This window comes from Protopterus annectens, chromosome 8.part0, assembly GCF_019279795.1.
Source record: "Protopterus annectens isolate FY-2018-M chromosome 8.part0, PAN1.0, whole genome shotgun sequence".
Lineage (NCBI taxonomy): Eukaryota > Metazoa > Chordata > Ceratodontiformes > Protopteridae > Protopterus > Protopterus annectens.
This window is the reverse complement of record NC_056741.1, coordinates 1565160012-1565232100: the sequence shown is the minus strand read 5'-3', so window position 1 is coordinate 1565232100 and position 72089 is coordinate 1565160012.

The following is a 72089-nucleotide window of genomic DNA, read 5'->3' as shown; positions in this document are numbered from 1 at the left end:
AACTGGAGTACCATACCCCATTTCAAATCACCTACACCAGTAACCACCAGATATGTGATTGGCTGCCCACCACTGCATGTGTCAGGGGTGAACAGGGTCATAAACGTGTACAATAGGCCCCCCAATGAGAGTCACAGTGGCACACTATTCCTGGAATACCTGTACATGGTATGTGTCAGCAGACATGGTGTGTCAGCTATGGACATGTAGGTCAGTGTACCCCTCCACACCACACAATGTCTGCCACGGTATGTACCTCACATGACAGCTACAGATATGGAGAAGGACACAGTGACATATACGACACTGTGACAATGCACTCAAACACATTACCAATGCACAGTGACTGACAACACCACAGAGTGCACAAATACTACCCACATAGAGGTTACCAATCCTGGATTTACATACTTAAGTCACACCCATGACAGATGTCCAACAACCATAGTAACACCTCACACCATCCACAACCTAAATGACCGCTGTGTGTCGTCCCTGACATCGCAGTAGAGAGCACATGGCGGAGGTACAGGTTCCTACCCACAGATAAGACATACCCTGCAATAACCCACACAGCGTTAAGAAGCAAGACTCCCCATGAGTACATGTCACACATACCCCTGCTGAATGTTAGTCAGATAGGTAATATGCCATATGAGTCACCCTGTGTAACTGTTTGACAGGAGCAGGTACCATCACATCACATGTGTCACAAGGGTCAGGGTAGCAGAACAGTATGCTGCTGTAGTCCCAGGGGCAGTATTGTATTGTATTGTATTGTATTGTATTGTATTGTATTGGTATGTAGAGGTGCCTCCTTTGTGGAGTGGAACCACTGCTGCTGTACGCCAGTGTACAGGTACATATCCTGTAGTCAGGCTAGTGTTACATAGCACTTCTATATGCGGGTTTAGCTCCTCTTGAAGTTCATGTAGCATGCAACCGGGGATATCATCAGGTCCCATTGATGCTGTGTTTTTTGCTTTTCTGAGGGCGGCTCTCACCTGGACATCTGTGATGACAGGGAGGTTACATTCAGCTGGGATAAGTATGTCTTCATTTGGGGGAGAGGGAGGGGGGAAAATTGCACTGAACCTCTCTGCCACAATGTTGCCAATATCTGTGGGTTCAGTGAATTATTTGTTGTTGTGTACTAACTATGAGCATATTGGAGGGTTTCTGACCAGGTTTCTAACATAACTGAAGAAGGCCTTGTGGTTATCTGTAGTGTCCCTGGTGATTTCCCTCTCAAAGTTGCCCATGGATGTTTGTATGAGAGAACATTGCTCTTTACTAGTGCTGATCAGACATGCCTTCCCTTTATGGAATTATGCTCTGTCTTGCAGTAGCTTCCATCTTTTGTTATACAATCTGTTTATGGCTGGGGTCCACCAGACAGGTTGCTTTCCCTTTGTGGAGAGTGTCTTGGTCTCATATGGGATTGCATGATCCATGCATTCTCGGAGATGTCCGTAGAAATCAATTGTGAAGGAGTCAGCATTGTGGGTTGTGGCTTCCACTGGCCCAGTGGGCTTAAAGGATACCATCTCAGTCTTAAGAAGTGTAAAGTTTGCGTTTGGAATGTTATTCTCTGTAGTCGTTTGTGCTGGTGGTGGAGGTGGGATATGTATATCCAGGGCGATTAGTTTGTGGTAAGATCACAGTAGTTGATGATGTTCTCCATACAGTACCTTGATACAAACCCCCAGAGTGAGGAGGTGCTTTGGACCTGAATCAGTGTGCTGACTGCTGGGGTTTGGTAGTATGTTGTATGGAGTGTGCCAGGTACTGTTGCACAGTTGTTGGCTGAGCACTGATACCTGGCCATTTACATGTGTATCCACCAATAGACAGACAGATGCTATATATGGGAGATATGTTGTATCATAACAGTCAAGTAGCATGTGTAGTATGTGTGCCAAATTCTGCTGAAATATTTTGCTGATATCATTTTATTGTCTTTTTCAGGACCATGGTTCACCAGCGCAATCCGGCATACTCTGCAGCCGAGGATGAGGAAATACACCAGAGCCTGGTGCGGGATTTTGCAATACTCTTTTCCCGCACCAGCCAGAATCAGCTGGAGAGGGCTGCACTGTGGCAAGACCTCTTCCGTCGGGTAAATGACATAGGCACGCATAATAGGACATATGAGCAGGTACGACATCACTGCAGTGATTTAATCAGAAATGCCCGTCAGCGTGTGTCGGATATCCACAGGCAACAGGTTGCCACAGGTGGTGGGGTGGCTACACATCCCCCACTCACCAGACTGGAGGGACTACTCCTAAGTGTTGTGGCTCCAGCCCACCAACAACAACAACAGCAGCAGACCTGCATTACGATGGAGGCTGGAGCCACACAGCACCATGACTACGAGCGTGCAGGTAATATGCCATATGTATAGTTGACTGTTGTGTACACTGGTAGTTAATGCATGTGTGAGGTGTGTCCTTGGTTTGTAGCTGTCATCATAGTATTTAATGTGCAAGTGTGATATTCTCAATATCAGCAGCTGACCTGTGAAAGGCAACTGTTGTACTACTGACCTGTATCATACTCAGTAACAATGGCACAGTTGTGCCCACTGACATTAATTTCCTCACTTCTGCAGGTCCCTCTGGTGTAACAGCAATGCAGCCTATCCATGCTGGTGAGTGTGTATTAACAATACCTTTAATAGTCTTGATAGTAATAGTAATATTAGGCTCAATCAGTAGTGCTCTGTGTATGCATGCAGGTGTGTCTGTGTCTGTGTGTTGATATCTCGCATACTGAGTAGTGTGCAAGTGTGCATCTCTGTGCATGTGTGCATGTGTGCATGTGCGCATGTGTGCATGTCTGCATGTGTGCATGTCTGCATGTGTGCATCACTGGTAACATTGTGTAGACATTGTAAACTGTGTTTCCTGTTTCCTCCCACAGGTTCTGGTGCTGCTCTGGTGTCATGCAGCAGGGAACCTGAATCAGGTGCCACGGGTAGTGATAATGATGATATCTGTGTAATGGCACAGGAAGGTGTGCCAGGGTCCGTCATTGGTCAGCCAATTGACAGTACACAGCTGTCAACCCCATCAATGCGCACAGTCATCCTGCCAATACATCCTTTGTCACCAATGTCCCTAGGTGATGGACAAGATACAGTGGGCATTGACCAGGGTAATGTGGTATCTGTGGCACATGCTTCCCCACACAGCAGACATGGGCATGGCCCTGAGATGGTACCACACAGACAGATGTCCAGGGGTTCTCGTGGGAGCATCCGTGGGTGTACTGCCCCTGTCAGATGTGCCCACAGAGGTCTTACAACCTCAGCTATGTTTCGGGCTGTCATGCAGGCACAGTCACATATGGAACGGTACACCAGACAGGGTCTGAGGGTGCTGACAGCATGTCGCACAGCCATGAGTGACAGTATGCGTGACATTGCGGCTGCCATCTGTAATTTCACCGATGTCATAGACAGACGTTGTGGGGACATATTAGATCAGTTCCACAACTACATGTCCATGAGCCAGGGCAATGGTGGACGGTTGAGGCATTGACGTGGGCGTATGCCAGCAACAGCAGCAGCTGGCAATCGTTGTGGACGACAACAGGGCCGCGGCCGCCCCCATAGTGCCAGCAGCAGCCCCAGCAATGCTGGGTCTGTGCTGTCATCAGACCGCCCCAGGAGACTAAGTGCATGTGGCTCTGGACAGGCCCAACAGGGATCTGTGTCCAGTCAACGACCACCTGCTTCTGATGACAGTACCCAGTCTGGATTAGTACCGGATACTGTCCGTAGCACCCCTGCAAGGCACAGGTACCGTGTCCGTGGCCAGAGACACTGATCTGTATGACCTGGCAGGTACAGTCTGTGGCTGTCCACAAACACCGGTATATGGCAGCCATGAGGTGGAACTGTGTGCATCCATACACACATGCGAATTGACAACACCTAGGTCTACCGCATACACGGACACACAGCATCAACATTGCCCCACCTTGTACTGCTGTCCCTCACCAACACACATGCACATACATGTCAATTGGTGGTATCAGTGGCAGACTCAGGCATACCAAGTTCACACCCTGTGCATATGATGAAACTGTGCCACCTCCTGCAATCTGTAACATCAGTGCAGGTACAGGTTAACATGTTGCTGATGCACACGGTGACTAAATAGACGTGTAGTAATAGTATCATGTTGTTAACAGTACAGTGTGCTGATATAATTGTGGGTATATCCCAGCATGCCTGATACAGTAAGGGTATGATTGTCTTGTACTGTTTTCTACACCCATGGTAAGTACCATAGTGTATCATCTGCACATGTTTGCATACTGGTGGTAAGGATGTCAACAGAAGGCCACATACATAGGTAGCACAGGGGATAAGGTAATGAAAGTAATGATACGCAATGATGGACATGTAAACTGAAAGTGGCATGTTGCCCACACTGGACTCTGCAATGCGGATGTTTGAGGATGTTGATATGTGTGCAGTACTACACAACTGGTACAGGCACACAGGAGCACCCTAGCACTGCAAGCTCACACCTCATACCATGCTAGACAGCCCCAACACACAAAACTAACTTTCACAGGAGGGAGAGTCCCCATAAATGTCAGGGATGCTGTGGTGGCAGGACAGGTAGCATACATCCTACTAAGTATGGAACCACTGAGTGAAGGCTCAGGGTCTGTTATTTGACGTGTATTAGTGCAGGTATGAGCACCTGGGTTTCCGTCTGGTTATTGTACATCCTGACGGTACATGGTCTGTACACTTGTGTGCGCTGAGACTGGACCCTGGCCATCTGACCTGTGTATTTCCATGTACATGTGTATAGTGCCTGCATATTTGCACTGTTACCTACTGGAAGTGGTACAGCTTGTTTGTTGTACAATGGACTACATGCAGCCCTGCTTACTGTAGCTTTGTTTGCATGCATGTTTGCTTGCAGTTACCCTGGAACACTGATTCCACCTGCAATGCAGATTTACGGAGCTTCTGTGGATTCCTAGTGACATCTGCATAGCTTACTATACGTATGTCCATGTCTCACTTGACAGAACGTCACTGTTTGTCCTGTTCGCATGTACGTTGCCTGTGACACATTGCATATGACTTACCTGGCATTTGACCACGTGAGCAGTCATATATGCCAACACTAACTAATCACGGGCACTACACCCTCACATACTCACCTTCTGTACCTTGTTCCCCATTGGCCCTATGTGCTGTTAATCACCATGGCAATCACAATGCTATGGTAGCATGTGCAAAGGTCACTTGTCAGTCACCTCTATGGTACAGTTGTGGAATATGTGAGTCATGTGGCAATGTCACAGCTGCCACATGTACACAGTCAACCCTCTCCCTTACCCATGAACGTACAACACGTGTGAGATGCAACCACATAGCCAAACTGGGGACTAAGCACTCTGAACCCAGTACTGGCATAACCTGTCAGGTGGCATGAAATACTACAGTGACTACAATACCAGTCTGATGTAGACCTACACTGACAGCAATCCAAACACATGAACACACTGGGGCATTCTTGGAGCCTCAGAATAGCATCTTGCCTGAACAGCAGACACCTCTGCAGCTGGCACACAGGCATATGTTAAGCCGGAACACAGCACGTGCAGCACATAGCACACAAATCCTGTGTGCCAAACAGTCACAGCCTGTATGGCTAGACAACACACCTGCTACAGTTGTGTTGGGTACCTTTATTGTCCGGTACAGTGAGGTCCCGCTCACCAGGCTGGACAAGGTGAAGGTCACAGTGATGGTCCACCACATAACACAAGCATACAGGTCAGTCAGAGGCATGGACACATATGACTCAGTCATTGTCCATGCCACTATGGCTGACCTGTGATGTACCTCCCTGGACTACATGATAGGAACATCGAAGGGCTCTCTGAGCATGTGGCACAGGCTGGTATGACCCTGACCTTGGTTGGCATCATACCCTCACCAAGAATGCTGAAGTATTACTGAATGCTGATGAATTACTGTAACACCCTAGCTGAAAGGTTCCTAGCATGTAGTCACTGCATTGCTATGGAACAACTTGTTACCACTCCCACAACAGGTGAAAACATGCAGCACCTGTTCATCAACAACATGTAGACTATATGCCCCAGACCAGATGTGTATCCCTCGCTGCTAGGATGATACCATATACAACTCACACTGTATATACACATACCACATGCAGCACCCGCACAGAAAACCACAGTCATAATGTTATCCAGTGCAAATACCATGTATTCACATGTGGCAGGCGTCAGACATGGGAACTATTGAAGGTCACAGGTATATATGTGTAGTTGGCACACATACATCATATGTGTGCATTGCCATTACTGGTTTAATCGATGTCATGCATTATTGTGAACAACAACCCACACACATGGGCATTCTGTGTGACAAAAACACACGTGGTATTTGTGGAATCCAAAGCCATAACTAACTGTGTTATGACAGTAGTGAGAGACGCAGTAGCAGAGCGTGCTATTTGCATTACTGGGAGATTTGCCCTCTTCTGCTGTACTTGTAGGGTGCTGACATCATCTCTGTTTAGAGATTGGAATATGCAGCAGCTGGTGTGTTGTACTGGTTGCCAAAAGGGTCAGTTCTTTCACACATGTAATTGCACACACCCTACTTCCACCCCCCCACACACACACACTTGCCATTTGCAGGATTCAAACCCCTACCTATGTTATGACACTAGTACGAGACGCAGTAGCCGAGTGCGCTATTTGCATTATTGGGCGGTTTCTCTTCTCCGGGTGTACTTATAGGGTGCTGACATCATCAGTGTTTAGAAAGGAATGCGCATCATGTAGTGTCTTCTAGTTACCAAAAGGGACATTTCTTTCATGCAGAATTGCACACACACACTAACCCCCCTCCACACACACTGAGCATTTGCAGGATTCAAATCCCTACCTAACTATGTTATGGCACTCGAGACGGATGCATTAGCGGAGTGCGCTATTCGCATTACTGGGAGGTTTCCCTTCTCCGACTGTACTTATAGGGTGCTGACATCATCAGTGTTTAGAAAGGGGAATGTGCATCCTGTAGTGTGTTCTCCTAGTTGCCAAAAGGGACATTTCTCTCACACAGAATTGCACACACACTAACCCCCCTCACCCAAACACACTGAGCATTTGCAGGATTCAAACTCCTATCTAACTATGTTATGACACTTGAGACGGACGCATTAGCAGAGCGCGCTATTCGCATTACTGGAAGGTTTCCTTTCTCCGGCTGTACTTATAGGGTGCTGACATCATCAGTGTTTAGAAAGGGGAATGTGCATCCTGTAGTGTGTTCTCCTAGTTGCCAAAAGGGACATTTCTCTCACACAGAATTGCACGCACACTAACCCCCCTCACCCAAACACACACACTGAGCATTTGCAGGATTCAAACCCCTACCTATGTTATGACACTCGAGACGGACGCATTAGCAGAGCACGCTATTCGCATTACTGGGAGGTTTTCTTTCTCCGGCTGTACTTATAGGGTGCTGACATCATCGGTGTTTAGAAAGGGGAATGTGCATCCTGTAGTGTGTTCTCCTAGTTGCCAAAAGGGACATTTCTCTCACACAGAATTGCACACACACTAACCCCCCTCACCCAAACACACACTGAGCATTTGCAGGATTCAAACCCCTACCTAACTATGTTATGACACTCGAGACAGACGCATTAGCGGAGCGCGCTATTCGCATTACTGGGAGGGTTCCCTTCTCCGGCTGTACTTATAGGGTGCTGACATCATCAGTGTTTAGAAAGGAGAATGTGCATCCTGTAGTGTGTTCTCCTAGTTGCCAAAAGCAAATTGTTCAGCAAAGTTCAAAGCATATACCAGTGCAACTAAGCCAGCAAATGGTAACTGCGATTGATATTCCAGATATTTGTGCCAAATATCTGGAATATCAATCGCAGTTGCACCCGATTTAGCCATGTTTCTGTTGCACTGAAACATAAACGTAAGAAAAGTTCGTTGGTTATTTGCTGGCTTGTACTGTGAGACTAAGCAGCTTGCGTTTGGACTTTGCTGCTTTAAATTTATTTGCTTGTGGATCCTTTACGCTTATTCTAGTTGCCAAAAGGGACATTTCTCTCACACAGAATTGCACACACACCAACCCCACTCACCCACACACACACACACACTGAGCATTTGCAGGATTCAAACCCCTACCTAACTATATTATGACACTTGAGGGAGACACATTAGCAGAGCGCACTATCCGAATTACTGGGCATCTGTTCTGCACCTGCAGTATTTATAGGGTGCTGACATCATTATTTCTACAGAGGTATGTACATCTATTACTACCTGTCAGGTGGGGGATAGCATATATATGCATTTGCAGCCACCTACTTCAGGGTCAGATATGCACATCAGCACTGGCAGGTTATGTTTTATACCATGCTTCGTGACCACAGGACCTGTAACACACAACACAACCAGTTCAGACCACCCCTCCCACATCCAGGACACAAACTTTGCTTCCTTGGGAACAGTGCCAAGATATGAAGGTGTTCACATACACCATTCCAGTTGCTAACGTCAGGTACAGGCATATTGTGTGTGGGAACTACTCAGGCCTCTACAACATTACCCTACAGCCACTACAATTTGTGTGTCCATGTGCTATGGCAGAACCACTCACCACAGCCACAAGGGGGAATACATATTGCACCTGACCATATGCAACATGGGTACTCACTGTTCCACACCAGAGGTAGACCACCATTGTTGATATCTGACCATACCCACCTTTCCCTGGACATCCATATCCCATCCCCACCCCCAGGCAAGGTTGTCATTGCAAACAAAGTGTATTTATCAAAAGCAGACTTTGCACTTGTGAAGACTGGGGTGGAAGACTTCAAAGGACCCATGCTGAGGGAGTATACAGGCCACTCTGCATAATCCTTGACAATTGCATTCTATGAGCATGTGGAAGGTTTGCATTGATCATGCTATCCCAAATAGAAATTTTCCTAAACCCGGGCCCTTTATTTTTTTTCCCAAAAAGGGGTTTTTGGGCCAAAAAAAAGGGACATTTCCCCCCTCCAAAAAAGAATTGGGGGCACAAAAACCAACCCCATTTTTCCCCCCAAAAACACAAAACGGGGGCTTTTTTTGCGGGGGGATTTTTCAAACCCCCCCCCCCCCCCCCCCCCCCCCCCCCCCCCCCCCCCCCCCCCCCCCCCCCCCCCCCCCCCCCCCCCCCCCCCCCCACCCCCCCCCCCCCCCCCCCCCCCCCCCCCCCCCCCCCCGCCCCCCCCCCCCCCCCCCCGCCCCCCCCCCCCCCCCCCCCCCCCCCCCCCCCCCCCCCCCCACCCCCCCCCCCCCCCCCCCCCCCCCCCCCCCCCTCCCCCCCCCCCCCCCCCCCCCCCCCCCCCCCCCCCCCCCCCCCCCCCCCCCCCCCCCCTTCCTACTATATTTAAATTTGAACACCTTTAAGAAAAATTAGAGAAGGACTTTCAATTTAGGGGGCATTCCGGGGTTTGCCACCTGCTAAATTTTCATAGTGAGCACAACAGACTGGTTAGGGGCCAGTTGTGCACATATGACCATGTTGCATTATGTTCAGATATGGACTACTTAAACCAGGCTTGTCCAACATTGGTAGTGTATTCCACAACATAGGTGGACATTGGCAAACACTAGCGATGTGCCCTAGGCCATTTCTAATGCTAGTCAGAGAGTGTGTTTGTCCTTCGACACACATTGTAAATGGAGTTTGCCATGACATATGTCATGGTTAGTATACTGTTCCTCCGTCTACCCGTGACATAACAGTGATACCCAGGGTAAACCTACCATCTCCCATCCACTCATCAAGATTCCTCTTGAGGAGAGTCAATGTGTGACTCTCTGCCTAACCTGTACTGGGAGTTTACTCAAGAGTGGGGGTGGCTTCTGTGTTATGGATCAATCAGTACAGCATGTCCTATGTATGTCAGTGCTGGGGTTCAGGTCTCTCATGTGCATAGCTCACTGCCATTCAGATTGTACAAGGTGCAGCATGTTCATTGATTCCAGCTTGGACATGGCTTTATACATCAGGCACAACTTGCCTCTGGGCGGGCAGTATGGCACTGTGTGGAGCTGCAGTTTGTTTAATCAGTCAACACATGGCATCTGTTCAAGCTCTTTGATACTCCTGGTGAGGTACTTTTAGGGTCTTTCCGGTTGATGGAGGTGTCTGCTGAGGTACATCCCACAGGGGCTATTGTACTCAACTGTCAGGCTGATGAAGGATGACTGCAGAGCCACAATGACCTCCCCTGATCTAGATCTGACTACCTTCATGATTAGGTGGGTATATGGTATGTTTCTGTAACCACTACAGCCACATGCTTGTCCAATGCAAGATATCTATCAACTTGTGTCCCCAGGTCTCTTATTACATCTTAAGTACTTAATGGGTTAACACCTATGTGGTAATTGGTGGGCACTTACTGTATATCCACAAGTGTTGACTATACACTTTTCTGCAATTAGCTTGCTGACATGGCTATGGCACCAGTTGTCTTTTTCTATGTGGCCCTTTTGTAGGATGCTTGTGTCAGCTGGAGGGTCAGATATGGTGGCCAGATTGTAGTCCTCTGCAAACTTGTTCAGACACAGTCCTTCCATGTTGGCCTGCACCTATGGGACATATATACCAAACAAGGGAGGTCCCAGGACCAAGCCTTGTGGGATGCAGTTGTATCTGGTTTGTAGTCTGACATGGCTGCAGCATTTCTGACCATGTCAGTTCTGTCCTTGGTCTGGTTTGCAACCCCTCTACTGACACAGGGGTTTATATTTAAGCTGGTGAGCTTATCTATAATGAACACGTGGGGTATTGTATGGAAGACTTTTGCAAGATCCAGCTAGGCTGTGTGGACCACATTCCCCTCATCAATGGCCTTAATGACTGTTTCGAATGAGTCAGACATATTTAAGGGGCAGGATCTGCACTTAAGAAAGCCACACTGGGTAGGGTCCAGTGTCAGTAGGTCCCCAATATCTTTATGTCTGAGGTACATGCTGATCCTTTCCATAGCTTTGCAGACCAAGCTTGTCAGGATTCTGGGGTGGTAGTTTGCAGTATCCATTCAGGCAACACCTTTGTGGAGAAGGACCACTGTTGTTGTACACTGCTCTTTGGGTACATATCCTGTGGTAAGGCTGACATTGAGCAGTAGTGTTATCTGGCGTTCCATTCTTCTTGGAGTCCATGTTGGACTCAGGCCAGGACACCATCTCGTACCATTGATGCTGTGTGTTTTGCTTTGTAGATGCTGGCTGTTACCTCAGCATCTGCAATGTCAGGGGGCCAGCACTCTGCTGGGATAGATATTTGGCATTTGGGGGGGGGGGGGGTGTTTGCACTGCACCTGTCAGGTTGGATGTTGGCAATGTGTGTGTGTTTGGTATATTGTTTGTAATATTTGAGTGATTCAGAGCATATCTGTGAATTCCCAACAAGGTTCCTACCATCAGTTAAGAAAGCCTTGTGATTATCCTTAGTGTCCTGTACAATTTGTATCTTCATAGGTTCATAGGTTCATACTAGGCTATCCGCCCTAGGGCATTTATAAGCCTAGCCAGAGTGGGTGTGGCTTTCGCCACCTCTTGCTATGTGAATATTATGGCCATTTAGGATTTACTTTACTGTGCCTCTGTCTGGACGTGACACAGTGAAGACCCCCAGTGTACATCTACGATCACCCATCCACTTGGCAAGATTCCTGTTGAAGAGAGTCAGTGAGGGGCTCTGCCTAACATGGAGTGGGATTCCGTTCCAGGGTGTAGGGAGCCTCTGGGTTATGTATCTGTCCCTCCAGCACATCCTATTTCATTATGTGTTGAGGATGACATCTCTCGCTCTCACAGCTCTGATGGATTTGGGTTTTCTGGGGTGGAGCATGTCCATTAATCCTGTGTTGGACATGGCCTTGTACAACAGGCATACAACGCCTCTGCGTAGGCAGTATGTGACTGCATACAGCTAGGGTGTCTACAGCCAGGCAGCATATGACATATATTTGAGACCCTTTATCCTCTTGGTGAGGTACCTTTGAGGTCTTTCTAACTGCTGCAGGTGTCGGGTAAGGTACATCCCAAATGACGCATTGTACTAAATTATGGGCCTGATAAGAGAACAGTATAGGGGCACAATGACCTCTGTTGACGTAGATGTGAATCCTTTCATGATAAGGTGGCCAATATAGAAGGTCTTCCTAGCCACGTTGGCAATGTGAGTGTCACATGACAGGTTACTGTCCACTTGTGTCCCTAGGTCCCTGATTACTCCTTCCATATGTAATGGATTACCACCTATGTGGTAATTTGTGAGTACCTTGTTTGGTATTTGGTGAGACATTCATACTATCCAGTGTCTTCAGGAAGGCTGAGTGGGGTTCCTGTGTGTGAGAGTGTGGTCTGTAGCATGCTACAGACTGTACAGCAGTTTTGCCTACGGTTAGTTGCACATGGGTGGTCTCCGATGCTTCGTGCATTGTCAGTTACCAGGACGTGTGGGTATCTTTGCTGAATATGGATACTCCCCCTCCTTTTATGGTTTGGTCCAGGTTTTGGGGCCATAACGCATGATATGAGGTATAACCTGGTAGTGCTGGTGTGCTCTCAGGAGCCTTGCTGCAGGTTTCTGTCACTGCATGGACATCGATGTTCCCCATACTGGGGAGGGCCTCGGGAGCATGCATGTTGAGGTTTAGACGTCTGGCATTGGGCAGCATTACCCTTATGTTTCTTTCCACTTATGTTTTCTGGGGAGGTGGGTTTGTCTTTTCAGCCTTGCCTACAAAAGGCTCTATGGAGGTGGCAAGAGCCTTAGCCAATATCCAGATGCCCAGGGTAACAGGTGCAAGCCATCCCTGGCAAAGCAGCGTGGCTTGTCAAGCATGACATCCCAAGCAGACAGACATTGGATCCCCTTGGAATGACACCAGTAATTGTGCCACTTGTTAAAGCTGATCATTCTGTATTTGTACTGTGGCATCATTCTTGGTGAGGGTAGGATGCTGCACAAGGTCAGTGTCATACCGGCCTGGACTACATAATCGGAGAGCTCATCTATGTCTCTTTTCATGTAGTCTGGGGAGGTACGTCTCAGGTCATTCACACCAGCACGGACAATGACTGCATCATATTTGTACTTGCTTTGGGGTGACCTGAGTACTTGTGTTATGTGGTGTATTGTAGCAGCCTACAGGCAGCTTACTGTACCCTTTCCCTTGTTCAGTCTGGTGAGCGGGACAGCAGTGTGTCTGACTATGGAGTCACCTATTACAACTGTATCAGGCATGTTGTTTCTCCTTCTGGCCTGTGACTGTTTGGCACACCAGCTTTGTGTACTATGTGTTGCATGTGCTATGATTGGAGGTAGTGGTTGCTTGGGTGTCTGCTTTGGAGGCCTCTGTTGATGTGGTGTGTTTGTAATTAGAGCCTCCGGGAATGTTTTTCTGTGTTTATGTCTTTGGTTTGCAGTTGTGATAGGTCTATGTGAGACTGGGTTTGTGGTGTGTGTGGTTACCTTCTCCTCCTGACTAGTTTTGACAGTATTGTGTTGAGAGAGCTCAGCCTCCGGTTTGGATAAATGGTTGCATCTCTCACATATATTTGTATTTCTTGGGGAGGAGAGGGTTGTCTGTGTACATGGGGCAGGTGTAACATTGCCTCAAGATTCACAGATTCAACTTGTTGTAGCTGGCCTTAGTGGATTGTATGAGTGGACATATTTTATTGCCATAATACTGATCAGAGATTACTTCCCTTTTTAGGTTTGCTCTATCATGTAGTAGCTTCCTCATTCTCTTGCATGGTTTGGTAATGGCTGCGGTCCACCATGCCAGATGCCTGCGTGTATGGCATTGTGTCTTGGTTTTATCTGGGATTGCATAAACCATGCATTCCTGGCAGTGTTCATGGAATGCCTGTATAACGGGTTCTGAGATGTGGCCCATATTTTGCACATGCACAGGGCCTTTAATGGATTCCACATCAGTTTGGAGGAGTGCAACATTTGCTTTACACATGTTTTTCACTGTGGTTTTCTGGCCAGGGACTGTGGTCAGGATGTGTATATCCGGTGTGATTACTCTATGGTCTGATCTTACCAGTGAGGGATACACTTCTCATCTTGCCATCCAGTACCCATGTTGCTAATTATCACATCCAGTATGCTTACCCCTCTTGTGGGAGTGGTACGTTGTTCCTGAGCATTTTGGTTTATGGATTCTAGGAACTTTTGTCCTAGGGTGTTGGAGCTAGAATAATACTCCCAGTCTATGTTTGGGTATTTTCAGTCACCCAATATAATGTGGTTTGGAGAGCTTGATATATTCATGTATTCCAACATAAGCCAAGTGCAGTTCCTGGTGTTGGGATGGTAGTCTGTAGCAGGCTATAAACTGGGAGGCAGTTTTAGCCACTGTTACTTGACCATGGCTCGTCCATGCTGCTTCTTGTTGTGGTACCAACATGGGGGTGTGGTTATCCTTGACAATTATTGCTAGTCACCCTCCTTTTGTAGCTTGTTCCATGTTTTGGGGCTGTACAGCACAGTATGAGGTGTAACCTGGTAGTGTTAGGGTGCTGTTGTGAGCCTTGACCCAGTTTCTGTTACAGAACAGATATCAACATTATCCATGCTGGGGGAGTTTAGACTGCATGCATCTTGCTGTTTAGACTTCTAGCATTACATCTAGGTTCTTATCCCTTGTGATACCTATGGAGGTGGGTTTGTGTTTTGAGCCTTACCTATTCAAGGCACACTGGGGGTAAAAACAGCCTTTTCCAGTATCCATAAGGCCAGGACTGATAGGTGCACGCCACCCCTAGCAGGTGGAGTATCATGTCATGCTCAGGATGTCATCCCAGGCTGCCACACATTGGATCCCCTTTGACTAACAGCAATACTTCAGCCAATTATTGCAATTGATCATCTCATCTTCATATTGTGGCATCATGCTTGGTGAGGGTAGGATGTTAGTCAGGGTCATCAAGTTTGCATATACTACATGGTGTTACATTGCTTAACACATGGCAAACATGCCTCAGGTGGTGCTGCAGGGCTGCCTATGTTGGATGCACATACTACACTCCCTGTACATGTTTGAAAGCATGTTGTGTCAACTTAGGCGTCCCTTTTACTATATGTGTGAGTCAGAGAGAGCTATAATTTCCAGGGTCCCTACTGAGCCAGTGTATGTGCTATGCATTGCCTCTTTGCCAAGGCCAAAGCATACTGGGCACGCCTCCTTCTGCCTACTGGGGCAGGCTCAGGTTGTTCCTCCTCCGAGTCACGCTCTGCCTGTGATGGCCTTGGCAATGGTGGTGGGCTGTTTGGCCCAGGCCTATGCTGATCCTGCTGCAGCTGTTTTCGCAGAGTCATATTATGTAGCATAGCACATACCATGACAATTTGGGTACATGTAGTTGGTGAGTACTGCAAGGCTCCACCAGATGTATCCAGGCACCAGAACCGTGACTTGAGCAGCCCAAACACACGCTCGATTACATTTCGTGTTTGTGCGTGTGCCTCATTATGGCGTTCCTGTTCAGGTGTGTGTGCATTTCTGATGGGTGTCATCAGCCACGGCTCCAGTGCATATCCAGCATCCCCTACTAAGTGACCATGTGGGATGTCCCCACTGGCAAATGTCTGGTACAGCTGCGTCAGATGCCAGATATGGGAATCATGGTAGCTTCCAGGGCAGCCAGCACACACATTCATTATTATGCCCTGGGCATCACACACGACCTGGCAGTTGATGGAGGGGAAGCCCTTGCGGTTAATGTAGGCCCTACCCCGCTCACCGGCTGGTGCTTTGATGTGTATGTGCGTGCAGTCTATTGCACCCACTACCTCAGGGTATTCCGCTATTTGCTGAAAGAGACGCATATTGCTGGCCAATACCTCACGGGCATTGGGGAAATATACATGATCACCGACATGTGCTGACATGGCATCCAGGAACTGGTGCAGTACCCTGGAGGCTGATGCCTGTGATATCCCCATCATATCACCAGTTGGTCTCTGGAAGGTACCTGTTGCTAGTATTCTTAGGCCAACACATACCTTGGTTTCCACTGGGACAGGTTCCCCTCTGTTGGTTCTGTGTGTGAGGCGTGGCCTGCACAGCTCAACAATTTGTTGCAGGAGGTCTCTGTCCACTCTATAGCGCTCCACTATCTCCAGCTCATGTAACCCCTGGTAGGTGACCCTGGGCCTGTACACTCTTCTCCGTCTCCTCACTGTGGGTTGTCTGGCAGCATTTGCATTGTCACAACCCTCAGCAAGTCGCCTATGTCTCCTTATGACAGCTATGGCAGCCCCTAGCGTTTCTGCTCTGAGTGAAGCTTTTTCAGTTTTCACTTCTAATAGCTTACTCCTGTCTTGCAGTGTCTCTTGAGAGAAACATCCTGCACTGCTGTTTGCAGGGTTTTAAGTGCTGGGCTAGGCTAATATTCTGCCTGTGTAATTGCCTATTTCTAATTGTTTTCACCTGTTAGCTCCAGCAGTATTCCCTGCTAGCTTCCTACTATTTCTGTCGCTTCCTTTTTCCTTTCTGTTTCCTCAGGGGGGAGCAACGCGCATACCAGCGGAAACACGCTCACAGTGGCTTACACGCATGCACACATGCTTACACAGTTCAAAATCTACTTATTCGGGTTAAAACACGCGCACACCAACGCAAACAGTCTTACAAGTCTGCCAACAGGCTCCCACATGCTCAGTCTGCCTTACACGCGCGCACACTGCCCTACTCGCGCCTCCTGGCATGTACACGTGCGCATGCACGCCCAGCAAGAAACTTTGGTGTTGGCTACAGTGTACACCTTCCATTTCTTGACTTTCCCATGCTTATCTTGTGGCACTCCTCTTTCCATGATATGTGTCTGACATCTGTCACTTAACACTGTCCTCCAATGAACTGCATTTCCTTCTGCCATTCCCCCCTGTGATGTCACTTATCTCCTACTCTGTTCCTTCCCCTTATGTAACTCTTACACTACTCGGAATGTGCTCATTTGCTATGTGACAGTGGGATTCAGTAGCCTAACACTCATTTATATAAGATTGCCTACTAATGCTTAGTTACATGTCTTAGACTCAGCTTCCCCCCTTAGCAACCACTAAACAGTGGCCATGTTGTTTTTGGTCTGCTGGTCCCTGCATTGTAAATCCATGTATTGCATAAAACCCACATTTGTGGGTTTATAACCTTCATTTTTATGTTTTATATAGCGCAGCCCATTTGCGCGGGGCTGCGCTGCGTTTAAACATCGGTGATCGCCGAAAAAAAAATTACTTTTTTCTCATATTTGCATCGGGGTACCTTGCCAAAGGCCACATATTTGGCCATTGGCATGCTGCCTGACACATATGCACCCTTAATTTGGAGCTGACATGGCTCCATTGTGTTATTTGCAGAAATGTACTCAGTTGTCAACTGAGTACATTTCTGCAGCTAACACGACTCTTACACGGGCTGGTTTGAGCTTCGTTGATCGCTAATCTACCTCATTTGCATGCCTTTCGGCTGCAAGTGAGGTGATTAGCATATCCCCGCCCAGTCCGTGTAAGAGACGTTTTAACTGGTCTCTTACATGGAATTTCGGGCTGTTCCTGGATTGCGAGGGCTGCATGGAGTCTTACACTACTCTTAGACTCCGTGCAAGCCTTCGTGAATCCTGCCCCATGTCTCTGTAAAACAAGACAAATTCAATCACACTGAATCCTAGGGTTCCAATAGCTACCTGCTGGTATACCTACCCATCCACATGTCCACCTGTCTATCTATCTATCTATCTATCTATCTATCTATCTATCTATCTATCTATCTATCTATCTATCCATCTATCTTTCCATCCAATCATCTCTCCAGCCATCCACCCAGTCATCAATCCCTCTATCTTTTGCAGGTGCACAATATTTTTTAAGACAGAAGTAGAATATTCGTACTGCTCTATTTCACCTTGTTTTCTTAGAAAAAATATACTATAAAAATGCTGAAGGCAATGGAAAAAAAATAGCCAAAGGAGGGTTACAGCTTGCAGCCCAAGTTGGGGAAGTAAACCTACTGGGGATCCTACTTGCTTTCTTGCCCTGTAAACCTTGGCAACAGTGTGAACAAAAAGCACATAAAAGGGAAGAAAAAGAACAGTAACCCTAGACAGAACTGGAGGAGCTCAATGATGAAGAAATAACAGAAAAAATCCTGAAGATGTTGAAGCTGTTGTCTTTAGAAACCCAACAGCTGCAAAGGTGGGAGACAGCAAGAGGTGTTCTCATCCCCCAAATCAGATGTAAACTATATGCACCTCAGGATTAATGAACAAAAGGCCCATATTTAACAACAAGAAAGTTAAATCAGTGAACCTCAGTCCAAGATATATACAACAAAGATAAAACTGTACAATTTGGAAAATAAGTTGAGTAGGGAGAATATCGGACAGTCCACCAGTGAAGAATCTACCACTGAACAGAACTCATAACATTTTTCCCAAGCAAAAATTCTGACTGCTGCTAATGTTCCTACAACCTTAGATTGTGCAATTGTCAGAACAAGTCATTTAGGCAAAAAAATCTCAAATACACTGAAACCAAGCCCCATGATATGCAAATCACATTCTGCAAAAGAGTGGGTATTAGATTATGCACATACACTACAAAGTACTAAAGATGATAGGATGATGTTCAAATGAATCCCTCAAAATGTAGTGTGGTCTTTGATCAAGGAACTACAGGATGTGCACAATAGACAAAAGGTACCCTACAGTGTGTTAAGAAAGAGATGTGAAACATGCAGCTTGATGACATAATTAAGAAAGTGAACCTTGAGAAGATTAAGATACATGTTGGCTCATTAACAGCTTTTTCAGTGAACACATATATATCAAGAACCATTCTCCAAAACTAATTCCATACATCCTCGAAGAGATATTTTTCTGTAAGGGAGCAAGCCCCCATGCACCCCTCATTTGGGAGACGTCTCCCAACCCCCCTGAATTTTATACATGTGTGTGTGTGTGTGTGTGTGTGTGTGTGTGTGTGTGTGTGTGTGTGTTTGTGCATAAATATTATAGATACCAGGTCCAAGGTCACACAACAGTTATGAAAGATGAAAATTCCACTGCTGGCAAAAGTAGTTTCTGTGTAAGGCTCTCAATGTATATGTATTTCCTGAAACTGTCAGTCACTTCACAGGAATTCAAAGACTGAATAGGCCAATATGAGAAGGTGTAGGAGGTAAGATATAAAGCTTGCTGTCATTCCCCTCTGATGTCCAGAAGGCTGAGAGACTACATGTCTAGTCACAAAGTAACGCAGTGTCCAAGCAAATGTCAAATCAGAATTCACTCCCAGATGGCAAGTCCATTTTAGAAAAATAAGAAGTCACCAGAGACACCAGCAGAAGCAATTAGAGTGTAACAGGTGGACTTGCATCCTGGAATAGAAGAGAACAGGAGTAGGGAATAATCTTCAATGTTTAGATGGTTATACTATTTAGATTCAGAATTAATTGAAAATGATGTTCACACTGGTCATTCACAGAAGTCTTCCAGCCAAAAGTGCTCTATGAGATGGTCAGGCAGTGGCAGACAAGAGGAGAAAATCAGTCTCAGCAATGGTGGGGGATGGCTTCAGAAATGAAATAAGTGGCCATTCCAAGGTACTCGTCTGGGTTAAGGACTTGAGCACCTCTGCAATATAAAGAAGTATGCTGTGATCAAAAAGGGGCAAGGTAGTGTCAGAAAGTTAAGGACAGGATTGTTTCATTGCTGTATGAATTTTTAATGTTTGACATTATAAAATGTTTTCCTGCAACTGATAGAGCATATTTAGAGGATCTGGCCATTGTCACTTACTCAAAAGGTATTTACAGGGAAATGTCGATACTTCTTGTGTTATTTTGTTGTACAAAATCTTTAATTGAATCTAGTGGTTGTATAAAATGACTGCTCTAATGGGATTTGACCTACTCTTGAAAGGAAACAAAGTCGCACTTACTATAGTTTTGGTAGTCATATTTAAGGGTTGCCAAGCAACCATGACTGGTTCTTTTGTGAACTGATGTAATCTTACAAAAAGCGTAACATCTATTAGGTTCTAATCAATATGGGAAGAATATTAAGGAGGAACTTACTCCATGGTGGTCTGTTTAACATTTGCATTAAGTTTTGCAAGTTCCTTTTTAATGAATTGAGGGTGTTCATAAGTATAACAATGACAGTGAGTGTTGCTTGTTTGGTAGACACAGTTACCATGCACTTAGTACAGTGCTACATTGTGTTGAAGAATATTTGATTATAACTTTATGTTAAATGGAGAGGATACGCAACATTATGTAATTTATATCCTGATAACTCACTGAATCCCCAGATGACTTAGCCATCCTGCAGGAAGGTTTGTATCAAATAAATAACTGGTGACAAAATTACAGACTGAAACTAAATGCCAAAAAATGCATTACTGTATTCTTTGGAAAGTTATATTCCCCACAGAACTACCGCATTGACAATACGTTCCTAAGAGTTGACCCAATTGTTCAGGATTTGGGAAATTATCTGGACCATAAGCTCTCAACTGTCCAGATTTGTGCAGAATGTCCAGAATTTTGCCTCATATTTTGGTCTGTTCATCATAAAACTTGTTTTTTTTGGCAAACCACTGATGATTGACTCCACTAAGTAATGGAATGCATTTGAATTTCAGACATCATATCTTTCAGAAAATGCGTGCTAGCACAAATTGTGTAAATTTTACCAACTTTCTAAGTTTATAAGAATAATATTTAAAATATGTTCCTATTTTTGGGTCTTTGTCCCCCCATTATTTTAGGACTAGTCCAGATTTCTTGCACTAAGAGGTTGAGAGGTATGGTGTGGACAGTGATTTAACTTTTGACCAACATGTGTCTACTATTGTAAGAAATTCCTTCTGTACTGTCCAGCTTATAGACAAAGGAATTGTGTCTAGCTCTAGGGATGTCATTGTCCACCTTTACTCAGCCCTCATCAGGCCAGCCATTGAATATAATGCTCCAGTTGGTACACATGCAGCAATTGCAACATCCACAGAGATATCTTACTAAAATTATACAAGACTGAAACAACATGGACCGACTCAAAGCTGTGTCACTCTACTTGGTACCATACAGGCTGCTAACAGGTGACCTGTGTTTGGCATTCAAGGCATCCTCCAACCCAAAACTGATGGATTTACTGCAAATCAGCAAGTTAAATGGCATCAGAAATACGTGGTCTAGGACTCTAAAACTCTTTTGCAACATCAACAGAATGGTTTGGAGGGACAAGTGTAACAGATTTCCCATCCATATAAAACAAAGCTCACAACTGCCCATATTCAAATGCAACTTAAATCTATAGATGGAAAACAGAAAATTTATCTGGGAATGCCACCTGTACTACTAATGGACAGATGCAGCTCCTAAATTTTTTATCCCATATATGGGTCCACTCAGATTATCTATGGCATGATCCCAGTTATTCTCATTAGGAGTAATATAATTATTGACCATGAGATGGGTAAGGCAATCTGTAACCAAAATGGGATATTTCAAGCACAAAAGAGAAATTGGCTAGGCTTAAATTTACCTATGAACCTATGAGAATGTTATTTGCCTTACTGTGCATAAAATATTGAGAGTAAGAAATTGTCAAAATGACCTAAAAGAATGGATGAAAAATGAGTGTGACCCTATTACAGTGTTTGCAAAAGATTGCATCTACCACGTTTACTGAGCTTTTTGTAATAAACTTTGCTGGAGTTACTCGTAACACAGTGACAAAAGGAATCACTGGAACAATAGGCTGTGCTACTGTATGCCTACTGCAATGTTTTGGATGGGTCAAAGCTATTTGTGTGCAGTTATTACACCTCAGGGGAGAACAGATGCAATGTTTTGCATTTTTAACTTCTCTGTAAATATTTATTCATTGTCTTTCTTTTACCAGTAAAGTCCAACTGGGCACAAGTTGTATTTTCTGCAGAGGCCTGGGGAGAAAAGCTCCATATAAAATACATTTTTACAATGAACAACAGTAAAAAAATAAAATTTTAAGCATTATTTTGCAGGTAATATTAAGATAAATAGTAAGTACATATATCATATACTTTAGAAGTTATACTATGAGCTCCGCTGTGGCGACCCCTAACCGGGAAAAAGCCAAAAGACACAAACAAAACTATCATACATAAGTCAAAGACATGTTAACATCTAATAGCTGGAGATAAAAGAGAAACGAAAATGCACATAGGCTCAGTATGCATGTTGTTGTGTCTTTCAGCTTTTCCCGGTTAGGGGTCGCCACAGCGGAACTCTGGTCCGCTAATGATTGGCAGTAGATTTTTACGTGCTGGCTTGCCGGGCCTAACGCACAACCTTCAACGAAGGAAGGCCCATTCACGCATGTCGCCACACAGAAGACGCTCTAACTGAGAATCGAATGGGCAATGTCTAACTGTGAGGCGACAACGCTACCACAGCACCACCACCGCAGTTTAGGTTCAGTATGCATACTGACATAAATAAGGCTGGATGTTAATAGGGAAGGAACAGAAAACAGAGGAGGTGGTGGAAGGTTATAAGCAGAAAAATGAAACATTATGATAGTGTAGAGGTTGAGGTAACAGTAAACAGAAAAGGAGATGAGATGGGTAAGGAGGGGGTATTAGCAGAATAAGATTAACAATATAGGCTAGTTGGAGTAGCAGTAGTGCGGGTGAAAAATAAAACATACAAGGGATAATAAAGGTCACAGTCAGGGTGACTGATAGACTGGTAATGGAAACTGAAAGAAGGGTAGTTAGGTGCTGTTTTGGGGTGTACTTAAAATGTGTAGTAATGTTGTCTTGTTTTAGGATAGGGTGTATGGAGTTCCAATTCTTAGCAACATAGGTTGTGTAAAATACGTTGCTTACACTGTTATGATACTTTGTCCTGGTCAGGAGATATTTATTCTATGAGTGGAGATTCCTTGGAGGGAACTGTTGTTTGTGGATGGTTTGTACTAATGGGTAGGTGTTGGGTTTGTGTATTATTTTGTGGGCAGTAAGTAGTTTGGAGTAGGTAAGGTAATTAGGTAGTTCAAAACAGTGTAGATGCTTTAGTGCTAGGCAGTTGATTGAATGGTTTAGTAAGCTGGATGCAAACTTAACTATTTTATTGTTGCAAACCTCTAGTTTATTCTTTAAGACAGAATGAAGATTAGTCAAGATGGGTGTTGCATAAAGAAGTGAAAAGGTAAGATGTTGCTAAAGAATTCCTAGAGGAGTCAGTGAGAAAGAGTTTGTTTCGCTAGCGGTAGCCCAGCTTTTAACAAGTTTTCTTGGTGGCTTGAGTGATGGGTTGATAATATTTTAAGTTATCGTCAATTATGATGCCAAGAAGCTTCATACTGGAAACTATTTCAATTGAGGTATTATTTACTGATGTGATGTTGAAGGATTGCTTTCTGCTGACAGAGACTTCAGGAAAATCAGCATTATTTTTTTTAGCATTTAAAAGAGGTTGGTAATTGTCTACCTAGACCTCAGTTGAGGAAAAGGAGTCCCGGGTCATCTTGTGGAGTAGCAGTGCAGTGTATACGATAGTGGCATTGTTAGCGTATTGGACTATGGAGGCTTCTTTGAATGCTTTGTGAAGATTATTAGTGAATATGTTGAACAGATAAGGGCTACAATAGATTGCCAATTTACGTCAAGAAAGACAGAAAGGGGGGAGAGGTCTCATTTCCATTTTACAGCATGGAGTCTGTTGGTGAGAAAGCTTAGAACCAGCTAAGGGATGAATGGGCGAGTCCTAGGGTAGACAGTTCATGAAGCAGGCATTGGTGTGAAACTGTGTCAAATGCTTTTGACATGTCTAAGAAGAGGGAAAATACTAGGATGCCAGTGTTTCTAGCACAGTTTATGATTTTGGTAAACCTGATTAGAGCTATAGTGGTGCTGTGGTGAGGTCAGAAACCATGTTAAGTATTGCAGAGGAGACTGTTATTGTGGAGATGCAATAGCAGTTTTGAATGAATGCATTTTTCTAGTATTTCAGAAAGTGGAGGTAGAATAGCTCTAGGTCAGTAATTGGAGAGGTCTGTGGATGTTCCCTTTTTGTGTAGCAGTATGATGCGGATTTTTTTTCCAGGTGGAGGAGATGTACCTTTCTGTAATTGATCGGTTTATATGTAACAATACAGGGTTTAAGAGGTAGGTACTGTTTGGAAGAAGAAAGGATTTTGGTGCCAATAAGTGCTTTTTGGGAAAGTCAGGCTGGAGGGGTGGCTTGTTATTAAGTAGAGAGAGGACAGAGTATATGACATGTATTGAATTAGTTAACTACAAGGTTTGAGTTGCTAGTGATAGTTGGTGAAGGAGTGGTAATTTCTCCTGGATGCAATAGTCTTTAGACTGCATTCCAGAAAAGCTTAGGGTACTGTTGGTGGTTGACTTGCAGCTTAGAAAAGCATTTTGTTTTGCCTGATCCTATTTTTACTTTAAAAAGGTTCCTAAGCTGTCTAAAGTATTGCCATTTTGAGGTATTTTTTCAGTAGACTATGCTTTTCAAGCTTCATCTTACATAAGTTGCCAGGTTTCTCTTGTGATCTATGGGATAGGGTTGGATTTGATTTGTTTTGCTCTGATGGGAGTTAGTATGTTAAAGAATGTGTTGTTAAAGTGAATTATGGTGTCATCTCGGGGTAAGTACTATACAATACCCCATTTGTATTTGTTGAGGTAGGTAATAAAGGTGTTATTGTTAAAGGTGGAGACTGTACAGACATTATTATAAAGAATATGTTTATTTGCATGATTAGATAGTCTCACGGCAAAGGTTGGCAGATAGTCACTGATGGTAGAAGGTAGGCAGCCAGCAGTGTTAATTTTGTTAAGGGTGGTGGTGAGGATCCAGTGTAATACAGACTCCCTGTTACTGTATTTGTCTATTTGGGGGTACCAGTAGTGATAATTTGGGTGAAACCAAAGAGATTAATGGGGAGATTGGGACAGTCAGAGTTGATAAGGAGGTAGCCTATATTAATCTCCCCTAAGATGATGGTTTCCTTGCTGATATCATGAGAGGTCTAGTACAGGATTTCTTCTTGCAAAGGAATGTTGCTTTCAAAAGGGGATATAGATGGAAGTGATGCACATGCTTTTGTTGATTTGCAGGAGAGAGTGAAAGTCGGGGTGGGTGAGGAAATAGGAAGTGATTTCAATGCTGTTTTAGTATATGACAGCCACACCGCCAGCTTTCTTATGTTGTTTGTCATTTCTAATGATGGTGTAGCCTGGGTGGAGAATTTTCCAAACTTCAGTACCTATTTTTTAACCAAGTTTCTTTGGCTATTAGTATGTTAGGGGTATATGATGCTATATAGGCATGGAAGTCTGGTAGTTTGTTGTAGATGCTCCTAAGAATTAAGTTCATCAAAAGCAGATTATTACCATGGTTGACTGGGGGAGAAGTACTAGTGACAGCTGAGGTGGCAGAGATTCCAGTGGGTAGAGAGGGTCCAGGATTAAGATGTATATCATCATCATTTGAGAACTTACAATCAGAGGGAAAAGTTGGAAGAGAGTTTAGTGTGATCTTTTTATATTGCTTAATTCTTTTTGTCCTATATTTAGTACAAAACTGGTTGATTTTTATGAAAAGGAGAATTATAAATATAGACCCATTTGAGGAATGCATTAGGGATAATGACCATGCCTTTTTGCATGGGTTACTTGGTAGGTCTTTGAGGGGTCGTTCAAAAATAGATAATCATCACGGTAGAAGACTGATGCAACATTGCAATGTAATAAAATTGCATCTGTCTCAGTGAGGCCCTTTTGTAGGATGTCCATATCGTTAGGAGTTTCGATTATGGCTCCTAGTTTGCAGTCATCTGCGAACTTTGTTAGCCAAAGACCTTCTGTATTAGCCTGTACTTCAGAGAAGTAGATACCAAACAGGAGAGGACCCAGGACTGAACCCTGTGGTACTCCACTTGTCACTGGTCTGAAGTCGGATTTGGAGTCTGCTACTTTCACAGTGCGGGTTCTGTCAGTGAGCCAGTTGGCAACCCATCTTGTGACATAGGGATTTAGACCTAGTTTATTGAGTTTATCTATAATTCCAGAGTGGGGGATGGTGTCAAAAGCCTTGGCAAGATCTAGATAGGCTGTGTGAACCACCTTACCCTTGTCTACGGCTTTGGTGACTGCTTCAAAGAAGTCTATCAGGTTTAGAAGACATGATTTGCCTTTTACAAACCCGAACTGGGTGGGGTCCAGAGTTTGGAGATTACCAATGTCTTTGTTTATAAGTTCCATGATGATACGTTCCATGGCCTTGCAGACCAGGCTCATCAAGCTAAAGGGGCGGTAGTTGCTGGGAGCCGTGGTGGCTCCCCTTTTGTGGAGTGGGATAACTGTCGCTGTGCACCATTCAGCAGGCACAGAGCCTGAGGTGAGGCTATGATTGAACATGGTCCTTAGGTGGGGTGCCAGTTCGTTCTGTAGTTCATGTAGAACGCAGCCTGGGATGTTGTCTGGTCCCATGGATGCTGTGTTCTTGGCTTTGGAAAGTGTGTTTTTTACCTGTGCAGCCGTGATTACAGGAACTTTGCATTCTTCCGGTATAGAGATGGGCTCTTTAGGGGGTGAGAGGGGGGTAAAGTTAGCACTGAACCTATCTGACAGGATGTTTGCAACATCAGTTGGGTCTGTATATTTAGTGCCATTGTGCAGAGCAGATCTGAGTGTTGCCACTGAGATTCTTGACATAGCTATAGAATGCTTTGTGTCTGTCTTTAGAATCAGTGGCGATTTTGTTTTCGTAACTAGCTTTGGAGGATTTTATCAGGGATCGCAGCTTCTTACTGAGGCTGACCAGGGAGCTCCTCCACTCATAGGTTCATAGGTAGGTACTAGGCTATCTGCCCGAGGGCATTTATAAGCCTAGCCAGAGTGTGTCGGCTTTTGCCGCCCCATTGATTAATTAACTGAGCCTCTGTCAGCAGAGCCAATGAAGTGATCACAGGGGTGTACTTTCTGTTACCCATCCACTCGTCAAGGCTTCTCTTGAAGAGTGTTAGTGAGGGGCTCTGCCAAATGTAGTTAGGAATTTTGTTCCAAAGCATGGGGAGTCTCTGTGACAGGAATCTATCCCTCCAGCATGTTCTATTTATTGTTGTGGCGAGGTTTAGCGCACTAGAGTGCGTGGCTCGCAGTGACTTGGATTTCTTTAGGTGGAGCATGTCCATCAATTCTGAGGTGGACATGGCTTTGTAAGTCAGGCAGAGATCACCTCTGAGTAAGCGATATGCCACTGAGTACAGCCAGAGTTTTTTCAGTCGGGCTACATAGGCCAGTAATCCTCTTGGTGAGGTGCTTTTGTGGTCTTTCAAGCTGTTGGAAGTGTCTTGTGAGGTACATCCCAAATGGGGCATTGTACTCTATGATGGGTCTGATGAGTGATGAGTAGCTATAACCTCTTTATTTCTAGATGCGAACCCCTTAGAAATTAGATGGGCCACATAGAAGGATTTCCTAACTACTTTGGCAATATGATTGTCAAAGGAGAGATTACTATCTACCTGGATCCCCAGATCTCTTATTACCTCTTCTGTATTAAGGGGGCTGCCGCCTATGTGGTAATTCGTGGGTGTTTTGTTTTTCCCAAACGGGATGACTATGCATTTTTTGGCATTTAGCTTGAGGCCATGACTTTGACACCAGGTGTCTGTCTCACTAAGGCCTTTTTGGAGGATGCCCGTGTCAGCCTGAGTGTCAATTATGGCTCCCAGTTTGCAGTCATCGGCGAACTTGGTTAGCCATAGTCCTCCTGTGTTTGCCTGTACTTCTGAGAAATATATGCAGAACAGTACAGGTCCCAGAACTGAGCCTTGCAGGACACCACTTGTGACTGGTTTAGAGTCAGACCTAGAGCCCGCTATTCTTACTGTGTGAGTTCTGTCTGTAAGCCAGTTGGCAACCCATCTTGTGACGTAGGGGTTTATGTTCAGGCTAGTGAGTTTTTCTATAATACCCGAATGAGGAATGGTGTCGAATACCTTGGCGAGATCAAGGTAGGCTATGTGAACCACCTTTCCCTCGTCTATGGCCTTGGTAACTGTCTCGAAGAAGTCAACCAGGTTAAGTTAACCGGGTCGGGTCAAGTGTTTGGAGGTTCCCACTGTCTTTGTTAATGAGTTTCATAATGATGCACTCCATAGCCTTGCAGACCAGGCTAGTCAGGCTTATGGGGCGATAGTTACCAGGGTAGTTGTGGCTCCTCCTTTGTGGAGCGGAATAACCATTGCTGTGCACCATTCTATGGGCACGTACCCTGTGGAGAGGCTGAGGTTGAACAGCGTGTTTAGGTGGGGGGTTAGTTTGTTCTGTAGTTCGTGCAAGACGCAGCCTGGGACCATCTAGCCCCATTGATGCTGTATTTTTGGCTTTTGAAAGGGCTGTTTTCAGCTGTGCTTCTGTGATTTCCGGGACCCTACACTTTTCCGGTATTGTTGTGGACCCTTTTGAAGGTGAGAGGGTGGTGAAGTTTGCACTGAATCTATCTGCCAGTATGTTGGCAATATCAGTAGGTTCAGTATATTTTGTGCTATCTTGCACTATCTCAGAGCATATCTGCGAGTTGCCACTTAGATTTTTGACATAGCTAAAAGCTTTGTGGTTATCTTTTGAGTCCTTGGCTATTTTTCTTTCGAAGTTAGCCTTGGATGATTTTATGAGGGACCTTAGTTTCTTACTAATACTGATCAGGGATGTCTTTCCTTCTTGGGATTTGCTTTTTTTCTAAACTAGTTTCCTCCTTTTGGTGTATAACCTGTTTATGGCAGGGGTCCACCAGACTGGTTTCCTTCTCTTAGGGGAGTGAGTCTTGGTTTTGCTAGGGATGGCACGATCCATGCATCCTTGTAGGTGCTCACAGAATGCAACTGTAAAGGCTTCTGCATCTTGGGCAGTGTTATCCTTTAGCGTGGGGGCTGTGAAACTTACCACCTCTGACTTAAGTAAGGTGAAGTTTGCTTTAGAAAAGTTTTTCAGTGTAGTTTCCTTGGTTGGGGGTGGTGGTGGGGTGTGGACATCCAGGGTGATTAGTTTATGGTCTGACCTAACCAGTGACAGGTTGACCTCCGGTACAGAGCACCTGTCGCCCATGTTGGTGATGACCAGGTCCAATATGTTGTGGCCTCTGGTAGGGGAGTTTACCAGCTGATCCAGGGCATTTGAGTTGATGAACACCAGGAAGCGCTGAGCCTGGGAGTTTGTACTCAAGTAGTTTTCCCAGTTAATGGCAGGGTAATTGAAATCTCCCAAGATCAGGGTCTTCGGTAGGACCTTCATGTTTTCCAGTGTCTCCAGAAAGGCAGAGTGGTGATCCTGGGTCATGGAGGGTGATCTGTAGCAGGCCACAATTTGCATTGCAGATTTGCCTGATGTTAGTTGCACATGGATGATCTCAGAGGTATCATGCTGCGCCACCAACCTGGAGGTGTGGGTATCCTTGATGAATATGGATACACCCCCCCCTTGTGTTTTGATCCGTGTTCTGTGGCCGAAATGTGTGGTATGAGTGGTAGCCCAGTAGTGCCGGAGTGCTCTCTGGAGCCTTGAACCAGGTTTCAGTCACTGTACAGATGTCAACGTTCTCCATACTTAGGAGTGTTTCAAGCGCATGCATTTTGAGATTTAAACTCCTGGCATTGAGTAGCATAACCCTCAGTTTTTTACTTGTGCTGTTTACGGAGGTGGGTTTGAATTTTGAGCCTTGCCATAAACAGGCACTATGGGGGCAGCAAGAGCCTTGGCCAGTATTCGAAAGCCAAGGGGTGACAGGTGCAAGCAGTCTCTTGTGAAGCAACGCGGCCTGTCGAGCATGTCATCCCAGGCTGACAGACACTGGATCCCCTTTGAATGACACCAGAAGCTTAGCCAATTGTTGAAATTGATCATTTTTTCTTTATACTGAGGTATCATTCTTGGTGAGGGCAGGATGCTACTCAGGGTCAGGGTCATACCCACCTGGGCTACATGATCAGAGAGCTCCTCCATGTCTCTTTTCATGTAGTCCAGGGAGGTACGGCTCAGGTCATTCACACCAACATGGACAATGACAGAGTCATATTTGTACTTGTTGTGGAGTGACTTGAATGCGTGGGTTATGTGGCAGATCGTGGCACCTGACAGGCAGCTAACAGTAACCTTCTCCTTGTTTAGCCTGGTGAGTGGGACATCAGTGTGCCTGACTACAGAGTCACCTATGACTAGTGTGTTGGGTACGTTGTTTTGCCTTATTGGCTGTGGTTGAGTGGAACACTGAGTCTGTGGGCTATGTGTCATTTGGGCTGTGTCTTTCTTCACTTACTTTTCCTTTTTTCTCCTAAACACACACACAGCCTATTTTATCCTTACCTCTCCCTTCACTGTACTTCTCCCTCATCTGCTTCTTCATTTGCACATTTCCCCCTCCTCATCTCTTCCTTCTAACTACCCATCTTCAAGTAACCCCTAGCCTGCCATCATCTCTTATCCTTCATCCATTGCACCTCCTCCTCCACCCCCAAACATGATTTTTGTCTAGATCTGTACTCCTCTCCTTCTCCCACTATTTTTCCTTACTTGCTATACAACAAAGATCTCACCCATTAATCAACTACCCACACTCACTCATCCTTTCATTAACACAGATAAACTATAGCACATCATAATCACACCTTACCCATCTTATGTTCTCCTGCACAAACATACACATCTTCTCACCAACCTTCATCTTCACAAAACAAAGTTTTATCATCTAATTCTCCTGTACTTCAAACTGTCTATAAAAACATATCCCTATGTGGTGATATTCACCCTAATGCTGGACTCAGTTCCTCTCCAAGCCATGACACCACCCACTTACCACTATTATCACTAATCCTAAACCATCCATCAAGAGTTTAATTATCATCTCCATGAATATTCGTAGCCATATAAACAAAATCTGAGAATTTCCCTCATGGATTGCTCGATATTCTCCAGATATAGTTGTTCTCACTGAAACACAGCTTAATCCCCAAACCAGACAATTAAATTCTTCCTCCTGGCTAAAATATCATACACTCTGATAGGTTCTACAAAAAGCTGGTGGTGTAGCAATGTTTTATTCAAACCAACTGAATCTCTCTCCCCTATCTATCTCTCCTAACTTTTACCCAGAAAAAATCCTACTTGCCAAATGCAAACTAAATAACCATAAAAGCTATGCATTGCTGGTACCTACATACCTCCTGAGAACAATATCCCCACTCTTAAAAACATTCTCTCCTGGACTTCCAACCATACCTCTAACATCCCTCAGATCCTATTTACAGTTTGAGAGAGAAACTAGAAAAGAACTGCTATTAAATGGAGTTCACCGAAAGGAACACAGGTGTCCCTAAGAGTCTCATTCTTCCAGAAGTCAGTTATGAGAAATGGACGAGGATGGAGGGTGGGGAGTTGAGGAAGAATGAAACTGTACAACAGAGATGGAACATTATATTAAGTACATAACTTCTTTATCTGATGTTGTCAATTTTCATTCATTCCTCAACTGAAGGGACAGAGTCCCTAGCTACGTAATTCCCTGTATAGACTTTAAGGAAAGACACCCCTGAGTACAGCTGAGCCAAAGGCTGCCTTTCCCCTTGAAACCAGATCTAGTTTGTAATGAGTGCTAAAGGTATGAGGATTTGACCAAGTTGCAGACTCGCATATATCTTCTGTAGAGGCTCTAGACTGGAAGACAGTAGACATTGCCAAAGATCTGGTTGAATGAGACTTTAATGATTTTCGTAACTGAAGATTCAATTTGTTGTAGGCAAATGAAATGCAATCTGTCAAGCATCTAGCTACAGTTATGTTTGCCCAACTTATTATGTGCAAAGGAAACAAATAGCTCATGTGTCTTTCAAACCTCCTTTGTTCTGTGCAGGTAGAAATGTAATTACCAATGAGCATCTAATAAGTGCAGCATATATTCTCCTTTATTTGTAAAGTTTGAGAAAAATACTGGCAGGTTAATGGTTTGGTTAATGTTGGATTCTGACACCACCTTAGGCAGAAAGGAAGCACTGGTATGTAAGCTGACCTTATCCTTATGAAAACTCAAGTATGAATGTTTAGAAGATAATGCTTGAAGTTCAGAAATTCTTCTAGCAGACAAAAATTGCAAGTAAAAAGACAGTTTTTTAGGTCAAAAATTATTTTAGATCACATTTAGATGCAAGTTCAAAGGGAAACTGTATTAAGGCTTGCAGTACCAAATTTAAATCCCATGGTATTTTGAGGTCATTATAAGGGGGTCTTAGCAGAAAGGTATCTTTCAAAAATGCTTTGCACAGTTTACAGGAAGCCAGGGAAGAATTTTGAACCCCCACACGAAAGTTAGAGATTACTGCAAGTTGAACTTTAATGGTCAATGAACTAGCATCCTCATTAAACAAACTCGCTAACAATTTAAGAGCAGAATGAATTTAAGATGAGAAGGGATCTATCTGATTCTGCTCTGCCCAATAAACAAGTCCTCTCCTTTTACTCCTGTAGAGTTTCCTAGTAGAAGGTTTATGGGAAGATAAAAGTATGGAATGGACAGGAGAAGACAGCATTGGTTGTCTGGCTATTAAGGGAATTGGAGAAACCACACAGTTAGTTTGAGATTTGAGATATCCAGGTGAAACATGTCTACTGGGTGAGACAGAAGGTCTGGAGTTGGATCCAGAATCCAAGGTGGGTACAGTAGATGAGGCCAAAGGAAGATGAACCAAACCTGTTAAGGCCAGTAATATGCAATGAGGATGACTTTGTTCTTCAACCTAGCTGCTTTCTGAAGGAATTTGGGAATTAGGGTAATCAGAAGATAAACATACATAAGACTGGGGGGCTAATCATGAACAGAGCATCCGTCTGTGACTCCTCCGGTGGGGGGATCAGGGCAAAGAAGCTGCTGCACCTATTATTCAAGAGGGATGCAAAATGACGGCAGCAAGTCTGGCCCCACAAATTGAAAATCATTTCTCTCACCTTGTTGTTGAGAGACCAGTCATGAGGCAGTAAAATGGACCCGCTCAATTTTTCTGCTACTATGTTGGACTTTCTTGGAATATGCATTGCTATCAGAAAGCAGTTGGAAGATATCGCCCACTGCCACACTCTTAGGGCTTCTTGACACAGGGGTTAAGATCTGTATCCCCCTTGTTTGTTGATGTACCAAACTACTGACATGTTGTCCATTTGGACTGCAATTGTCCCAAGAGGGAGAGAATTTTGGAATGCTTGCAACACCAAAAATGCAGCTCTCATTTCCAGAACACTGATATGCCAATTGGCCTCTTCGGGGCACCAAGTGCCTTGGACTGTCTTTCCCCAGAAAATGCCCCCCACCCAATCTAGGAAGCATCAGTGGTCACTATGGCTTTGGGTGGAGGGAGAATGAAAGGATGACCTTATAACAGTTGTTGTGATGGCATCTACCAGGAAAGGTGCCATTTGCATAACTGAGTTATTCTTTTCGTCCCCAACATGGGTTGAGAAAGCACTGACAATTGTGTTGCAATTCACATGTGGTATCTTACTAAAGGTACTAAAATTATTGTCGCTGCCACTGATCCTAGGGCTTGCAGAATCAATCAGGCTGAAATTCTGTTACTGCAAATTATTATTCTGACCTGTTTTCTTATTGTCTGTACTCTCAAAAGAGGATGAGATGCTATTCAATGTCTGGGTTAGTTGTAGATGAGACTTGTAACTGATGATTATTCCAAGATTTAAACAAGTCTGCAACAATTAGTCCCGTGCTTGAATCAGTTGAAGCCTTGCTGGGTGGTAATGAGCCAGTCATCTATATATAGAAACAGGGTAGGTAAGGCCTACCAACAATGGCAGTGAATGTTACACTACCAAGTGTATAAAAGTGTAAAAGTGTGTAAAAGTCGCAGACATTTAAGGAAAAAGAATAAACTTTTAGCAGAAAAGGACTTATCAAAAAATAAAAGGTTGAAGAATAGAACTTGTAAAAATTCACTTATCTTAATTAACTAGCCTGAGAGCTGAATTCAACCACGTCTAGATGCAAAAGTGTCAAATGAGACCTAAGGGATGTTAGGGATAGTGCATTATGGGTAGGAAAGGAGCTTGAGAGTTTGATGGAGACCATGAGCTAGTGTAACGGCTGAGTTGGATCTAAGTACTGGATCCGAGATCATCAGTTGAGGTTGTTGTATCTTTCGGCTTTTCCCGGTTAGGGGTCGCCACAGTGGAACTCCGGTCCGCTAATGATTGGCATTAGAATTTTACGTACTAACTTGCCAGGCCTGACGCACAACCTTCAACGAAGGTACGCCCATTCACGCATGTCTCCACACAGAAGACGCTTTAGCTGAGAATCAAACAGGACGTCTTACTGAGAGGCGACAATGCTACCGCAGCAGCACCACCGCAGATCGAGATCATCAGTTGAGGAATAATTGAAAATTGACAACATCAGATCTATAATTCTAGGGGATATCAGTATCAACTGGAAAAACTTGACTTCTGACTTCCCAACCTCAAGCATAAATCTCCATGGCTTTACTCAACTAATTCACCAATACTGGCTCCATCCTTGACTAGATCCTAGTTTCCAATCCTAGCTTGTATCACAACCCTACAACACCCCCAGATTCTATCAGTGAACACCTCTCAACCAACGTCCAAAGGCTCTCCTTACATCATATCTGGCAACACAAACTTAAAGAATGCCATAGCCTCACCATCTTTAACCCAGATGAATTTAACAATAGACTGGTCTCCATAAACTGGTGCTTCCTCCACAGTCTACTGCTAGTGGATGCCATTCTGAAACTTAATTGCATATTCCTGGATATTCTTAACTTCCTAGCTCCTCTCAAGAAAAAAAAGAGTTAAATCACAACAAGCATCTTGGGAAAAACTGGCTGAAATCTAAATCCCTTAAACATCTACAAACCTAAAAACCCCTTTGTAACCTCACCAAAAAACAAGTCAAAGAGGACAAAAGAAAATACTATATAAAGGCTCAAACTAACCATCAAGGTAACCCAAAAGACTTCTAGAATTCTATTAACAGGATTCTTAACTGTGGTTCTCCCAGCATGCTAAACCCTTGCCAAATAATTCTCCCTTTGAAACCGCCATGAAGTTCAACTCCTACTTCATTGACTCTATCAACAAATTAACCCAAAACAGTCATCAACCAACCTCTTCTCCCCCCCCTTCCTCCACCAACATACCCACTTTTTCTCTCAAATAAGTCCCTAATGCATACATTAAATCTCTACTTAAAAAAAAAATTAAAGACCTGCTTTCCCTCAGAAGATAAATTACCTGCAGAATTCCTAAAATTGGCAGCTAACTCTACAGCCTACACAATCTCCATCATCTTTAATAGATCTGTCCAAGATTTTATAGTCTCTTCCATCTGGAAACAATTGCATATTATTCCACTCCACAAAGGTGGACAATCCACGGAACTCACAAACTACAGGCCTGTAGCAATTCTGCCCCCCCCCCCCACTTTCCAAAATACTTGAAAATGCATCCATAGGCAACTTCTTAAGCATCTTCTAAACGAAAAGCTATTCACTCCAACCAAACATGGCTCTATCCTAGCCACAGTACAACTACTGCACTAGTATCCTTTGCTCATACCATCATTAAAGCAAGAAAATAACAAACTGGTATCCTCCCTCTTTCTGGACCTCTCTAAAGCCTCTGATACAGTCTCTCACCCCTTACTTCTCTATAAAATGTCTGTCCTTGGTTTTGCTTACCTACCCTCAGCTGGATTTCTAGTTACCTTTCCAACTGACTGCAGTCTGTCAAGTGGCTTTCCTCCTTTTCTAATTACCTCCCTGTTAATACTGGAGTACCACAAGGTTCCATCCTTGGTCCCATTCTATTTCACATCTTTAATAGGAACCTTCATTCCTCCTGCTCTCAGCCCTCTCTAATTCAGTATGCAGATGACTCCACTATCATCTGCTCTTCTGACAATCTTTTACACCTTCAATCTATTACAAAATTATTTAACTCCACTGAAAGCTGGCTAAATGACAATAAACTAGTACTCAACCCCCTCACCCCCAAAAACCTACATCTATTTCTCCCTAAGTCTCTTTCTCACCTCAGAAAATCCTTCACTATCACAGCAACACACACTGAACTCCTGGGCATCATTGTTGATGATCAACTAAAAGTTGATCTACATGTCCAAAATTACATCAAAAAAATCATCAAAAACTTGGTATGTGTTACTGAGCAAAAAAAGTCCTTACTAATGGCTCCAGACTGCCCCTTGCTAATGCGTATCTTCTTTCAACTCTTCTCTATGTTTCACCTATTTTAACCAACCTTCAATCCACTTTCAAATCAAAACGTGAACTCTACTACAACAACATTGCCAGATTTGTTGCAAACCAGCCTTACAACTCATACCACTGCCTACCTCTAAAATCCTTAAACTAGACTGAGCTCTCTCACAACCTCCTCCTCTCTCACCCAATTCATAATCAATAAACATAATTCCTGTCTGCCATCTCAGCCCTCATCAATTACTATACTCCAAATCACTCTCTCCAGAGTTCTGACCAACTTCTGATAGATATCTACAAGCCTAAAAGATCAATAGGCCATAAACTTATGCAGCTATACAGTATCACTGGCCTGGAAAAAAATTCCTCTAACCATCAGATCTATCCCAAATAGTCTCAAATTTAAAAAAAGCTTCACAAGAAAGACTCCTACACTCTTGGGTCTGCTATTGCCTCAATCCTGTCTAACCACCTACTAATCTCTTCCTCTCTCTATCCTAATCCCGCCATACTGACCACTATCCTTTTCTCTCCCTCCCACATTCTTAAACTCTCCGCCCAACCGACCTTCATTTCTTTCACCAATCACCTCTACTCTCATTACCTTTCCTTCACGCTCTATTATATCACCACTCACCAAACTCTCACCTCTTCTATATATTCTTAAATATTACTTTGTGTGTTCACTGTATACATTTGTAAGACACCTGATGTTCTTTTTTTGCATGGAGCTTTTCACCCCGGGCCTCCATTGAAAAGGGCCCCTACCCAGTCAGACTTATCCCAGTTAACAAATGTCAAATAAAATAATAAAAATAATAAAATGAGAGGTCTTTAAATTATCTGTGTGTAGTGTGGGTTCTTCTGTGGTGTATTTGTAACTGATGAAAGTATGGGATATGATATAGTGTAGGCTGGATGGTATAGAAGGATGACAGGAGGGTGATTTGAAAATATAGTGTAGTGTTCCTGAGGTGACAGTGAGGCTGGGTAACAATGGAGTGGGAAATGATATGGCGTAGGCAAGGAAAGACAGTAGAAGTAGCTTTAGTAAGTGAAGAGGCAGCATAATGTAGCTATAGTACAGAAAATTAGGTTTGAAGAATTTAATAACCGATGATCAGTAGTACAAATTAAGACATGGGCTCAGATTCCAAAATAGTTGCTCTCAATGTTAAGTCTGCCCTGATTGCTAAAGACCTTCTCTCAGTATACGTGGCTTACTTCAGTGCAAGAGCTACCTATAAAAAGGGTTACTTAGAGGGACTAGTTTCCAAAACACCTGCTCTCAGTTTAAGTGGTCACTTCCACTAACAGCAAGTCTTTTGGAATATGGGCCATTGTTGTTTTAAAAAAGCAGACCACTATGCACAGGCCAAGCAGAGAGGAAACACTAAACTTGGTACCATTCTGAATGGGTTTAGATAATAACAGAATAAACACTTAAATTCCCCTTACACTGGGTTAATGTAGTAAGCTTTTGCACGGCTGACTGTTGTACTCACTCTGATTTTTGAGGGTGTGGGGTACAGTCCATGACTATATGGCTTATGCAAGTGGCTGAGGGTGGGCCACTACTGTTGTGATAGAGTACCCACTGGATAAAGTTTGCATACTATCATGAAGAAGGCTATTTGTCATTCTTCACATTACTAACTGCTACTTGCATAGGTTAATATATTAGGAATGGTGCTTAACCAGCTTTGACATTTAAAAGGGATACTGTTATTTTGATGTTCATATGGTAAAGATATATGCTGTTATTTAAGTTGTGCAAGTTTCCCTTTTAATTAAAGAATATGTGATTGCAAATAATACACAAACACTTACAGACATTTTTGATGGTTACTGGAAATGTATATCCATTACAATGTTTCTGCTTTATCACATTATTTGATTATAAATTAGCACCAAATGAGAGATGAGACACAATGCTATGTAATTCAAATTATGTGTATTAATTGTTTCGTCATGTATGTTGTTTTTCATCACAGCACATACTGGAACAAGTTCATGCAATCAGATGGGGGCTGATGTTTGGCAGTGTTCAGATTGGCATTTGGCACACTTATGTGTCAATATATAAGGAGTGATGTTTAATCAGCTTTAAAAGTTAGAAGAATTCTGTTTCATTTAAGTTTATATGTTACAGATATATTCTGTTGCACTTACAAAAGCAAGGGTGTGATTTAAAACTGCTGATTTGACAAGCAGTGTAAAACCAAAAGACCAGTTGTGTGGAAACACTGTGCATTGACTGAATGGTGGATTGTTGCATGACAGTTCTAGTAATGTGTAATGCATTAACTTCTATACAAATCTGGAATGGTTAACACAGGCCAAAGGGCTTTCTAAGAAGATGTGCGTGTGTGTGTGTGTGGGGGGGGGGTGATACTCATGTATGCTCTACATAATACACGATTTATGAACTATCCTGGCTCAGTATTCCAAATGCATAACATTTGGAGAGCCCAAAAGGGATGAAAATCATATATGGTGGGATGCAATTTTAAATCTGTACTGAAGGAAAACCTAATGAGTCAGTAGGGCCACTGGAGAAAGATAAAGCAGAAGATATGAGGTTTGGAGAAAAAGCTGAAAGCTTCAGGTTGTGAAGTGTTAAGAGAGAAGAGAGGTGAAGCCAGAGAAACTGAGATTCTCAGACTTGAATCACAGAAATGTAGAGACAGAGACTACAGCAGCAGAGAAAAGGTAAATAAGCACCCAGGATTTTTGTTGGTTACAGAACAGAAAAAAGCTTGAAAAGTACATGACCTGGAAGTTGAAGAAAAATAAAAAAGGTTGGAGTGGCAGATTATGGTGCTTTGAGATGACTGTGGTACTGCTGTCAAGCAACGGCTGGAACTAGAAATGCTGATGGAAGAGATCTGCAGAGGCTTTTATGGGCTGGAGGGAGTTGGGAAGATAAAGTGAAAAAGGAAAGATGAAGAAATAAAGATTTGCTTTGGAAACTGCCTTAGTGAGATAGAAGAGAAAGGCTGGATAGTAGAGTACTAAGGAAGGAAATTTTGGAAGCAACAAACAAGTTAGGAATGGAAAAGCTCCTGGCAAAGACTGGTTTGCAAAGATGTTTTATAAGTTGTAGAGGAGTGAGCTAAATGCATGTATTACAGATGGAGCTTTGCCAGAATCATTTACTATAGTGAGGGTGGCTTTAATTCCCAAACCTGGACTAGTTAAATAAGCCACAAGCAGCTATCACCTTACATTAATTAATGTGAAGGCTAAAATACTTTATACGGTATTGAAAAGGAGCTAAGAGAACATTATCCCAGTTTTGATGAAGATAAATCAGATGGCTTTTAAGAGGAAGAACTGTTGGAAAGCAGGTGTTGGTTGTTTGGGAAACTTCTGAATGAAGCTAGAAAGAAGGGAAACAATCGAGCTAATATTTGTGGATATAAGAAAAACTTCTGACAAGGTATAGTAGGATTTTCTGTTTTACACTTTTGAAGATGGATGACTGGGTCCTAGATTTTGCAACTGTTTACCTTAGGCCACACCAGCTTAGTTTGTGCAGGTGTGGGCGATGCTGACTTGACTGTTTCGATGGGGCTGTCCATTAAGCATAGTGGTTGGGATTTTTTTTAATTATTATTTTTATTCTGGAAATAATAAAAAGTTTAAAAAAGTTTAACAAAAATTTTAAAACTCTAATATCATGCATTACTGACTTAATGAGAGTGAAAGACTATACACACACAAACACACATCCAGCAAGGGGCTGCTGCCCCTATGCACCCCCTGCTATACACAATTTTAAGTTTGTTTGCTTTATAGTCCTTTGATGTGGGGGTGCACCAATGGATTTAAGCTATCTTTTTAGTCTCCCATCTTAAGAACAATTTATTAATATAAAATTACAACAAATTATAATTACATCTAATTCAAACTAGTGGTGGACCTCACTACTCTGCATACTGGTGTGTTCTAATATAAACAATCACCTTAAATTTAGGGCCTGGGTGAGAAATTAATATTATAAATTAATGATGATTACTGACCACTGGTGAAGTTTCACAGGTTCATTGGTTAAGACTAGGCTGTTGAACAAGATGACCATTAGTAGCCTAGCCAAAATATCCCGAATTGTAGGTACACATTTACACGGCTAATTTATAATTTTATTATATATATATATTTTTTTTTATAGGTTCATCTATCCATTCATCCAGGTAAGTCTATTAAGTCTATTCCATAAAACAGGGATTCTTATATATATATATATATATATATATATATATATATATATATATATATATATACACATACACACACACACACATATATATATATATATATATATATATATATATATATATATATATATATATATATATATATATATATATATATATATATATATATATATATATATATATATATATATATGTATATATACAGTAGTAGATACATATATAGAGACATAGCTATTGCCAGCATGTCCTAGTAATGTTTTGGTGGAAGATTAGGTCTCTTAAAGGGTCCTTAGAGTAGTTTTGCAGATGTACAGGAGGTCACATAGGACTGGATCCTTCAAAGCTCTGTAGGACAATGAAAAGAAAGAAAAAGAGAGAAAGATTTAAGTTGGTCTGGATAGCTTGATTATCTTAATGAGGATATGCTGTGGCCTCTCAAGATGAGTGTGATTTAGGAGGTACTGCCAGCACAGCTAGCTGGAAATTTGTAAATAATTTATGTCATTTGTGAATATCAAATTAATTTATACAAATGCTGGTGTTGGACATCTATTAGAACTGTATGTCATATAAGATGCTTGTGTTACAAATGTATTATAACTGTATGTCATGTGTATATCAAACTGCTCTGTACAAATGTTTGTGTTGAAAAGGTATTTGCAAAGTGCTTGTGTTTAAAATATGTTCACGGTGTGCCCTACTGGAAGAGAACAGAAATGTACATGCATTATTACAACTATTTAAATGTACATGTTAACAGAGGAAACTGGAGGGTTAATTCAGTCCAGCAAACTTTAGAAGACATGTGAAATTAAATCACTTTATAGGCTAGGCCATAAAAGAAGAATGCATTCAGAGAGACACAGTCTGTACTAGTAAGCTTTTTGTATTGTCTTTGGAGTGAACTAACCACTACTCTGAAAGTGTGGAAAATGCAAATGTTTTATGACTTACAGCACCTACCAGAGATCTGAGCAAAAGCCCTTGTTTGGGTACTTTTACAGGTAGTTGCTAAATACTGCCAGGTTCCAGCAATGAGGGTTTTGCCTGGGAACTAAAAGTCAGATGACCAGAAATGATGTCATCCTGCAAACTAGCCCAGCAATAATATTTGAGATATTATTTTGAGAAGTCTCTTACTGAGACGGAGCATTCTGTATTTTGTCTTGGTCCTGACAAGACCCATTCACCATGTCATCTGCCTTGCTCTAATTAAGTAAATTAACTAGGGACTAGTAATTCTCTTAGATATAGTCAGGAATATAGCGAAGCTTAGTTCAGATATTTTTCTTTATTTATTTGAGACTGTCCTGCAATGTTATTTTAAATATTTCTGTGGTTTTGAACTATGATGTCACTGTGAATATATATTTAATATTGTTTTATTCTTTTATTATTTATTAAATATATTTAAACCTTTCATTGTGGCTGATATGTGTAGAGATATTTAAGTTTTGACAGTACTTGCATATTTATTTGGTAACACTGTGTGGGCCACTCCTTGCTCTCGGTCAAACCACCATTTGTATTAGTATTAATATTACACAGTGAAATTGGACATCCTTTGTTATGGGCCTTAAAGTAGGTGATAAGGAGTGACTGGTGGCAGTGGTACACCTAATAGTCTGGGCAGAAGGGGGCATAGTTAGTAAACCTGTACCAGCCTTTCCCAGGTGTGTGTGTGTGTGTGTGTGTGTGTGTGTGTGTGTGTGTGTGTGTGTGTGTGTGTGTGTGTTTCTGTGTAAATCAAACTTCAAAGAGTGTGTGTTTCATCTATTTGGACAAGGACATAAAGCACCAGTTGGACAGAGAGGGTGCTGGAGGTCTTGGCTTGGTCACTCAGGTGAGATCTCAACTCTATATGTTGTGCCAGTCGGAAGTCTTACTGGGGATCTGGAGGAAGAACGAAAAACCAGACCCGAACTGACTCTGGTCTCTGTGTGTGCTTAACGGAAATTGCACTTGATGCAGAGAGCTGCATCTGGAAGTACTGTATCTGTTACCCTCTCAGTGAACATCCCCCACTGCTGCCAGTGGTGAGGACTGAGGCTCCTTGATTACTGGTTGGCAGTGGTGGATCATCACACTGAGCATATGCTTAGACATCCCAAAGGTGCTGTATACTATTTTATTGGCAAGATGACAGAGGAGAAGAGTGGGATGATAACTTACTTATATCTTGAATAAATACACCTTTTGAGTAGACTGTCTAGTTAAAAGAATTTCCTAACAGTGAATATATGGTGATCAAAGGATAGTTCAATGTCAATGGAAGTGTCCAGGTCCCCTAATGACTGAGTCAACTTTCAAAGGGGTACATCTATATGGTAAGTGCAATGAATAGCCAGATTTCTCAAAGGACAAAATGCTGCATTTTTTGGCATATAGTTTTAGGCCATAGTCCAGGCACCACTTATCGGTGTATCTTAGTCTATCCTAAAGAATCTGGTCCGCCACAGACTCTTGCTGTCATCCTTGACATCAGGGAAGTAAATACCAAACAGAAGTGGTCATAGGACTAATCTCTGTGGGACATCTCTGGTAACTAATCTTTTTGAAGAGTTGAAGAGAGCATGCTTTCAACACTAATTTATTGTGTTCTGTCAGTTAGCCAGATTGCTATCCAACAGGCAGCATAGGAGTTTAAAATTCTATAATTCCACAATGTAGGATAGTATCAATGGTTTTGGCCTGGCCTAGGTAGGTAGTGTGAACCGGGTCTATATTATATTCTCGAAAGCCGACAATGTCGAATCTGACACTGTCGACACGAGAATATCGAATGCTCAGAATCTCGAGCGTGTAAACGGAAATCTCCGTAAGGGGAGATTTCTATTTACTGCAATGTAGTGCGGTCACGGAGTTGGTATATTTAAGTAGCGGGGGGTGTGGGGGGTGCAGGGGGGCTTGCCGCCCTGCTTAAACCCATTAGGGTACTTTTTTCTTTTTCTTTTTTTGTCTTTTTATATGGTCGATGTTTGACGACATCGACCATATAGTGTCGACCATATGTTGTTCGATGTTTTCAAACGTTGATCTTATAATATAGACCCTGTCAGTCAATAAGCCTGAGTACAATGTATCAGTGACTTGTTCAAAGTTCATCAGGTTCGGGGGGGTGGGACTACAAGTGGAGATAGAAGCATAAGATAAAGCTATCCACTTTCCCCTAACATTCTTCTGTGAGTAATTGAGGTGACAGCCCAAACAGTTAGGGCCATTCTTCATTCCATGGTAGGAGTCTGGCAGTCTTTTTAATTATTTATGGATGACTGCACGGTAATTGCAGATAGGTTGGACTTAGTGTCAGGGATTGTTGTAAATATATTTAATGATTTAGGGACGACTCAGGATTAAGATGCATTTTGGCAAAGCTTGTCCAAATGAGAATGGACAGGGTAAGACAAGGCCAAAGATAAAAGATGATTAGCAGAAAAAGTGATTACATATTTCTGAGTATAAGTCATGGGAAGACACAGTTAAATATTTCTGAGTAAAAGTCATGAGAAGACACAGTTAACCTTTACTAACCTTTACTATGAGAAACTAATTCAACATATTTTTAGTGTGGTGGAATTGGAAGGCTAACGTGCTAGTGAAGACAATAAATATAATAAGAATTATGATTCTGCCAATGGCTTTGAATTTGTTCAGGAATGTGCCTCTAGAAAGCTAAAATAAATGAGTGCAGACAATTCAGATGTATTGTGCCAGGTTTGTGTCAGGGGGTAAAGGTAGGAGAACTGTGATGGGTGGGTGTTGAGACTGAAGAGGCAATTGGAAAGATGAGGCAAGCTGTTTCCTTTCTTTATGCTTTGGCTGCTTCAGTCTTATTCTTCTTAAAGGACTCAGATGAGAGGATAGAAAGCCAAAGCATGGAATTGTGAAGGGTGCGAGAGAGGTTGGTGGAACATTATGAGTGGTAGGCAAATCATATGAATGGGGAATTTGTATATAGTTTAATTGTTGTAAATGGAGTGACCCTGAGGTAAGAACTGAGCAAAAAAGTGAGCATTGCCAGAATGTGGAGCAGAAATGGTGTGAAAGGGGATCCTGTATACAGTTTACTTAACTGTTGTAAATGGAGCAACCATGAAGTAAGAACTGAAAAAAAAAAGTCAACTATCTAGAAAGAGGGACCATAGTTGTGGAGGATCTTTTATTTTTTTTATTTTGTTGACTCCATTAATCCTACTAGGCTATCAGCCTATTTTCGGGGGAAATCCAAGATGGTATTTATGCTACTAGGGGAAATTTGGCCAGGGAAATTCCCCTACTCATGTCTTAAGGGGAAGATTTGGCGTGTAATGCTTCTCTCTCTCCAGTTTCCATTCCAGGTATGAAGGCAGGCCTGGAGAAACTGGAGGAGATATGGAGAATTTGCAGTGAGAAATGGTGAAAACTGTTGAAATGGTAGAAATGCTACCAAAATCAGACATTAATGAGCAACAAATGGAGAATTTGTTTGTACCGGAGGGAAAGGAGTTGTCAGAGCAAAGTAATGTAGTGGAGGTGATGCAAATTTTTCAGCAGAAGTTGTTTGAGGAAGATTCTGAAAGTCAAAAGGGACATATTATTTCAAGCCTCCAGTCTGGATGGTTGTGGGATGATTATTTGGTCCAGATGGTTAACCAAAGCAAACTTAGACTGACGTTATGGAGAAAATCGAATACACGGAGAAGGAAGATGATCCAGATGTTAGAACATATGAACAGAGAAAAACAGAGATACGCAGTTAGAATACGCAGCAAAAAGGAACAAGGATTAGACAGGTATGAGGTCTGGGAGCCCTTAATTACATGTTTAGGTGTAACTGCAAAGGAGTTAAGAGCCTTTAGTCTTACTAATAAATAAACAATTTGCGACTTGTTATTCAAAAATGCTCAATATATGAAACATTTTCTGGGGAAGTTTGAAGAAAAAAAAACATCCAATCAAGACTGAACTTGACAGTCAAGAGGAAAAGGTAAACACTTGCACCACACCACATTCATCACATAGTCTCACTAAATCTACACTACCAAAATCCACACATAGAAACAGAAAAACATTTGCGGAGGCTCTCAATAATAATCTGCTCAAGCAACAGAGACCTCCAAAGCAGAAATGCAAGCAACCTCCACCCCCCAACACAACCCAAATGACACATAGCCCGTAAACTCAGTGTGCCACTCAACCACAGCCAATAAGGCAAAACAGCATACCCAACACACTAGTCACAGGTGACTCTATAGTCAGGCACACTGATGTCCCACTCACAAGGCTAAACAAGGAGATGGTTACTGTCAGCTGCCTGTCGGGTGCCAGGATCCACCACATAACCCACACACTCAGGTTACTCCACAACAAGTACAACTATGACTCTGTCATTGTCCATGTTGGTGTGAACAACCTGAGACATACCTCCCTGGACTACATGAAAAGAGACATGGAAAAGCTCTCCAATCTTGTTGCCCAGGCAGGTATGAACCTAGCCCTGAGTAGCATTCTGCCATTACCCAGAATGATGCCGCAGTACAAGGACAAAATGATTGACTTCAACAATTGGCTAAGCTTCTGGTGCCATTCTAAAGGGATCCAGTATCTGTCTGCCTGGGATGACATGGTCGACAGACCACGATGCTTTTGCCAGAGATGGCCTGCACCTGTCACCCCTGGGATTCCGGATACTGGCTAAGGTTCTTGCCGCCCCTATAGTGCCTTTTTAGGCAAGGTTCAAATGACAAATTCACCACCGTAACAGGAACAGGCAAGCAAAAACTGAGGATGATGCTACTCAATGCTAGAAGTCTAAATCTCAAAATGCACTCACTCGAGACACTCCTTAAAATGGAGAACATTTCGGCCATGTAACCTGGACCGGAACAACAAAGGTGGAGGTGTGTCCATATTCATTAAGGATATCCACACCTCCAGGCTAGTTGCTCAGCATAATGCAGCCGAGGTTATCCAAGTGCAACTAACTCTGGGCAAAACTGCAATCCAAATTGTAGTTTGCTACAGATCACCCACCATGCCCCAGGATTCCCACTCCTCTTTTCTTGATGTACTGGAAAATATTAGGGTTCAACCAAACACCCTAATAATGGGCGATTTCAACTACCCCACCATTAACTGGGAAAACTACTCATGTACAAACTCCTTCACTCAATGCTTTCTGGAATTCATAAACTCCAATGCCCTGGATCAACTTATCCACATCCCCACCAGGGGCAACAATATCCTAGATCTAGTCATTACCAACATGAGTGACCGGTGTTCCACACCTGAAGTCAATGCCTCATTGGTCCGATCTGACCATAATCTAATTACCCTAGATATCCACATTCCGCCCCCACCCCCCATTAAGGAAACCATGGTAAAAAATTTCTCCAAAGCCAGCTTCATGCTTCTTAAGACAGAAGTGGTGAACTTCATGACACCGATGCAGATGGACAATACAGTTACGACTACTGAATCCTACACAATTGCACTTTATAAGCACTTACATGAGTGCATGGATCATGCTATCCCAAACAGAACCAAGACACTTTCCTCCAAAAAAAGGAAGCCAATCTGGTGGTCCCCTGCCATAAACAAACTGCACAACAGAAGGAAGAAACTGTTGCAAAAGCGAGTAAAATCCCATGAGTGGAGGAGCTCCCTGGTCAGCCTCAGTAAGAAGCTGCAATCCCTGATAAAATCTTCCAAAGCTAGTTACGAAAACAAAATCATCACTGATTCTAAAGACAACCACAAAGCGTTCTATAGCTATGTCAAGAATCTCAATGGCAACACTCAGATCTGCTCTGAGTTACAGCACAATGGCACTAAATATTCAGACCCAACTGATATTGCCAACATCCTGGCAGATAGGTTCAGTGCTAACTTTACCCCCCTCTCACCCCCTAAAAAGCCCATCTCTATACCGGAAGAATGTAAAGTTCCTGTAATCACGGCTGCACAGGTAAAAGCCACACTCTCCAAAGCCAAGAACACAGCATCCATAGGACCTGACAACATCCCAGGCTGCGTTCTACATGAACTACAGAACGAACTGGCACCCTACCTAAGGACCATGTTCAATCATAGCCTCACCTCAGGCTTTGTGCCTGCTGAATGGCGCACAGCGATGGTTATTCCACTCCACAAGGAGGGGAGCCACCACGGACCCCGGAAACTACCGCCCCATTACCCTGACAAGCCTGTTCTGCAAGGTCATGGAACATATGATCATGGAACTTATAAACAAAGACATTGGTAATCTCCAAAGTCTGGACCCCACCCAGTTCGGGTTTGTAAAAGGCAGATCATGTCTCCTAAACCTGATAGACGTCTTTGAAGAAGTCACCAAAGCCGTAGACAAGGATAAGGTGGTTCACACAGCCCATCTAGATCTTGCCAAGGCTTTCAACACCATCACCCACTCTGGAATTATAGATAAACTCACTAAACTAGGTATAAATCCCTATGTCACAAGATGGGTTGCCAACTGGCTCACTGACAGAACCCACACTGTGAAAGTAGCAGACTCCAAATCCGACTTCAGAGCAGTGACAAGTGGAGTACCACAGGGTTCAGTCCTAGGTTCTCTCCTGTTTGGTATCTACTTCTCTGAAGTACAGGCTAACACAGAAGGTCTTTGGCTAACTAAGTTCGCAGATGACTGCAAACTAGAAGCCATAATCGAAACTTCTAACGATGTGGACATCCTACAAAAGGGCCTCACTGAGACAGATGCCTGGTGTCAAAGCCATAGCCTCAAGCTCAGTGCTAAAAAGTGCATTGTCATTCACTTTGATAAAAACTCTGTACCCATGAACTACAACATAGGCGGAAGTATACTTAACATCGAAAGTGTGATAAGAGACCTTGGGACACAGGTGGACAGTGGTCTCTCCTTTGATAATCACATTGCCACAGTAGTCAGGAAATCCTTCTACGTGGCACACCTCATCACAAAAGGTTTCTCATCCAGAAAAAAAGAAGTCATTGTTCCTCTACTCATCAGTCATTAGACCCATTATAGAGTACAACGTCCTTTTTGGTATGTACCTCACAAGACATCTACAACTGGAAAGGCCACAGAAATACCTCACAAAGAGGATTACCAGCCTCAAACAGATGCCCTACGCAGACCGTCTCAAAAAACTCCAGCTTTACTCTGTCTCATATCGCCTACTCAGAATTGATCTCTGCCTAACATACAAAGCTATGTCAAACCCAGAGCTGTTGGACATGCTCCACTTAAAGAAATCCCAAGCCCTCCGAGCTACACACTCTAGGGACCTAAACCTTGTCACCACAATAAACAGAACATGCTGGAGGGATAGATTCCTGTCCCAGAGACTTCCCATACTCTGGAATAAACTATCTATCTATATCAAACAAAGCTCCTCATTAGCACTCTTCAAGAAAAATCTTGATGATTGGATGGGAAATAGGAAATTCACCCCGGGGATCACCTCTGTGGCTCTGCTTGACAGTGGCACAGGAAAATAATTTTCTTGGGTGGCAAAAGCCAGGGTACCTTTTTGGCTGGGCTTGTATAGGCCCCAGTGCCGATAGCCTAGTACCTACCTTTGAACCTATGAACCTTGGTCAGAGTATGTAATAAAGTCTTTTTTTAGACAAACTAAAACAAGATCGCTAGAGGTATGGTTTCCAGCTCAGGAATTGTATCTTATTGGCTGTTTTGGGCTGCTTCTATCCCTTTCAACTTTCTGACTTAAAAACCTGTGTTTGCGCAGAGCCGCTAAGCTAGGGTAAACTATTGCTGGTGCCTTAAAGTCTGCTCTTCAAATTTTCCCTTAGATCTTGCTAGCTTTTATTTCTGAGCACTCACATTAGACCATTAAACCCAGCACTTGCTCAGAACCTTTTGCAGCATTTACTGTAATCATATCCACTGCTAGTAGCACTAAAAACTCTCCATAAAGGAAACAAAAATAGTTTCAGTACTTAAATAACTGAGCACCTACCCAGGCATGTCTAAAGGTCAGTTCCCTATGCTTTCTCCTGTTAACCTGGTGAACCTGGGCATCCTGAGAATGTAGCAATTGCCTCATGCACACAGACAACCCTCTCCTCCTACCTCCAAACACATCCACTTGTGAGAGATGCACTTACATAGCCAAACTAGAGGCCATGCTCTCTCCAACCAAGACTGGTTTAGCCAGTCTAGAGGAGAAGGTTAACACATACATCACACCACACAGAACACATAGCTCACCGGACCACACATCACCACACTTCTCACATAGCAACACAAAACACACACCCACTTTTGTGGAGGCTCTCAATAAAAATCTGGCCAAACAACAAAGACCTCCGAGGCAGAAATGCAAGCAGCCATCTCATTCAAACATAACCCCAAAGACACATAGCCCACATAAACAGTGTGCCACTTAGGCTATGCTCCTACAGCAAAACATTTTACCCAATACACTAGTCATAGGTGACTCAATAGTAAGGCACACTGACGTTCCGCTCACTAGGCTGAATAAGGAGAAAGTTACGGTCAGCTGCCTGTCGAGTGCCAGGATTCGCCACATAATGCATGCACTTGGGTCTCTCCACAAGTACAAATATGACTGTGTCATTGTCCATGTTGGTGTGAATGACCTAAGACGTACCTTCCTGGACTACATGAAAAGAGAAATGGAGGAGCTCTCGGATCTTGTAGCTCAGGCAGGTATGACTCTAGCCCTGAGTAGCATTCTACTGTCGCCCAGAATGATACCACAGTAAAAGCAGAAAATGACTGACTTCAACCATTGGCTAAGTTTCTGGTATCAGTCAAAGGGGATCCAGCATCTGTCTGCCTGGGATGACATGATCGACAGACCTCGATGCTTTGCCAGAGATGGCCTGCATCTGTCACTCCTGGGATTCCGGATACTGTCCAAGGCTCCTGCCACCTCTATAGTGCCTTTTTCAGGCAATGCCCTGAAGACAAATTTACCACCGTAACAACTGCAAGCAAGCGCAACCTGAGGGATATGCTACTCAACGTTAGAAGTCTAAATCTCAAAATGCACTTGCTCGAGTCACTCCTTAAACTGGAGAAGATCAACCTCTGTGCAGTAACAGAGACCTGGCTCAAGGCTCCAGAGAGCACCCCAGCACTACCAGGCTACAATGCATATCACACCTTTCAGCCCCTAAATCTGGAATGAAGCCCTAAAGGAGGTGTGGACCGAAGCCCCAAAGGCAGTGGTGTATCCATCTTCATAAAAGATACGCGCACCTCCAGACTAGTTGCCCAACATAACACATCAGCGATACTTCAGGTACAACTAACACTGGATAAAACTCCAATCCACATTGTAGCCTGCTATAGATCCCCCACAATGTCCCAAGACTCCTACTCTGCATTCCCGAACACTCTGGAAAACATTAAGGTTCAACCTAATACCCTTATACTAGGAGACTTTAACTACCCCTCCATTAGCTGGGAAAATTACTCCTGTTCCAACTCATTTGCCCAACGTTTTCTGGAATTCATTAATTCCAATGCCATGGACCAACTCATTCTCACCCCCACCAGAGGTAGAAACATTCTCTACCTGGTCATTACAAACATGGGGGACCACTGCTCTACACCAGTAATCAACTCCTCCCTGGTTAGATCTGACCACAAGTTAATCACTACTGATATCCAAACCCCACCCTCACCCCCATGAAGGAAACCACAGTGAAGAACTTCTCCAAAGCCAACTGTGAGCTTCTAAAGACAGAAGTGACAAACCTCACGCCATCCATGCAAATGGGAAATGGGTGTATGGATGCAGAATCATACACCAAGGCACTGTATGAGCATTTACATGAGTGCATGGATCGGGCCATACCAAACAGAACCAAGATTCTGTCCTCCAAAAAAAGGAAGCCAATCTGGTGGTCCCCTACATTATCAAATTTTACAACAGAAGGAAAAAACTGTTGCAGAAAAGGGTAAAGTCCCAAGACTGGAAAAATTCCCTTGTAAATCTCAGCAAAAAACTGAGATCCCTCATCAAATCCTCCAAAGCTAGTTATGAAAACAAAATTGCTACAGATAGTAAAGATAACCACAAGGCATTCTTTAGTTATATCAAGAATCTGCATAACAATACGCAGATGCGCTCTGAGCTACTGCACAACGGCACCACTTATACTGAACCAACTGATGTTGCCAATATCTTAGACGACAGGTTCAGTGTAAACTTTACCCCCCCTTCACCCCCTAAAGGGCCCATCTCAATACCTGAGGAATGCCAAATCCCTAATAATACGGCTGCACAGGTAGAAACCACACTATCCAAAGCCGAAAATACAGCTTCCATGAGAACAGATAATTTACCTGGCTGTGTTCTACATGAATTACAAAGGGAACTGGCACCACACCTGAGTGTCCTGTTCAACCACAGCCTCACTTCAGGCTATGTTCTCACCGAATGGAGTACTGCTACAGTCATTCCACTCCACAAAGGGGGAGCTACTATCGACCCTGGTAACTACTGCCCCGTCAACCTGACGAGCCTTATCTGTAATGCTATGGAGTGCATCATTATGGACCTTATAAATAGGGATATATGGAACCTTCAAACCCTGGACCCCACACAGTTTGGGTTTGTGAAGGGCAGATCATGTCTGCTCAACCTGATAGACTTCTTCGAATCAGTCACCAGAGCAATGGATGAAGGCAAGGTAGTCCATGCAGCCTACCTCGATTGAGCAAAGGCCTTCAACGCCATCCCCCACTCAGGGATCATTGATAGACTCACTAACCTAGACATTAACCCCTACATCATAAGATGGGCTGCCAACTGGCTCATGGACAGAACCCACACAGTGAAAGTAGCAGACTCCAAATCTGACTACTGGGCAGTTACAAGTGGAAATCCACAGGGATCTGTTCTGAGCCCTCTCCTGTTTGGCATCTACTTCTCTAAAGTTCAAGCCAACACAAAGGGAATCTGGTTAACCAAATTCGCAGATGACTGCAAACTGGGAGCTATTACTTATTCTCAAGCTGATGTAGACATCCTAAAAAAAGGCCTCACAGAGACCAACAACTGGTGCCAGAACCATAACCTTAAGCTAAATGCTAAAAAGTGCATCGTTGTTCCCTTTGGGAAAACCACAGTACCCACGAACTACCACAGGGACACAGGTAGATAGCGACCTCTCCTTCGCAACTGTCATTAGAAAGTCCTTCTATGTGGCACACCTCATTACAAAAGGTTCCTCATCCAGGAAGGAAGAAGTCCTAACCCCTTTCTACTCATCCCTAATTAGACCCATTATAGACTACAATGCCCCATTTGGCAAGTACCGCACTAGACACATACAACAACTGGAAAGGCCACAAAAATTCCTCACTAAGAGGATCCTAGGACTCAAACACATGCCCTATACAGAAAGACTCAAAAATCTCCAGCTTTACTGTGTCTCGTATCGCCTATATAGAGGCGATCTCTGCTTGACATACAAAGCCATGCCTGACCCAGTGTTGCTAGACATGCTTCATCTGAAAAATTCTCAATCCCTCTGCACCTCATGCTTCAAAGACCTCAACCTCATCACCACAATAAACAGAACCTGCTGGAGGGACAGGTTCCTAACCCAGAGACTTCCCATACTCTGGAATAAACTCCCCATTTACGTCATGCAGAGCATCTTACCAGCCCTTTTCAAGAAAAATCTTGATGAGCGGATGGGTAATAGGAAATTCATCCCGGTGATCAACTCAACAGGCTTGCTCAATAGGGGCACAAGGAACTAACGTCCAGCAGCAGGATGACTGGAAATATTCTTGGGCTAGGCTTGTACTGGCTCCATGGCCATTAGCCTAGTACTCACCTATGAACTTATGAACCTATAAAATTATTGGTTCAATTTATAACAGAGGTGGAAACTATGAACTTAAAAAAGTATTTATTGTCTATGTGTAAAGAAGTAATGGACACTTCAAAAGTTTATGATGAAAGAGGACTTGGACTGTGGAATGGGAATGTGGGGATATACTGACTACGGAAAATAATAATATAAAGCATATACCAAGTGTTATAAATGTGAATGATAATAAGAGGTTTTGAAAGATATAGGGGCAACCTAAAATTTCTTTTGTGGAAAGGACCACGCTGCTTTGCCAGAGATGGCCTGCACCTGTCACCCTTGGGATTCCGGATACTGGCAAAGGCTCTTGCCACCCCCATAGTGCCTTTTGAGAAATTCACCACCATAACAGGAACAAGCAAGCAAAATCTGAGGGTAGTGCTACTCAATGCTAGAAGTCTAAACCTCAAAATGCACTCACTCAAGGCACTCCTTAAAATGGAGAACATCGACATCTGTACAGTGACAGAGACCTGGTTCAAAGCTCCAGAGATCACCCCTGCATTACCAGGCTATAATTCATACCACACCTTTCGGCCACCAAACCCGGACCGAAACACTAAAGGTGGAGGCATGTCCATATTCATTACGGATATCCACACCCTCCAAGCTAGTTGCACAGCATAATGCATCCGAGATTATCCACGTTCAACTAACTCTGGGAAAAAACGCAATCCAGACTGTAGCTTCCTACAGACCCCCCCACCATGCCCCAGGATTCCCACTCCTCTTTTCTTGATACACTGGAAACTATTAAGGTACAACCCAACACCCTAATAATGGGTGAATTCAACTACCCCACCATTAACTGGGAAAACTATTTGTGTACCAACTCTTTTGCTCAACGTTTTCTGGAATTCATCAATTCCAACGCCTTGGATCAACTTATCCACACCCTCAACAGGTGCAGCAATATCCTAGACCTGGTCATCACCAACATGGGCGACCAGTGTTCCACACTGCTCCTCGTTGGTCAGATCCGACCACAAGCTAATCACCCTAGACATCCACATCCCGCTCCCACCCCCATTAGTAAAACAACCATAAAAAATTTCTCCAAAGCCAACTTCACGGTTCTTAAGACAGAAGTGGCAAATTTCATGACACCCATGCAGATGGACAATGGAAGTACGACTACTGAATCCTACACAAAATCACTTTATAAGCACTTACACGAGTGCATGGATCATGCTATGCCTAACTGAACCAAGATGCTATCCTCCAAAAAAAGGAAGCCAATCTGGTGGTCTTCTGCCATAAACAAACTCTACAACAGAAAAACGAAACTGTTGCAAAAAAGAGTAAAAATCCCACGATTGGAGGAACTCCCTGGTCAGCCTCAGTAAGAAGCTGAGATCCCTCATAAAATCCTCCAAAGCTAGTTATGAAAACAAAATTGCCAGTGATTCTAAAGACAACAACAAAGCATTCTATAGCTATGTCAAGAATCTCAATGGCAACACTCAGATCTGCTCTGAGTTACAGCACAATGACACTAAATATACAGAACCAACTGATATTGTCAACATTCTGGCAGTTAGGTTCAGTGCTAACTTTACCCCCCTCTCACCCCCTACAGGGCCCATCCTTATACTGGAAGAATGCCAAGTTCCTGTAATCACGGCTGCACAGGTAAAAACCTCACTCTCCAAAGCCAACACAGCATCCATGGGACCTGACAACATCCCAGGCTGCCTTCTACACGAACTACAGAATGAACTGGCACCCCACCTAAGTACCATGTTCAATCATAGCCTCACCTCAGGCTTTGTGCCCATTGAATGGTGCACCGCGACAGTTATCCCACTCCACAAAGGGGGGGGGCCACAACAGACCCTGGGAACTACCGCCCCATAAGCCTGATGAGCCTGGTCTGCAAGGCCATAGAACGTATCATCATGGAACTCATAAACAAAGACATTGGAGATCTCCAAACTCTGGACCCCACAAAGTTCGGGTTTGTAAAAGACAGATCATGTCTCCTAAACCTGATAGACTTCTTTGAAGCAGTCACCAAAGCCACAGATGAAAGTAAGGTGGTTCACACAGCTTATCTAGATCTCGCCAAGGCATTCAACACCATCCCCCACTCCGGAATTATAGATAAACTCACTAAACTAGGTATAAATCCCTATGTCACAAGATGGGTTGTCAACTGGCTTACTGATTGAACCCACACTGTGAAAGTAGCAGACTCCAAATCAGACTTCAGACCAGTGACAAGTGGAGTACCACAGGGTTCAGTCCTGTGTCCTCTCCTGTTTGGTATCTACTTCTCTGAAGTACAGGCTAACACAGAAGGTCTTTGGCTAACTAAATTCGCAGACGGCTGCAAACTAGGAGCCATAATCGAAACTCCTAACGATGTGGACATCCTACAAAAGGGCTTCATTGAGACAGATGCCTGGTGCCAAAGCCATGGTCTCAAGATCAATGCCAAAAAGTGCATCGTCATCCCCATTGGTAAAAACTCTGTACCCATGAACTACCACATAGGCGGTAGTCTACTTAACACAGAAAGCGTGAAAAGAGACCTTGGGACACAGATGGAAAGTAGTCTCTCCTTTGATAATCATATCACCACGAAATCCTTCTATGTGGCACACCTCATCACAAAAGGTTTCTCATCCAGGAAAAAAAGAGGTCATTGTTCCCCTCTACTTATCACTCATTAGACCCATTATAGAGTACAATGCCCCTTTTGGTATGTACCTCACAAAACATCTACAACAACTGGAAAGGCCACAGAAATACCTCACAAAGAGGATTACTGGCCTCAAACAGATGCCCTATGCAGACCGACTCAAAAAACTCCAGCTTTACTCCGCATATCGCCTACTCAGAGGTGATCTCTGCCTAACACCCAGAGCTGTTGGACATGCTCCACTTAAAGAAATCCCAACCCCTCCAAGCTACACTCTCTATGGACCTAAACCTTGTCACCACAATAAATAGAATATGCTTGAGGGATAGATTCCTGTCCCAGAGACTTCCCATACTCTGGAACAAACTACCTATCTATATCATACAAAGCTCCTCATTAGCACTCCAAGAAAAATCTTGATGATTGGATGAGTAATAAGAAATTCACCCCGGGGATCACTTCTGTGGTTCTGCTTGACAGGGGCACAGGAAAATAATTTTCTTGGGTGGGGAAAGCCAGGGTACCTTTTTGGCTAGGCTTGTATAGGCCCTAGGGCCAATAGCCTAGTACCTACCTATGAACCTATGACAATTTAATAGGACAATGTAATAAAAGGAAATGTTATATATATATGGAAAAATAGGACATGATGCAAAAAAATGTGATTTAAAATGTAAAAAGTGTGGTAATACTGGATGTGTTTAGTTAGAATGTGATAAAGATGAAGTACAACTTGAAATGGAAGAAACACAAATTGTGGATCAAGCAAATAATGTAAGGCAGGATAAAATAGATCAGAATGAGACAGATGAAGTTTTAGAAAGTAAGGCTAAAAAAAATAAATAAAAAAGTGAAGAAAATAGTGAGACAAGTGAAGAAGATTGTGTTAATTGGACAACACTAAAAGGAAGGAAGAATACAATAGGAAAAAGGGTTAAAGAAAGGATGACAATTAGATAACAAGAAAGGTAAAGGATAAGATCCAGTTTCTTTTATTTATGTTTTTCTTTTACATTTTTTAGTGAAATTGTTAGCTGTAAACGTTAACAGTATGAAAATATCAAGAGAAGATGAGGTATATTAGAACTGTGTGCAGTGTTAGGTGCTCATATTATTATATTAGAAGACATTAAGTTATTAACAGATGAAGAAAGATTACAAACACAGAAAATGTGGACTAGATCAATTATATGGAATGTAGGTAAAGAAATGTGTTCTGGTATATGTATTTTATGTCAAACACATATAAATGTATTATATGTGACAATACTGGATTAGGATGCATTACTGTAATAGATGTAAGATGGAAAAAAGTGTTTTTAGAATAATAGCCGTACATGCTTACGTAACAAAAAAGAAAGAGAAGATATGTTTAAAAAGATATTCAATTATGTATGTGCAAATAGCGATATAATATTGGTAGGAGACTTCAACTGTAATTTAAGACTAAGTAAGAAGAAAGGATATGATGTTAAATATGTTAATGAAATTATGAGATGTGGAAAACTAAACATATAGGAGAATAGTGATTGGACATATAAATAGTAATGAAATTACAACTGAAACTGATTACTCCTTGATTTCAGTAATTTTAAAACTTGTGCAGCAAGGAGTCAAAACTACAGGATTTTCAGATCATTTGGCAATATGGATAACAGTACAAGAAAAGGAAGGATATATACAAACAAGAAAAGGAATTACAAGGTTAAAAGAGAAAGAATTAGAGAAGGATGGCAGAAGAGTAATATATGCATTATGGGAAAATCACATAGGGATGAGAATTTTTTATGAAAAACGGACAACAAGGAGGATTAGCTTTAAAGAAATATATAAAAATTGTTTTTTGGAATGTACTGAACATAAGAGGAAAAAGGAAAAGAATATGTATAAGAAATTAAGACAAGAAATATTTAGTACTGTATTTAGAAAAAGAGAGAGTATTTTACAAAAAAGAATGAGAAATATGTGAAAAGAATCAAGAGAAAATTAATAAGAGGTTATATAAACAAAAATATAGCATGCAGGAAAAAAGAAGATGTTGCACCATATTTAAATAAGTTAGTAAAAGAAGAAAAAAGAATAATAAGGGAACTAAAAGATAAACAAGGAAGGCGCATGAAAACACAAAGGTGTATAAGTGAAACTATTAAGGAGTACGTTATAGAACTGTTTGATAAGAAAGACACAAATAATAATAAGAAATATGAAACAAGTAAGTAAACTATGGAAGATTATGAATATTTGTAGGAAAGTATAAGTAGTAATGAATTAAATTAAGTTTTGGAAGATATTAATATGAATGCAGCAACAAGTTTGGATGGTATAGAATATCATATGTATGATGGACTACAGTACTGACAAAAATCCAAATTTATAGAAAATATGAATGCATGGTTGCAAAGAGGTATTGACTATAAAGAAATATGTACAGGGGTTATAAAGTTTATATGGAAAATGGGGGATAAGGTTGATACAAAGAATTAGAGACCAATAACTTTAAAAAACACAGATAATAGAATTTTCATCAGAATTTTAACTAAAAGGTTAACAAATAAAATGGAAAACATATATGTAAAAACTGTTTTTGGTAAGAAAGGAAAAGTTGATGCAAAAATTACGATAGAAAATATAAGTAAAGCATATGATAGAATCCAACATGAATCATTATGGAAAATATTGAAGTCATATAATATAAGTAAGAAAATATGTTCTTAAATCAGTATATGTCTGTATATATATGACAGAAAGGAATGGAATCAGAATATTACGAAAGGTTTTTATTTTGTTGAACCACGGAAAGACTTAGTAACTGGGTTAAAGAATACAATAAGAATGAAATATAAATGGTATGAAAAAATTCATGAATTTAATATTTTTTATGGAGGCTATCCACAAGAAATTTACCAGTTAAGGCGAATATACCTTATAAAAGTAAACAAAATAGAATTTGTCATGTATGTGAAGCATATGAAACAACAAAACATGTTTTTTGAAATGTGTTACAGTCAAACAATTATGGAATGAAATATGTAATTGCAGCATATTTAAGGTTATTATGAACAGTTAAATATGGATATAATTGAATTTGTTTCTTATGGTGATGGAAGAAAACAAGAAGCAGCAAAGAAAATGGACAGAATAATATTTTATGTTTCATGGACAATATGGACTGAAAGAATAAATTAAATTAAGTTTAATGGAAAATGAGACTTGGCAAAGATTTTGGAAAAATGTTTTTGGTTGTGGAAAAAAGGGTCGGGGTAGTGATCATAATATGTATAAGAAGTGAATGTTTGTAAATATTGTAACAATATAAATAATATATACTGTATATAAGACTGTATTTCAATTAAAAAAAATCCCTACTCATCATTGTTGTGAGAAGAACCCATTTTGCAGAAGCACTTTCTGTTTCTGCTCCAGGTGCAGAGGTGGCCTGGAGAAACAGGGAGGCAAATGGAAAGAGGAGATGATTGATGGGTGAGAGATATAGAGGAGAATGCAAATATCAACACCACAGAATGTATGCAGGATTCGGAGGAGATGTTTCAAATAAATCTGTTGCTAGAGATGAGTTGACAAATGATGGATGTATAATTGCAATCCTCCAGTCAAGATGGCTGTGGGATGATTTAGTTAAAAAAATGGTGATGCAGAGTGATCCAGAAAATGAAGGTGGTGTTTCATGGGGGACATTATGGAGAAGATACAAAAGGATGATGCGGTGACAATCCTTAAGAATAGTGATGAGATGGAAAAGAAACATATGCAGAGAAAGTAAAAGATGGCAGAAAGCCAGTAACAACAAGGAAGCCAAAGAAAATGAAAAAAACAGAAGTACATTTTAAGGATTTAAATTAGAAAAGACAAAGAAATGGACAGGTATGAAGTGTGGGAAAATTTAATAGCTCCTTTGGGTGTAAAAGCACATAAGGTAAGATAATTTATTTTTATTAACAAAGAAACATTTTGTGACATTATATTTCAGACTGTTTTTTTAATGGAAAACTTTCTTGGAGAACATGAAGAAAAACTGTAACCCGTAGAATCGTTGTGATTAGCATTTTCAGGGAAACAAAAAAGAAAATTCATGTACAGTTTCAAAGGTAGAAGGACAGACTTAGAAATTTAAGAACTCTATGTAAAGAAGTACAAGCACACAGCAGACCGGTGAATGAAGCACCTCTTATAATCCAAAGTGCAATAAAAACAAAAAGAGGTGGCAAAACACAGTAACTGAGCAACCAGTAAACTTCTTTATTAAAATAAAAAGTAAAAAAGTGAGTGTTTTCACGTCTACAAGGACGCTTCTTCAGACTTTAAATGAACTGAGTTGCAGCGACCCTTACATACATAAAGTCTCAATTAATTAATATCACAATTAAACATGCAAATCACCTCATCCCATACAGGTCTCATTCTTCTCAATTTGTAATCAATAAAAACAGCAAGACAATGCAAAAGACGCAAGTACATTTAAAATTAAATGAGTTCTATCCTAAAATGTACACAAAAATAGTGTTAAAATATATATGACAAATATATAATATATATATATATATATATATATATATATATATATATATATATAGATGTATAAGAAGATAAGATAAATTGTAACAATCATATTTCACTGTTATTAAAATTGCAGGGGACCGCTGATCTAGCAGCTAAAGCAATGGCCAGTACATGGCAATATTTGATCTCTAAAAAATGTGCGTCCACTTTTTAATTTCGAAAGTCCACAATTCCGAAGTCCAATATATCGAACTGTGGAATCTCAAAATTAAAAAAAAAAAAAGGCATCAAAAAACATGTTTTTGCTGGGGGGAAAGCCCTGCTGCACCCCTACATCCTCTGCAACTTAAATATACTAACTCCAAGATCACACTACAGTGAAGAGAATGGTAATGTTCCTGTTCTGCACTATATAGTGATCTCCACTACCATTCTCTTCACTGTAGAGCGATCTCAGAGTTCGTATATTTAAGTTGCATAGGGTGTAGGGGGTGCAGGGGGGCTTGTCCCCCTGCAAAAACATGTTTTTTGATGTCTTTTTTTTTAATTTCGAGATTCCACAATCTCGAGGTTCTGAGTTTGATATATTGAATGTTGGGATTGTGGACTTTCAAAATTAAAAAGTGGACCCAAAAAATGTATATGCATATACATACTAACCTCAACAAAACAGCAGCATCACATTATAACTAATAACATAAAAAAAAAAAAAGATATATAGTAGCTACATATCAAGATACAATATATACCATGTTGTGAAGCCCAGTGATGAAAATGCTTAATGCTTTAGAGGTCTATCTATTAAAAAAGTTTTAAGTGAAATGTTGTCATTCTGGCCATAAGCTTTATCAGCCTGCATTCTAATAATCCACTGGGTCTCTTTCTTCTCTGTTAAATTCTTAAGATTGCCAAGTCTAGCACTATGGTGAACAAGTTCTATGACTAAAAACATTAACTTATGTGTAGAACCATGACTAAGTATATATCTGTAAACAAAACGTGAGGTACAGTGTGTGATTTAAAAGTTTGTCAGCATATATATATATATATATATATATATATATATATATATATATATATCTGGTTTTAATTAAATAATTGTCTTTGTCTGATGAAGTCTGTTGTTTTAACGACGAAAAACGTGGTGATTTGTCAAACGTTTAACTTGGACTGTTTGTGCAATAAATCTAGTTTGGTGATTTTACGGCTGTCCGGTGCTTCAGTTGCTCCTCTCGCAGTGTGTTTTTGGTTATAAGTATATATCTGGCCAAAGCATTGCTCTCTTCTTTTTTATTGCATACAAATGTTACCTAACACATTACCTTAGCGTACGGTTAGTCTTCCCTCAATAAAATGCAGGACATTTCGAGCAAGAGGCTAAATACACAAGATCTCTAGTTTTGTAATCAGCATATGTGTTTAAACTCGTATACTATATTAGTAGTTGGATGGATAAATCTATTAGCATTAATCATATAGCAGCAGTGGTTACAATTCCTGCAGCTAAAAGTCCCTTGCCTTTGAGATAAAACCCTCTTTATATTGTTACCTCTATCACTGTAACAAAGTAGTCTTTTTAACGACATATTATTTTTACAGGAAAAGCTAGGTCGACTACCTACAACCTCTTGCACTTTCTCATCTATAGTAAGTATTTGCCAATTCTTATATACTATATCACGAACAGCCTTATTATTAGAAGAGTAGGGAATAGTCACTCTGCCCTTATAGGGATGGCGTGGTCTATAGGGCAAGAATTAATTTCCCTGCTCTCTTTTATCCCTAAAGTAAGGTCTCCCTTTATATGATCTATCAATAAAATCTTCATCCCTGAAATGAATACACTCATTAAGTTTATAACCACTTTTTAAAAATTCCTTTTCTAAACTTCCTAAAGCCACTTTACAGCCTATATCAGAGCTGGTAAGTCTCGTCACCTAAGGCCTTGTCATTGGATAATATTCTTATAAACACTGGTAGAATGCATACTTTGTCGGTGTAGCAAACTATTTTTCCTACATGTTTTCCTATATAATTCAGTGTGAATCTGTCCCCTCTTCTTCAAAATGAAGGCATCCAAAAATGCTATGCCCTCAATAGACCACTTTCCTGTAAATTTCAAGTAATCAGTTGTGGAATTAATATATTCCAAAAAACTCTCTAGTTCCAATTCAGATGCATCCCATAACAGGAATACATCAACAACAGATCTCTTGTATATTTCAAATAACTACCATTGTTAAGGACAAAGTGTGCTTCCCAGTATACCATAACCAAATTGACAGAGGAGTTAGCACATGGGGTACACATGGCTACTCCATTATTTCGTAAAAAATACTTTCCATCAAATGATAAAACACTGCCAAAATTAAATCAAGCAACATGCAGTACAACTGAACCTTCTCACTGGAGACATCATCCTGTCTCAAAAACTGCCTCACAAAATCTATTTCACCCTCATTTGGTATCACAGTGAACAGCAATGTAACATCTAGGGTAACTAAAAAGACTCCTGAATTAATGTGATCTTATTATATAAATATGTACCCTTCATAGGTTAGTACTAAGCTAACTGCCCTTGCGAGCCATTTCAAGCCTAGCCAATTATCCCTTGTGAGACTCAAACCCTGCACCTTGTGTTTGAAAGGCAAACACTTTAACCATTAGGCCACCCTCCCAAAACACATATTCAGATAAAGTACTTAAGAAATGCTCCATGTCTCTAATGATTGTGGTAGTCTTATCAACTACATTTCTCAACTGTTTCTCCATATAAATAGAGAGTGGCTCAGTGAGCCATCCTTTGATGGACCCAACAGGTCTTGGGGGGGAGGGGGGGTAATTGCAATGTCTGTGTATTTTAGGGAGTCCTCTAATACTAGGAATAAAAGGTGTCTCAGCTAAAAAATATTTATATAACTCTTGTCCAATCATGCCTGACATGAACAGATCATACAAATCAGTGTGAACATCTCTAATGATCTTATTCAATTGGTCATTGTTCAACATAATATATGTATCAGCTTTATTAGCATATCATTCATCTTCCTGTTAGAGTCAACATTGTCCATCACAACTATGGCTCCGCCCTTATCTGTGGGCTTAATAGTTACATCACTATTGTACTTTAAACTTAACAAGGATTGATACCCATTCCCGGTTATATTATAAAAGTTACTTTTATTAGAAGAAGATGCCAAGGTAATAAGATTCTTCTCACATACCTTCTCAAAAGCCTCTATTAGAGGATGGAAAATCGGTATAAAAGAAGTCAGCTTCTTAAAACTAGCCACTTCATTGGTGCTATTTCCATACATTAAATTAAGCATAGCATTCCTACAAAACAATTTAATGTCCACTACTGAGTTAACAATGTCTGTCTTGATAGAGGAAAATAAGTCAGCTTCTTAAAACTAGCCACTTCATTGGTGCTGTTTCCATACAATAAATTAAGCATAGCATTCCTACAAAACAATTTAATGTCCACTACTGAGTCAACAATGTCTGTCTTGATAGAGGGTATAAATGACAAACCTCTCTGTAGTAGCTTCATTTCATCAGAACTCAAAACGCAGGTATAAATGTTCACAACTAGTTGAGATTCAATGGTTTCCATGTTTTCTTCATATGCTTCTTTGAGTCTATCCTCTCCTCCGAATTCATCCTTCTCTTTTTGCCTCTGCTCTGAAAGCACTGCAGTGGTTGATGATGCTTTATTGGAAGTGGAAAAATCGGAAAAGCAGTTAGTTCAACACTGTTGACAGTTTCCCTAATTTTCCTTCTAACATCAAAATTAGTGGAATCAAGGGCAGATGTTGTGGGATGTTCTGGGGGTGTATAATCTCTGTTATTAACAGGAAGCACATCTGATTGAAAGGGATGAATGGGTAGATCAGGTCTTGGCTTAATGATTGGTTCTTTACACCATGCAAACACCTGCCCTTTCCTAAAGCCCCCAAAGTCTCTCTCTAATTTTTTCCTCTTCTGCAGGTGTAATTTTTGTTCAAAGGCTGCTATATTTGTAGTTAATTCCTCGATACACTCATTAAGCCTACTCAATGCCATAATACTGCTGGCTTGTTCCTGCATATTTGCAATTTCATTTGCCAACTCACTCTACAGACCCATATAGTGTTCTACTAATAATTTCATGCACCCAAAACTGGTTTCCAGGTTAAGTTTTTGCCACTTAGATAGGTTAGGAAAGGTAGTTTTGTATGTAGGCATTTTGAGGTGCGCAATCCTCTCGGTACTACCTTAAAGCATAAACATACTTCTAAGTGTTTACGTTGGCTCTGTACATGCGTCAATTTCAGCAGCTTATTGTCTAAGTCCAGCATTAACCGCAATGCATTCTCTGCGTCATAATTCTCTCCATTGGTATCAGTCTGTTCTTTAACGGTGTAACCCAGCAACAGGATATCCTCTGCCACAGAAATCTCTTGAATGAATCCACTCTAGTAGTCTTTCCTTTTCGAACAGGATTATATTCCAATTCGAGCTCTGTTCCCTCAGCCATGCTTCGCCAATTCAAAGAAATCGCAAATATCACAAACACAACAGAATGAAGCATCTCTTATAATCCAAAGTGCAATAAAAACAAAAAGAGGTTGCAAATATGGTAACACAGCAACCACTAAACTTCTTTATTAAAATAAACTGCTGGCCATTGCTTTAGCTGCTAGATCAGTGGTCCCCTGCAATTTTAATAACAGTGAAATTTGATTGTTACAATTTATTTTATCTTTCTTTTTTTATATATTTGTTATATATATTTTAACACTGTTTTGGGTACATTTTAGTATATAACTCATTTAATTTTATATGTATTTGTGTCTTTTGCATCATCTTGCTATTTTTATTGATTATGAATTGATTCTTGTTTGAGATGAATGAGACCCGTGTGGGATGAGGATATTTGTATATTGTGATATTAGTTAATTAAGACCTTATGTATATAAGGGTTGCTGCAACTCAGTTCATTTAAAGTCTGAAGAAGCATCCTTGTAGACACGAAAGTGCTCACTTTTTTACTTTTTAATTTAATAAGGAAGTTTAGTGATTGCGATGTTACTGTGTTTGCCACCTCTTTTTTTTTTTTTTTTTTTTTTAAGGAAGGACAAGATATTGCAAAATATTATGACAAAAGAGGTTTATGGACTGGTGGCTGGGATTGTAATATTGTATTAAAATAGAATGAGAAAAATTGCACATATACCAAGCATGATAAAAGAGGAGGGGAATGGTGTGTCATAAAATACTGGGGACAACCAAAAACATGTTTTTTGTGGAAAAGAAAGACATTTGATAAGTAACTGTGACAAAAGTAAATGTTGTATTTCTCAGAAAATGGGAAATGATACAATCAATTTGAATTGACATGTTCTAAATGTAACAAAATTGGACATTTATGGATGGACTGCAAACATGAAAATATGAATAAGGAAAAACAAAAAGACAGAGAAGAAAATAAACAAAGAGAAGACATTTTAGAGGTAGTAAAAATAGAAGAAAAATTAGATGAGGAAAAAATAATAAAGAGGACATAAAAGAAAGTTCTGAAACAAGTGATGAAGATGGCATAAACTGGGAGGTAGTAAAAGAAAAAAGAAAGAATTATGCTGATAAAAGGGTAAAAGGCAGAAAAAGAAACCTTAAAGGGATAAGTATAAAAGGAAAAAAAAAGAAAGGTAATGGATGAAAAAGAACATATACAGCTAAAGACTGTGGAGTGGTGTAATAGTTATGGCATTTGACTCACAGACACAAGGTACAGTGTTTAATTTTCACCTTTGGGAGGGAAATTGGCTGGGCATAGAATGGCCTATTAAGAAAGCTAGCCTAGTAATTAGCTATGATCTTATGAAACCACGAATCTCATGAAAAGGGAAAATTAAAATCTTAGAGTGATTTCTATAAATGTGAATAGTATTAAAAAGACAGTACAAAGAATAGGGATTTTGGAGTGGTGTAATACACATTGTATAAATGTAATTACCTTACAGACCCAAGATTTTTAACAAATGAAGAAAGATTACAAACAGAGAAACTATGGGGAGGAAAGATAATCTGGAATTTGGGAAAAGAAAGATGTTCTGGAATGGCCTTATTCTGTAGAAATACAGGAAAGATATTAGATATAACTTCAGCAAAAATGGGAAGATTAACCATTATAGATTTAAAATGGAAAGAACAAGTATACAGAATTATAACACTGTATACTAAATGTAAAGAAAGGGAAAGCTTATTTAATCAGAGTTGTGACTATGTAGTGATAAATATGAATATTATAATAACAGGAGAGTTTAATTGTGGTTTAATGGGCAAGGATAAAAAGAAAATAAATTATATAAGAAAAACATTAGAAGTTATAAGATATGGTAAGTTAAAACTTTTGGACAAAAATTCATGGAGTTACAAAATGGGTATGTACAGAACTGCAACAGATAATTTTATAGTATCAGAAGGTTACCTTCTAGGAGAAGGGGAAGTAGTTAAAATAGGATTTGCTGATCATTTTGCAACATGGCTAGAGACAAAGGCAAACAAGGAATATATAAAAATATACAAAGGAATAAAAAGGATAAATGAGAAAGCATAGAATGAAGAAGGAAAGAGATCAGTAATACAGTTATGGAATGATCATATTACTATGATAACATTTTATAGGATCATAGATTGATTCATAGGTTTATAGGTTGGTACTAGGCTAACGGCCCTAGGGCCTATACAAGCCTAGCCATAACAATTCCCTGGCTATTTCTTCCCACACTATTTACTTCCCTGGACCCCTGTCTAGCAGGGCGACTTATGTGATCCCCGGGGTGAATTTCCTTTCTCCCATCCAATCATCAAGGTTCCTTTTGAAGAGGGCCAAAGAGTCGCTCTGCTTGACATGTATGGGCAGACTATTCCAGAGTCTGGGGAGTCTCTGGGTCAGGAACCTATCTCTCCAGCGTGTTTTGTTTATTGTGATGACAAGATTTAGATCCCTGGAGCGATTGGTGGATATTTGAGGAAAAATATAAACACGTTTTTACTTTGGGAACATGATGTGAGAAAAGCAGAGAAAGAAAAATATAAAACAGCATATAACAAGACATTGGAAGATATACATAATGATAAAAAGTACTTTGACAAAGAAAAAGAATTATATGAAAGAAATCAAGAAAAATACAAGAACTGTTATATAAACAAATATATTTTTCAATAAAAAAGAGAAGTATCAAGTTACTTATGCAGATTAGTAAAGAAGATGGTAGTGTAATGAGAGAAATCAAAAATGCAAAAGGAAAAATAGAAAGAACTCAGAAAAATATAAATAGTGTAGTACAATATGTACAAGAAAAGTTTAAAGAAAAAAAGACGTGAAAAAAATGGAAAGTAAAAAAGTTCACAGAAAAAGACAAAAAAGAGTTGAAAAAGGAGATTTATTCAAATGAGCCAGATAAAGTATTAGGACAACTAAATACAGATGGAATAAATATAGACCAGATGGAATAAGATATGAAATTATAAAAATGTAAAGGATTGGCAAAAAAACTATTCTTTAAAATTTTTGAATGAATGGTTAAAAGAAAATTTTATTTATAAAGAATTATGTAGTGGAATACTTAAATTTGTATGGAAGAAGGAAGACAGAAAATTTAAAAATGGAGATGCTAGTCATGAATAATAATGATTATAAGATCTTTATGAAAATAATACAAGAGTGATTTGAAACAAAAATTGAAAATATTATGGAAAATAGTATATATAGTATAAAGGGGAAGGGTTGTCAAGAATTATTAATGATAATTAGAGAAACTGTGGATGACATTATGAACAGAAACAAAGAAGGGAAAATCGTGATAGGAGACCTTAATAAGGCATTGGATACAACTAGACATGAAATTTTATGGGTAATAATGAAATAATATAACATAAGTAAGAAATAAGGAAATTATGTACTTCAGCATATAGTAATAATAAAGTAAAGATACCTGCAAATGGCTGGTTAGGCCAAGAGGTACCTACAAAAAGTGGTATAAGACAGGGTTAAGTAACCTAGTAGTATATGCTGCTTTATTAAATTTCTAATAGTGTTAAAGTGGATAAATGAAAAAGAGGAGAGATTAGTAGTAAACTTGCATAAATATAAGTATGATAACTTTGGGGGTATGGTAAAAGGAGTAAAAGAGAAAAAGAGTGTATGAAGAAAAAAAAATGTTACCAAGAAAAATATTTTTGTGGAAAATAAAAAGTGATGATATAGAAAAAGATAAAACGTATGGTATAAGAATGCAATGATAAAATATTACTATGTAAAAACATGGGAAAATCTAACAGATGAAAAAAAATTAAAGCTATAAAAATAAGAAGCAAATGGTATAATCAGAAAGTTAAATGTCAAGACTTTTTTGTGGGGAATGATAACTGATAAATTGCTAGTAAAGGGAAATAAATATGCCACATAGAAAGAAAAGTGATAGAATAGATTTACATTGTCAAGAAGAAACCACAAAATATATTTTTGAAAAGTAAAAGAGTAAAAAGTTATAGGGAAAAGATTTTTTGAAGAATATGCTAAAAGATTAGATTGTAAATGAAATTATGAATATTTATAAACAGATTTGTATATCTATCTTTATCTATATCTATATATAGTCACATTTGAAAATATTTGTAAATACGTTGTAAATAAGAGTTCTGTTGTATATAAATAAAGGGTGCCATGGGTTCTTTTTCATTCACTTGAGCTACCACCAGTTCAAGCAGATGGGACCTTGGTTTAATGTATCCTTCGAAGGACGTCACTCAGGAGTACAACGTATAATCTGAGAACATACAGAAAAAGTTACTGGAAGTAAAGCTAGACAGGTGGCAGAAGGAGAAAATTAGGAAAAGGTGGAAAAATTAGAAAGAAGTTCATTGAGGAACAATGTTAAGAGTGATGCCTTGGTGACATATGGAGGCATATCACAGTAGAGTTTGTAATTCTTTAGCAAGGTGTTCGTAAGGTACATGCATTCAAATACTGAATAATGAATACCTAATACTGAATAACAAGACATACCATGAAAGATAGTTAGAATGTTTCATCTCCTCTTATTTGGATGTTAAATAATTTTATTTGAAATATTAATAAAAAGAAAAAAAAATCATCAAACTGTAACTGAATGATGACTTCTCAACACAAACATGCAACTTTAGCACACTGACTTTGAGTCAGTCATACGATACAGATTTTATATTACAGTACCTTAATCTAATGCTTGTAATTAGAGCACACTAGCTAAAGTATATATTTTCATTTTATTTATTTTGTATATTGTTAACACAGGTAGAACAGTGATTCACATAAACTTTCTTTAGATTCACAATGTTAAGCAGATGGAGGCTGAGGGAATCAACCCCTGGACTACAGGAAGTGAGTTGTTAACATTTAACATTGCTAATTTTTAATAACATGGAATTGATTTTCTGGGAGGCATTTATCCATTAAGCTGTAACTACAAATGTTCTGCCTACTTCTAAATAAGTATGTACTTAACTTGGAGATTGACTTAACCAATTACAAACTATGTACTAAGGCAGAAATATTCGAAATCGACAGAAAAAATAGAGGAAACATTCTCCTTGAAATTATGAAAATAACAAGTAAAACGTGTAGGTAAAGGACAATGCAGAAAAAAGTGTGCTACTGCAAAATGAAAGAGAAAACCATATCAGAATTGTATACTACAGTCATAGCAGCATCAGTCATATTTAATTAATGATCCATTCACAAATTATTTATTTATTTTATTTTATTTATTTTATTTTAAATTCATTTACCAGGAAAGTCCAACTGGACACAGGTCTTTTTTTAGCGTAGGCCTGGGGAGAAAAGTTCCTAATAAAGTTTATAACTTTTCATCTGTCAGTTTTGTTTACATCCATCAGACTTTTTAAATACATAGTAACAGCACACAGTGGTGTGATAGTCATTAACAATGCAAAAGCTAGATACAGTTACATAAAGTATATCATTTCTGACTTAAAGCAATTTATATATGTTCTAATTTGTGAATCATTACATATTTATTATACCATGCAGATTTGCAGGACCTTAAAGCTAAGGATATAATAGAAGTCAATATAAAAGGAGGTGTGAGGGGTTAATGAAAGTAGAAAGAGAGGAAAGGGTACATTAGCAGGGGATTAGTTTAATGCACTGAGAGAGAGGCAGTTATAAGTAAGCAGTAGGTAGTATAAAGATTAATCAGGCTGTCACAATTGAAGAGACGGGTTGCAGTAGGTGGATTTTAAGACTAAAACAAGGTGGCATAGGAGGGTGAGATGTGGGGTTAGTAAGAGTTGGATAGAGAAGGGATGTGGTACTTTAGTGGAAGCAGCAAAGTGCTAGGAGAGGGGACTGGTGATAGAGCAGAAGGTTGTATAAGAGATTAATAAGGGTTGTCACAGTTACTGAGCCATGATTGCTGTAGGTCGGATTTTAAGGCCTTTTTGAAGGATGCAATAAATGTTGTGGATGAGATGTTGGGGGGAAGGTGGTTCCAACGTTTGGCAATAGTGTTGCTTTAGAGGGATATGCCTGTGGAATTACTGGCTCTGGTCACATTTAATAGGATTTTTTGACTGGATCATAGGTGCTCGGGTGTAATATGTTTTGTAGAGCAGGGTTTTTTCAAGGCAGTGAAGTAGTTTGTGGGTTAGAATAAGCTGATTGCAAAGAATGAGGTGGGGAAGTTCCAGTCAACTGAGTGTTTTAAGGGGACTCCAGTGGTGTGATCTGTGAGGGGTACTGGTTGCAAAGTTGGCAATTTTATTATAACATGCTTGCAGCTTGGAAAGGTCAGATGTTCTGAGATTGGTGAGCATTCAAAAGAGTTGAGATGAGATGGGTGCATGCAATAGTGGCTCTGGTGAAGGAAGTTAGGAACTGTTTAGTTTCTGTATAGCATGGGAAATTTTTTACGAACTTTCATTATGGTATTTGATATATGTATGTCAAATTTCATGTTGCTGTCGATTACAACACCTAGCAGTTTGGTGTGATTGACAGGTGATATGACTGTGTTATTATTGGAGGTAATTTTAAATGTAATGTTTTGAGCAGAATGCTGTGTGGGTGGAAAGATAAGAAGCTGAGTTTTATTGGGATTTAATATAAGTTGTAATTCAGAGAGCCATCTTTCAACAGCTAGAAAGGAGGATTGTATTTGTTGTAGTAGTGCCTGTGCATTTATGTTACATAATTTACTGTTTTAGTACATTGGATGTACATCTGTACAAATACTTCCCCTGTAAGATTTATACCTGCCATACAATAGCATTTTAACAAAAAAATATTGAATTTTATTTTTATCTACTGTTTAATAGCTTAATAAAATACATCTGCAGCATGGATGATCATTCAGCAAATAAATAAATAA